This window comes from Pristiophorus japonicus, chromosome 23, assembly GCF_044704955.1.
Source record: "Pristiophorus japonicus isolate sPriJap1 chromosome 23, sPriJap1.hap1, whole genome shotgun sequence".
NCBI classification, from domain to species: Eukaryota; Metazoa; Chordata; class Chondrichthyes; family Pristiophoridae; genus Pristiophorus; species Pristiophorus japonicus.
In genome coordinates, this window is record NC_091999.1 from 47,671,477 (window position 1) to 47,736,933 (window position 65,457).

A 65,457-nucleotide genomic window follows, 5' to 3' on the forward strand; every position below is an offset into this window, starting at 1 on the left:
CTCCCCACAACTCAGGCTCCTCCCCTTCCCCCTCTCCCCAAATAACTTGGGCTCCCCCCTCCCCCACTCCCCCAACTCGGGCTCTCCCCCTCCCTCACCCTCTCCCCCAACACGGGCTCTCCCCCTCCCTCTCTCCCCCAACTCGGGCTCTCCCCCTCCACCTCTCCCTCAACTCGGGCTCCCCCTCCCCCTCTCCCCAAACTCGGGCTCCCCCTCCCTCTCTCCCCCAACACGAGCTTTCCTCATCCCCCTCCCCCGCAACCCGGGATCACCCCTCCCCCTCAATCGGGCTCTAACCCTCTACCCCAACTCGTGCTCTTCCCCTCCCCCTCTCCCCCAACTTGTGCTCTCCCCATCCCCCCTCCCCCAACTCAGGCTCTCCCTCTCCACCCCTCTCCCCCAACTCGTTCTTTCTCCCTTCCCCTCTCCACCAACTACGGCTCCCCCAGGCCCGTCTCTCCCCCTACCCCAACTCGGGCTCGCCCCCTCCCACCTGAAGGTACTGACTCTGGCTGGGTTCAGTTCTACTCTCACTCGTTCCCTTCCCCTGAAGGTGCTGACTCTGGCTGGGTTCAGTTTTACAGTCACTGGCTCCCCTCCCCTGAATGTACTGACTCTGGCTGGGTTCAGTTCTACACTCACTGGTTCCCTTCCCCTGAAGGTACTGACTCTGGCTGGGTTCAGTTCTACTCTCACTAGTTCCCTTCCCCTGAAGGTACTGACTCTGGCTGGGTTCAGTTCTACACTCACTGGTACCCCTCTACTGAAGTGCTGACTCTAGCTGGGTTGAGTTCTACACTCACTGGTTCCCCTCCGCTGAAGGTACTGACTCTGGCTGGGTTCAGTTCTACACTCACTGGTTCCTCACTGTTTGTGAAATGCTCCTGACACTTTATTAAATACACACAGCAGAAGCCCATGAATGTGATGCTAGATCACTGACTCATGAACAGCCAGCAGTGTTGAGCCTCCTGAGGATTCGATCCCTTTACGGCCAGTATTTACAGGAGCTGGGACACGGGAAATTATACATTTGTTCACTAAAAATAGTAATTTCTACTTAATTTACAGACGCTCCCTGAACAATTCCCATTTTCCCTCCATTTGCAAACGCTCCCTGATCGGTACCCATTTCTCCATTTACGGACACTCCCTGTCCAGTCCCCATTTCTCCCAAATTTACAGATGCTTCCTGACCAGTCCCCATTTCTCCTCCATTTACAGACGCTCCCTAACAGGTCCCCATTTCTCCATTAACAGACACTCCATGACCGGTCCTCATTTCTCCTCCATTTAAAGACACTCCCTGACCGGTCCTCATTTCTCCTCCATTTACAGACACTCCCTGACCGGTCCTCATTTCTCCTCCATTTACAGACACTCCCTGATCAGTCCCCATACCTCCTCCATTTACAGATGCTCCCTGACCAGTCCCCATTTCTCCATTTACGGACGCTCCCTGACCAGTTGCTATTTCTCCTCCATTTACAGACACTCCCTGACCACTCCCCATTTCTCCTCCATTATAGACACTCTCTAACTCGCTGGGGATTTCCCAGCACTTCCTGCTGGTCCCAGAGTCTGTGTCTGAAACTGGCGGGTGGTTGTGGTGCAGCAGATAATGCGGCGTGTTGTCTCTTAAACTCCAGGAGGAATCGGGATTTTGTGTTGTGGCTTAAACAGATTGAACCCTGTGGGGTGGAGTAAACATTGCATCATCTGTTAGTGAAATGGATTCATTCAGGACAGGCAGCAGGGTTTCAGAAAATCACACAGTGCAGTGAGAAAGGAAATAAATGTTGTGTAGATGGATTGTCAAAAGGTGTTTGATAAGATGCCGGACAGGAGGCTTGTTGACCAAATTAATGCTCACAGTATTAAAGGGAGTGTGGCAGCGTGGAGAGGAAGTTGGGTCAAGGGCAGAAAACAGAGAGTGGCGGTTAATGGAGGTTCTTCAGACTGGGGGGATGTAAACAGTGGTGAGCCCAGAGTCAGTGTTGGAACCATTGCTCTGCTCAATATAGAGAAATGATCTGGGCTTGGGTATATGGGGCACACAATCAAAATCTCCAGGGAACACCAAAAAGGGTCCATGGCTAACTGTGAAGAGGACTTTAAGTGCCTTCATTGTCAATACACAGGTTAATAATTGGGCAGGTAGATGTGAAATGAAAGTTAATGCAGAGAAATGTGCTGCGATAGATTTCGGGAGGAAGAAAAAAGGGAGGAAATGTATATTAAATGGTAAAACTTTCAATGGAGTAGAGGATCAGAGAGATTTAGGATTGTAGGATTCCAGCTAATTCCATGTCTTATTGAGGATCGAGAGACGAGTGTTAGAACACAAGAACATAAGAAATAGGAGCAGGAGTAGGCCATCTGGCTCCTCGAGTCTGCTCCGTCATTCAATAAGATCATGGCTGATCTGATCCTGGCCTCTAATCAACTTCCTTGCCCGCTGCCCATAACCCTTCACTCCCTGATCGCTCAAAAATATGTCTATCTCCACCTTAAATATATTCAATGATTATTATTAGAAACATTAAGATTTTAAGAACTGTAATTTGAGCAGATTCTCTGTGCTCTACCACATCAGAGTAAAGATGCAAGTCCCGCGTGTCCACAGTAACTGACACCAGGTCAGCCCGCTGGATGGTACCTCGGGTGCCCTGAGCTTGATCTCCGGTGTCTCTAGTCCCCACTGCCCTCGTACATCAGTCACCCCTCACTTTTATGCCCTGCACTGGTCCATCTCTGGCACTGGACTCTTCTTTGACTTGTCTGCTGGGTTTGGGCAGGATACGAGGAAAAGACAGCTAGAACGTCTCTAATCCGTGATTTACAAGGACACTTTCCCTGGTTCCCAGCAGTTACTTTTCTTCAATAATTTTCTCATTATCCCTAAACTCCCCTGCCTGCTGTTAGTTGTTAGTTCTTATAGTTTCACAATTATAGGTATAAGCATCACGCGTTATATTCTAATCTATTGTGTTACTCACTCTGGTTTAAGCTTACATTCTGGTTACTCACAGACAAACCCTGTTCTTTTCCCTGATCTGATTACAGATTGCAACTGTGGATTCAGTGAATGGAATGTCTTATCAGTGTTGCCATGGTGACCTGTCTGCAGTGAATCGATAGTTTGAGTTTCTAACTCAGACTAAACTTATCTTTCCCATGATGCACATTTAAGTCAAAGTCAATGTATTTTAGCCATTTTATGTTGATAACGTGGTTAAAGAAGCACAAAGGGTCCTATGGTTTATAAATAGGGCTGTGTAGTACAAAAGGGCAGAGGTCATGTAAACGTGCACAAATCATTGGTTAGGCTGCAGTTCGAGTATTGTGTCAGGTTTTGGGGATCTTACACCAGGAAGGATATCGAGGCCATGGAGAGGGTGCAGAGAGATTCACTGAGATGATACCAGGGAAGAGAGGCTTTAGTTATCAGGGCAGATTGGAGAAACTGGAACTCTTTTCATTATAACAAAGGGTCATTGGAGATCTGAGGGAGGTGTTCAAAGTTTGATCGGTAAGTGAGGAAAAACTATTTATACCAGTCGGTGAGTCAGCAACTCGAGGGCATCAAATTCAAATCATCACTAAAAGGCTCAGACCCAGGGGTGAGCTATCGAACACACTGTACAACAATGTTCGGGAGACTCACTGTCCCTCCGGATCTGTGTCCAGGGGAGGAACCGATGGGTTTTCCTTATCTTTGGGTTAAATGATGTTCTCATCGATGTGATGGATGTCAGTGTTTGGGAATGGGTCATTCTGAGCACCTTGTGTCTGCCTAAAGCACTTCCAGGGCAGGTAAAGCACGGTGTTAGATACAGAGTAAAGGTCTCTCTACACTTTCCCAACAAACACTCCCAGGGCAGGTACAGCACGGGTTAGATACAGAGTAAAGCTCTCTCTACACGGTATCATCAAAACGCCCAGGGCAGGTACAGTACTGGTTAGATACAGTGTAAAGCTACCTCTACACTGTCCCATCAAACACTCCCAGGGCAGGTACAGAACGGGTTAGATACAGAGTAAAGCTCCCTCTACACTGTCCCATCAAACACTCCCAGGACAGGTACTGCACAGGATTGCTGCACTGTCAGTGTTGCCATCTTTCAGATGAGTCGTTCAACCGAGGCCCCATCAGCTCTCAACAAATATCACTCAAACAGATTCTCTGGCCATTGCTGTTCATGGCAGCTTGCTGTGTGCAAATCATCTGCTGCATTTCCTATACTACAACAGTGAATGCACTTCAAATGTACTTTGGTGTTGTTGCACTTCATTGGCTGTAAAGCACTTTGAGGTCATGTGAGGTGCTGCATAAGGACAGGTCTTTGTTAAATGAAGGAGAAAAGTTCCAAAAAAGGAACAGTTAGTAACAGTACAACAATTAGTCTCTTCTTATATTGGAGAATTCAAGGAATCGACACACTGTGTGTTGGAACCAAAGCTGATTTATTTGTCAGATATCCAGAACATTAAATCCAGCCCAGTTACAGGGGAAACACAGCCCGACTGTCAGAATGAACACGATTCAGTCCTGATGTGATTCACAGCAGAATCCAACCCTGCAGTCACTTGTGAACTCGCAGGTGTCTCAGCAGGTTGTATGGGGCAGTGAATCCCTTCCAACAGATGGATCATGTGAATGGCCTCTCCTCAGTGCGAACCCGCTGGTGTGTCAGCAGGTTGGATTTCTGAGTGAATCGCTTCCCACACTCTGAGCAAGTGAACGGCCTCTCCCCAATGTGAACTCGCTGGTGTGTCAGCAGGTTGTATGGAGCAGTAAATCGCTTCCCACAGACGGAGCAGGTGAACGGCCTCTCCCCAGTGTGAGTGCATTGGTGTTTCCTCAGATCATTTCTGGTTTTAAAGCTCTTCTCACAGTCAGAACATTTAAACGGTTTCTTATTGGTGTGAACAAGTTGGTGTGCCAGTAGGTTGGATGAACAAGTGAATCCCTTCCCACACACGGACACAGGTGAATGGCCACTCCCCAGTGTGAACTGGCTGGTGTGCCAGTAGGCTGGATGAATCAGTGAATCCCTTCCCACACATGGAGCAGATGAACGGCCTCTCCCCGGTATGTATTCGCTGGTGTCTCAGCAGGTGGGATGGCCGAGTGAATCCTTTCCCATACTCTGAACAGGTGAACAGCCTCTCCCCAGTGTGAATGCGCTTGTGAATTTCCAGCTCAGAACGGGTAACTGAATCCCTTCCCACAGTCTCCACATTCCCACGGTTTCTCCATGCTGCTGGTATCTCTCCAGATTGGATGATCAGTTGAAGCCTCGCCCACACACAATACGTTTACAAATTCTCTGCGCTGTGAATGGTGCGATGTTTTTTCAGGCTGTGTAACTGGTTAAAGCTCTTTCCAAAGGCAGTGCCATGGAACACTCTCACTCGGCTGTGTGTGTCTCAGTGCTTTTGCAGTCACACTGATGTTTGGAATATTTGCCTGCAGGCAGAAGAGACAAACATTTCTCCTTCCACATTCAAAGGCCAATGATATTCATGTTGCGGTGGATCAAGTGACTCTGTGAGATCTTGGTGATGTTTGGTTCCAGTTTCCCATCTGCAAATCTTCCCCTTCTAATCCCCTGAAAAAGGAGTTTACAAAAGTCATCCCTACTCCCCATGTTGAAATCCAAACCCATTACATCATTGCCAATATTTTTTCCTTCTTGCTGAAGGTATTGACTCTGGCTGGGTTCAGTTCTACATTCACTGGGTCCTCTCCCTCTCCTCCCCTGAAGGTGCTGACACTGGTTGGATTCAGTTCTACACTCAATGGTTCCTCTCCCTCTCCTCTCCTGAAGGTGCTGACACTGGTTGGATTCAGTTCTACACTCAATGGTTCCCCTCACTCTCCTTCCCTGAAGGTGCTGACTCTGGCTGGTTTCATTTCTACACTCACTGGTTCCCCTCCCCTGAAGGTGCTGACTCTGGCTAGGTTCTAGTTAGGCCACAGCTAGAGTACTGTTTGCAGTTCTGGTCACCACATTACAAGAAAGATGTGATTGCACCACTCAGGGTACAAAGATTTACGAGGATGTTGCCTGGACTTGAGAATTTTAGCTATGAGGACAGATTGGATAGACTGGGGTTGTTTGTTTAGGAAAAGAGGACGCTGAGGGGAGACCTCATTGAGGTGTATAAAATTATGAGGGGCCTAGATAGAGTAGATAGGAAGGGTCTATTTCCCTTAGCAGAGGGTCAATCGCTGGGGGTGCATAGATTTAAAGTAATTGGTGAAATGTTTAGATGGGATTTGAGAAATCTTTTCACCGAGAGGATGGTGGGAGTCTGGAACTGACTGCCTGAAAGGATGGTAGCGGCAGAAAACCTCATAACATTTAAAAGTACTTGGATATGCACTTGACGGGCCTAGATAGAGTGGCTCAGTGAGTCAGAAGGTTGTGGGTTCAAGTCCCACTCCAGAGACTTGAGCACAAAAAATCTACGCTGACACTCCAGTGTCACTGCACTGTCGGAGGAGCCATCTTTCGGATGAGGCTTTAAACCGAAGCCTGGTCAACTCTCTCTCTGGTGGACGTAAAAGATCTCATGGCACTATTTCGAAAAAGAGCAGGGAAGCTATCCCGGCGTCGTGGCCAATATTTGTCCTTTAATCAAAATAACAAAAACAGTTTATCTGGTCTTTATCACATTGCTGTCTGTGGGAGTTTGCTGGTCACAAATTAGCTGCCGCCTTTCCCACATTACAACAGTGACTACACTCCAAAAGTACTTCATTCTCTGTGAATAGCTTTGAGACGTCCGGTGTTCGTGAAAGGCGCTATATAAATGTACGGCTTTCTTTATTGTGCCGTAACCTACAGAGCTACAGACCAAGAGCTGTACAGTGGGATTAGGCTGCAGAGCTATGTGCCAGCCGGCAGGGACACGGTGGGCTGAATGGCCTCCTTCTGTGCTGTCAATGTCAGGGATTCGATGATGTCACAGGTCTCACCAGCAGCTGAGCTGCCTGATTGGTGATTGACAGCCGAGAGTCTGCGCATGCACACCGGGAAAAGCGTCCGGCACAGCGCCCCCCTCGCGATCGCCATCGGTAATAGTCGCGCATGCCCAGGGGACACCAACCGCCTCCTCCCCCCCACACTCGGAGCTGCGCCTGTGCACTCGGATCCTGTGGTGTGGAGTCGGCGCGGCGCCTTCTGGGGAAAGGCGTTTGTGTCCGTTAAAGTGCCTCGAGCGGTGATGCAAAGCGACTTTCCTCCACTCCGATTGGGTAGAGAATTGCGCGGGGGAGCGGGGGGCATAGGGAGAGAATAAAGGGAAATCCAAACCCGAGAGCCGCCCATCCGGGTCCCCGAGACCAGTTTTCACCAGTTTGGCGGAGCAGCTCGAGGGACATGTGACCGGGCCTGATTGACGGGAGCTTCCAACCAATGCGGAGCGAGCGGGTCGGGGTTGGAGGAACGAGCCAGCGACAGGTCCTCCAACCAATTGGGGAGCCCGAGGGGCGGGATTTGTGCCACTGATTGTCTGAGCCACAGGGCGCGACCTTGTGCAATCCCTTGTTCAGGGCCTGGGGCCAGTGGAGGCTATGGGCCTTTATTGTGCGCCCTTTTGGACACATCATCATCATCATCATAGGCAGTCCTTCGGAATCGAGGAAGACTTGCTTCCACTCCTGAAGTGAGTTATTTGGTGGCTAAACAGTCCAATACGAGAACCACAGACTGTGTCACTGGTGGGCGGGACAGGTTTGCTGCACACTCCTTCCGTGCCTGAACTTGACCTCTTCATGCTCTCGGCATTGAGACTCAAAGTACTCAATGCCCTCCTGGATGCACTTTCTCCATCCAGGGCAGTCTTTGGCCAGGGACTGCCAGGTGTCAGTGGTGATGTCGCACTTTATCAGGGAAGCTGTGAGGGTGTCCTTGTAACATTTCTGCTGCCCACATTTGGCTCGTTTGCCGTGGACACAAGGCTCTGGGGCTCACAACCCACTGGCTCACATTTTAATGCAGATTTTTAAAATTCATCCTTTTAATATAGACTTGTTAAATTCATGAATAAAAGCAGACAAACCCCGTGCTTCTGTGGAATAGTCGGGAGGAGACCAGCATTGCGAGACCTGAGCGAACGTGGGAGTACAAAGGGTAGTGGCAGCTTGGAGCAGCGGCAGTCAGGAGGAGGCCAGCATCGCGAGACTTGATTGGATGCGGGAGTACAAAGGGCAGCAGTCAGGAGGCCAGCATCGCGAGACCTGAGCGGACGCGGGAGTACAAAGGGCAGCAGTCAGGAGGAGGCCAGCATCGCGAGACCTGAGCGGACGCGGGAGTACCAAGGGCAGCAGTCAGGAGGCCAGCATCGCGAGACCTGAGCGGACGCGGGAGTACAAAGGGCAGCAGTCAGGAGGAGGCCAGCATCGCGAGACCTGAGCGGACGCGGGAGTACAAAGGGCGGCAGTCAGGAGGAGGCCAGCATCGCGAGACCTGTGCGGACGCAGGAGTACAAAGGGCGGCAGTGAGGAGGAGGCCAGCATCCCGAGACCTGTGCGGACGCGGGAGTACAAAGGGCAGCAGTCAGGAGGAGGCCAGCATCCCGAGACCTGAGCGGACGCGGGAGTACAAAGAGCGGCAGTCAGGAGGCCAGCTGCAGCAGGAACATAAAGTGAAAAAAAATCGAAATCGAAGTGTGACGTCACAGCCAAGCAGGTAAGTGATTGGCTGGTGGATATGTGACTTTATTTTCTTTAAGAAATCTTTGGTATTGTTGTAGGTTTGGAACTGCAATTAAATATATGTGATCTTTATTATCTAAGGAGAACCAGTTGATTAAATCGGCTGTGTGCTGAAACAGTTTGGGTGGAGATAAGGAATAATAAAGGCAAAAAGTCACTTGGTGGGTGTATTCTATAGGCCCCCGAACAGCAGCAACTCTGTTGGTCAGAATATAAACCACGAAATAGTGGGGGCTAGTAAAAAGGGAACAGCAATAATCATGGGTAATTTTAATCTCCATATTGATTGGACAAATCAAATTGGTCAGGTAGCCTTGAGGAAGAGTTCATCGAGTGCATAAGGGACGGGTTCCTTGAACAGTATATAACGGAACCAACCAGGGGGCAAGCTATCTTAGATCTGGTCCTGTGTAATGAGACAGGATTAATAAACAATCTCCAAGTAAAAGATCCCCTTGGAATCAGTAGCATGATTCAATTTCAAATTCAGATGGCAGGGGGATGGGAACCTATGTAGGGAGGCAGAGGGAAATAAAAGGGAGACAGAGGCAAAAGAGAGAAAGGAGAATAGTAAAAGTGGAGGGCAGAGAATCCCAAGGGCCACATTACAGCAAAATTATAAAGGGACAATGTGTGTTAAAAAGACAAAGCTGAAGGCTCTGTGTCTTAATGCAAGGAGTATCCGTAAAAAGATGGATGAATTAACTGTGCAAATAGATGTTAACGGATATGGTGTGATTGGGATTACAGAGACGTGGCTCCAGGATGATCAGGGCTGGGAACTCAACATCCACGGGTATTCAACATTCAGGAAGGATAGAATAAAAGGAAAAGGAGGTGGGGTAGCATTGCTGGTTAAAGAGGAGATTAATGCAATAGTTAGGAAGGACATTAGCTTGGATGATGTGGAATCTATATGGGTAGAGCTGCAGAACACCAAATGGCAAAAAACGTTAGTGGGAGTTGTGTACAGACCTCCAAACAATAGTAGTGATGTTGGGGAGGGCATCAAACAGGAAATTAGGGGTGCATGCAATTAAGGTGCAGCAGTTATCATGGGTGACTTTAATATGCATATCGATTGGGCTAACCAAACTGGAAACAATACGGTGGAGGAGGATTTCCTGGAGTGCATAAGGGATGGTTTTCTGGACCAATATGTCGAGGAACCAACTAGGGGGGAGGCCATCTTAGACTGGGTGTTGTGTAATGAGCAAGGAATGTGTAATGTGAGGCCCCTTGGGGAAGAGTGACCATAATATGGTGGAATTCGACATTTGGATGGAGAATGAAACAGTTAATTCAGAGACCATGGTCCAGAACTTAAAGAAGGGTAACTTTGAAGGTATGAGGTGTGAATTGGCTAGGATAGATTGGCGAATGATACTTAAGGGGTTGACAGTGGATGGGCAATGGCAGACATTTAGAGACTGCATGGATGAACTACAACAATTGTACATCCCTGACTGGCATAAAAATAAAAAGGGAAGGTGGCTCAACCGTGGCTATCAAGGGAAATCAGGGACAGTATTAAAGCCAAGGAAGTGGCATGCAAATTGGCCAGAATTAGCAGCGAACACAGGGACTGGGCTAAATTTAGCACTCAGCAGAGGAGGACAAAAGGTTTGATTAGGGCAGGGAAAATAGAGTACGAGAAGAAGCTTGCAGGGAACATTAAAACGCACTGCAAAAGCTTCTATCGATATGTAATGAGAAAAAGATTAGTAAAGGCAAACGTTGGTCCCCTGCACTCAGAATCAGGGGTAGTCATAACGGGAAACAAAGAAATCGCAGAACAATTGAACGAGTACTTTGGTTCGGTATTCACTAAGGAGGACACAAACAACCTTCCGGATATCAAAGGGGTCAGAGGGTCTAGTAAGAAGGACGAACTGAGGGAAATTCTTATTAGTTGGGAAATTGGGTTGGGCACATTGATTGGATTGAAGGCCGATAAATCCCCAGTGCCTGATGGATTGCATCCCAGAGTATGTAAGGAGGTTGCCTTGGAAATAGCGGATGCATTGACAGTCATTTTCCAACATTCCATAGACTCTGGATCAGTTCCTAAGGAGTGGATGGTAGCCAACGTAACCCCACTTTTTAAAAAATGAGGGAGGGAGAACAGGGAATTATCGAACCGTCAGTCTGACATCGATAGTGGGTAAAATGATGGAATCAATTATTAAGGATTTCATAGCAGCGCATTTGGAAAGAGGTGACATGATAGGTCCAAGTCAGCATGGATTTGTGAAAGGGAAATCATGCTTGACAAATCTTCTGGAATTCTTTGGGGATGTTTCCAGTAGAGTGGACAAGGGAGAACTAGTTGATGTGGTGTATTTGAACTTTCAGAAGCCTTTCGACAAGGTCCCACACAAGAGATTAATGTACAAAGTTAAAGCACATGGGATTGGCGATAGTGTGCTGACGTGGATTGAGAACTGGTTGGCAGACAGTAAGCAAAGAGTAGGAGTAAATGGATATTTTTCAGAATGGCAGGCAGTGACTAGTGGGGCACCGCAAGGTTCTGTGCTGGGGCCCCATCTGTTTACATTGTACATTAATGATTTAGACGAGGGGATTAAATGTAGTATCTCCACATTTGCGGATGACACTAAGTTGGGTGGCAGTGTGAGCTGCGAGGAGGATGCTATGAGGCTGCAGAGTGACTTGGATAGGTTAGGTGAGTGGGCAAATGCATGGCAGATGAAATATAATGTGGATAAATGTGAGGTTATCCACTTTGGTGGTAAAAACAGAGAGACAGACAATTATCTGAATGGTGACAGATTCGGAAAAGGGGAGGTGCAACGAGTCCTGAGTGTCATGGTACATCAGTCATTGAAGGTTGGCATGCAGATACAGCAGGCGGTTAAGAAAGCTACTGGCATGTTAGCCTTCATAGCTGGGGGATTTGAGTACTGGGCAGGGATGTGTTACTACAGTGTACAGGGCCTTGGTGAGGCCACACTGGAGTATTGTGTACAGTTTGGTCTCCTAACTTGAGGAAGGACATTCTTGCTATTGATGGAGTGCAGCGAAGGTTCACCAGACTGATTCCCGGGATGGCGAGACTGACATATCAAGAAAGATTGGATCAACTGGGCTTCTATTCACTGGAGTTCAGAAGAATGAGAGGGGATCTCATAGAAACGTTTAAAATTCTGACGGGTTTAGACAGGTTAGATGCAGGAAGAATGTTCAAAAATGTTGGGGAAGTCCAGAACCAGGGATCACAGTCTAAGGATAAGGGGTAAGCCACTTACGACAGAGATGAGGAGAAACTTCTTCACTCAGAGTGGCGAAACTATGGAATTCTCCACCACAGAAAGTTGTTGAGGCCAATTCACTCAATATATTCAAAAAGGAGTTAGATGTAGTTCTTACTGCTAGGGGGATCAAGGGGTATGGCGAGAAAGTAGGAATGAGGTACTGAAGTTGCATGTTCAGCCATGATGGAATACAATGTCGGAAAGTGTGACGTCATCCACACTTGGGGAAAAAAAACAAAAATTGGGAATATTATTTGAATGGGGAGAAATTACAACATGCTGCGGTGCAGAGGGACCTGGGGGTCCTTGTGCATGAATCCCAAAAAGTTAGTTTGCAGGTGCAGCAGGTAATCAGGAAGGCGAATGGAATGTTGGCCTTCATTGCGAGAGGGATGGAGTACAAAAGCAGGGAGGTCCTTCTGCAACTGTATAGGGTATTGGTGAGGCCGCACCTGGAGTACTGCGTGCAGTTTTGGTCGCCTTACTTAAGGAAGGATATACTGGCTTTGGAGGGGGTACAGAAACGATTCACTAGGTTGATTCTGGAGATGACAGGTTTACCTTATGATGATAGATTGAGTAGACTGGGTCTTTACTCGTTGGAGTTTAAGAAGGATGAGGGGTGATCTTATAGAAACATTTAAAATAATGAAAGAGATAGACAAGATAGAGGCAGAGAGGTTGTTTCCACTGGTTGGGGAGACTAGAACTAGGGGGCACAGCCTCAAAATATGGGGGAGCCAATTTAAAACCGAGTTGAGAAGGAATTTCTTCTCCCAGAGGGTTGTGAATCTGTGGAATTATCTGCCCAAGGAAGCAGTTGAGGCTAGCTCATTGAATGTATTCAAGTCACAGATAGATAGATTTTTAACTAATAAGGGAATTAAGGGTTATGGGGAGCAGGCGGGTAAGTGGAGCTGAGTCCACGGCCAGATCAGCCATGATCTTGTTGAATGGCGGAGCAGGCTCGAGGGGCTAGATGGCCTACTCCTGTTCCTAATTCTTATGTTATGTTCTTATGACCTCATTGAATTGCGGTGCAGGCTCGAAGAGCCAAATGGCCTAATCATGCACCTATTTTCTATGTTTCTATGATCTCTAACCAGCGTACTAAGCTTAAATAAAGGGGACTATGAAGGGATGAGGGCTGAGTTGGCTAAAGTGGACTGGGAAAATAGATTAAAGTGTAGGATGGTTGGTGTACATTTCAGGAGATATTTCACAACTCTCAAGAAAAATATATTTCAGTGAGGAGGAAAGGGTGTAAGAGAAAAGATAGCAATCCGTTGGTAACTAAACGTGTTTCAGCATCCTGATCATTTGAGCCAATATCGTTTCTCACTATGGCGGTGATTCCATCCTTTATCATCAGAGCTACCCCACCTCCTTTTCTTTTCTGTCTTTCCTTCTGGATTGTCAAGTACCCCGAAATGTTAAGTTCCCAGTCTTGGTCACCTTGCAACCATGTCTCTGTAATGGCTATGAGACCATATCCATTTGTAACTGGTGTTGGTGCTAAACCCTGACTAAGAACCTAGAGGTCCCACGTTTGCAGCTCTGGGACTTTTTCACGGGAACAGGCCCAGGTTGGCAGCCTTTGTAAAGGTACGATGCAGATCTGTGCACCGCTATCACTGTTCGTCGAGCCATAGAGCGCATGTGTGGTCTCCTTTTTAAATGAACACAGAGTGCTTGGAACTTCAGGGCCTCAGCCAGATTCAGCACCATCAGGGGAGGAGAGGGAGGGGAACCAGTGAGTGCAGAAGTGAACCCAGTCAGTGTCAGCACCATAAGGGGAGGAGAGGGAGTGGAACCAGTGAGTGTCGAACTGAACCCAGCCAGAGTCTGCACCATTAGGGGAAGAGAGGGAGAAGAACCAGTGAAGGAGAACGGAACCCAGCCAGAGTCAGCACCATCAGAGTAGGAGAGGGAGTGTAGAACTGAAACCAGCCATAGTTGGTGGGGAAAACTGGGAATGGAGGATAAAATGTCTTGAGACGTGCGATGTGTTTGGATTTCAGCAGAAGGAGGAGGCAGCGATTTACAGCCTTGGAGGAACAAGAGAGGAAAAAATGTTCCATAATAACTAGAATTTACTGTTCTGAATTTTTTTGTGTACTTATGGTGATGAGATCTGTAAACTCCTTTTACAAGGTATTCAAAGGATTTGAAGATGGAAAACTCAAACCAAACATCACACCAAGATCTGATGGAGTCACTCGATTCCTCAGGACCTGAATATCATCGGCCTTTCAATATAGAAGGAGAAATGTTTGTCTCTTCTGCCTGTGGGAAAAATTGCAAACATCAGTGTGACTGGAGAAGTACCGAGGCACACACACCCGAGTGAGTGTTCCAGTGCACTGACTGTGAAAAGAGCTTTAACCAGTTACACAGCCTGAAAAAACATTGCACCATTCACAGCGGGGAGAACCTTACATGTGTTGTGTGTGTGGACCAGGCTTCAACTGAGCGTCCAACCTGGAGAGACACAAGGATACCCACACCATGGACAAACCGTGGAAATGTGGAGACTGTGGGAGGGGATTTAGTTCCCCGTCTAACCTCGATATTCATCAGCACAGTCACACCGGGGGAAGGGATTCACTCAGTCATCCAGCCTGCGAACACACCAGGGAGTTCACACCGGGAAGAGGCCATTCACCTGCGCCCAGTGTGGCAGGGGATTCACTTGGTCATACCACTTGCTGACACACCAGCGAGTTCACACTGGGGAGAGGCTTTCCACTGCTGAACTTAGCGTGTGCCCCATAGCATCTCTCTCACCTTCGATGTGTGAATAGAGCATCATGGCTGCAAACCTGGTTTTAATTTAAATTTGAACCCACTCAGGAAATGTATTTAACAAAAGATGAACAAGTAGACCGATCGCATCAATTAATTGGCAAAGCTTTAGATTCACCAAAATAAACAAATAAACACATCAGAGCCCAATAGTCCAGCTCTGTATTCACAGGAAAATGTCTGTTATCTAACTGATCGCGTGGACAGAATATAGAAAGACCATAAGTCCAAGAACCTGTAGAATCTGTTGTAAATATCTTTCAAATCCTGACTGGTACAATCTCTCTGTTTCCTTTCAATTGAAATGACTAAGATGAGAGGGGTTTAAGAGGAGTGGTCAGTGAGGGTGGAGAATAAGGGTGAAAGGAGTTGGGATGAAGATGGTTGGAGACAGAGGTGCAAGGGGAGTTGGGATGCGGGGTTTGGTGAAGAGTAGTGTCTCAATTTCACTGAATAAAATATAATTACTGTCACCAATACGAGTTAAGTGAAAGCTTTCTGAACTTAGGTGTGAAAGGGCGAATTGGCACAGACCCAAAAACTCAACAAATTGACTTGACAGATAGTAATTAATCAATATTTTGTTCAGTGGAACTGGGGTCCGGAGATCTCTGGCCAACTCGTTTTACTCAGCCAGGCTATCAATCCAGGATGGAGAATTTCTGGGAGATGTAGGACTAATCTACCAGTAATTGAGCGATGGGTTTGCTAAGCATGGCTAACCTGACAGAGTGTGCCAGGAACAATGAACATGTGAAGCTGCTCCATACCACTCACTTGACATCATTGCTTGCGAGTCCACAAGGTGACTCGTACTGAAAATCGGTCGATTGGGTCCAGAGTCAAATTGACGAGGGCAAGTTCCAATTTGACAAAGGGAAGCGTATATTGGTTTATGCAACCCACCTCTGTGCACAGACTTGAGAAATTAACAGGTGAGAGAGGAGAAGCATAAGGAACAGGCGAGACAGAGAGGGAAAAAGATCTAAGGTGCAAGTTAACCCAGCCGAGAACTCAGCAAAGGAAGGACAAAACAGAATTAGAGAATAAGTTACTGAGATGACAATTTAAAAGGTGAAAAAGGGGAACTTAAAGTTGAAACCAACACTGAAGCTGTCAGTGTCTGTGCCGAGAAAAATAAAGCACAAGATTACTGAGTGAAAGGAACCTGAAAGGATGCTGGAATTTAAGTTTGGGTGAATTATATTAGAGTGGAAGTTTTCCTGACCATGACTGTTTAAGAATTTACAGTATTCCTTTTGTCTGAAAGTCTGTTTTTGAAAAAAGCATCTGTTATGTTTGTTTTAGCTTCACCCACTTTTCTCTGCATGGAGCTCAAAGCCATTTAACCCTTTGTTGTCTTGGATGTTGGGAGTTTTACAGAAGTGTGGATGTGTTGAGTATGTTCATTTCAATTCAGATTGTGGAACTAGTAGCAGTGGATCTTTGTGATTTACATTTTGAAGTTAAAGACGCTGCTGTGGATATATTTTGACTGGGGCAAGCTGTGCAACTCTGAAAGTCAGGCGAGTTTGTTTTACAAAAGATAAGCTTCAGCCTTGAAGTTACGGTTGCCATGTGCCTGATGCGTGGTTTGAAATTTCCAAAGCACTTTGTTTTTTCACATTTAAACAAATTAAATCAATATTTGTCTACTCATAGTCAGTATTTTTAGTCATTTGGAAAAGCACCTGAAGGTAACAATGATGTAATTTACTGTGTTCTGTAAGCATGTGCTATTTTGTTTCATTTTATCTGTTCTGTATTGTTTAGTTAATAAAATATTGGTCTGAATTAAATTGGAGCTATTGAAATTAACTACGCTATGTTTTATTCAAGGTTAATAATGATAGCTTTACTAATGATTTTGCTGTTTTAACGGATTTTTAATTCTTAAGGAAGTTATGAAGTTCCAAACTTAAAAAAAAATAACCAAGTGTTGATTTAAAACAAACTTCTGTTTGTTCACTTGAGTAGTAACGAATTCAGTCTTCTATTTATAATCAATTTATTCTTTACCATCAGCATGAAAAGCAATTTACAAGTGGAATATAGTCACAGATGGAGCACGTGTAACCAGGCACGGGTATCTCCATGCTAACGAACAAAGGAAAAAGCTTACATTTATAGACTGTTTTCTTATCAAACTGGAGCCGGCATTGCCTAATATGGTAGTCTCTGGCTACTGCATAGTCCAGAGACTCAAGTTTACAACAGCAACACATTTAGAAGCATTGCGGCCTGGCCAAGGTGATCATAAAACACTAGTTCTGGACTTTACTTATCCTAACAATATTTCTAATCCATTCTGTTATGAATATCGAAGCCTGGTTGGTCACAAAACACCAGCTGTTGCTCAGTGAAATCTGTCTCTCTCTCCCTAATAATATGAACTACATTTATCCCACTATCGAATGAATTAAACATAAACCCCTTTCAGAAGCTGAATTAACCAGGGTCCACGTGTCAACCTGTCCCAGAGGTTTTTTTTTATGAGTTACATTACATGTTGACAAAGTGTTTTATATCCTTCTTTGTCTTTACTAATCCTGGTTTCCTCTCAGTGTCCTTCCCTTTCCTTATATTTTCAATGTCTCTTATTGACTTCCTTACAGCATAATGCAATGACCAGAATCCCTGAAGCTATTATCCGTGCTATCACCAATCCCAGCTGGAACAATGTAATTAGATACTACTTTCCTCCATTCCTGATTCTCATGTCTCGGGATTGCCTGTTCTGTCTCTCTATTCGTCTATATCATTTGCACTGTGTGTTTCTGGGATGTCCTAATTCGCTGAATTATGAGCTTTAAAGCCAGAAACAAGGAGAATATCGTGTCCTTTTTGTGGAATGACTTGAATGGCTTCATCCTCCAGAGGCAGTCTTGTCTGCAGATAAGTTGCGTCATGCTGATGTGCCAGAACCAATGTTTAGCAGCGATACATGTGTTCCTCGGTGGAATCAAGCTAAAGTGATATTCTAGTATGGGGCATCGGTTTAACCCACAGTCATATACGTGACAGTAGTAGTCACACAATACTGTCCTTTTCCTTTATACACGGTATTAGTTTGGCCTTCACCCCATTTACTTATTTCAATCTGGCATTCTGGAGATTCTTTGTCGAGGTTGAACCCACAAGCTGGAGCATCTATAAACCCATGTTGTCCCTTTCAGAGTACAACACTGCATATCTGGTGCTATCCAAGTTCCTCCCTTCTTAATCAGATATCTTGGATATTCCTCATACTACTTATGGATCGGACCGAGCTCAGTCTTCCACCCTTGCAAACAGTTCTACCCTATACACTGGCCAAGATTTTGTTTCATTTCCATTTTTCCTCAGCAAAGGCAAGACCAATCCCAATGGTCTAATATCTTCACTTCTTTCTTCTTCCCTACGAGCCAAAATCCCCATTCCTATTGTCGGCATCACATCAAAGCCTATGACTTGGTTGCCCTAAACCATTTTCTCAGTTGTTCTTCATGAATAAACAAAGGGATTTGATTACTCTCTCTCTTGTCCAGTCCCTTCTGTATCACATTCATCATAAATGTCACAGAGGCTACACATGATACCTCCAGTAAGCCACATCGTGTTCCCATTCACTTTCTATATCTATTCTGTTTACTCCTGCTAACCTTGCTGTGGCTCCTATTCTGAGCTATCCTGTCAGCTCTCACTTTCCTTGTGATTTAAACTGATTCTCCTTGTGTTCTCCATCTTCCTCATCCCTTGGTTCCTGTTTTCTCTTCTTTACTAACACATTATTTACTAATTCTCTTCCCATTTTGTCTATTAATTGTGAATATCTCCCTTCACATAATCTAGTTGATAGATTCAAGCTCATGTTTAAAACTTTTGATTTCAATGAACAATTTAAAAACACACATTGTTATATAATACATTTCCTGATTCAGTTACTTCTAGTCCATTAAATGTGGGTTCTTTTACTGGATGGGACAGGTCGAGTTCTTTTTGTGAGGTGGGATGTCATTTTATTTAAGTCCCACATATGATGATCACGATCAGCGTTTGTACTTGGCAAACCAATAGTTAAGATTACTGATCAACATACAATATTTCTTACTTTAAAATAACCTGCCGTCATTACCTTTTAAGTTTGTATTGAAGTATGTTATAATGGTCTTGAATTACTTATTGTCCTGGAGTGATACTAACTCTTTAAGTGAACACTATTAATTTAGTGTTTTGGGGTCAGGATGTGTTCCAACCCACCTGGTTCAGGGGAGTCTTCCTGGTCTCCTAATCTTCCCAAGGAGCACGCTTTAGGGTTCTTTCTCTATTACCACTAAAATTATGCTTTTGAGGGTCTATACCTCGGTTTATCACGGATTCCAAAACTAACTCTTTTGAGGTCCTCTGTTTCCTACTGGAGATCGCCTCTCACTTGGATCCATGTTTTTTTTATGGAGCTTGTAAGGTCTGGCCTCCTTATCTTCCACCTTCAGCTTGTAGCTGATCTGTACACAGCCATGGCCACCTTGTCCAGACAGAGACAGGCTGACTTTTTTTGTTTTTAGCCTCTCTACAAGCTTTCTTTGTTCAGTACTTAGTGGAGGCCTTGAAACTGATGACCATTCCAGCTGTAAGGAAATCCTAATTTGGTCAGCATTCTCGCTCCTGTTAATTCTAATGCCTCTGACAGGTAGCAGTGTGTTTAACTCTATCCGGATTATTTCAAAGTCGCTTTCTCTATGGAGAATGTGTCACGACCTTGATGGTTTAAAAAGTTCTCTCACTCTCCTGTGCCACATTAGCCATTTCATGTTGTGCTGTTGTCGATAACTGAGCATGCCTGAGACTCGTTCACACACACACGCAGCGGTATCCCAGTATCATGCCACATGTGACATCTGATCCAAGCCATTTGAGGTGATCTTATCAAAAGATCGTGGGGTGTCTGAAGATCTTTGCTCATCTCCCTCTGCACGGTCCCGATGTCTCGGGTAGTGACCAGATGATCAAATTCAGTTTTCTTATTGTTCAGTGTAGGCAATGACACAAACATCTCAGAGAAATCTTAGCAATTTCCTACACATCCCTGACTTTAACAAGAATTTACATTAACACCAGATTGTACCCAGGTGATTTATGACAATTCACCCAGGAACAATGAGTTAAGAAAGATTTCTATTTGGAGGTGTAACTTTCCTGTTTTCTTCTTATATCCTCACTCATTTCCTCTCATTACATTTTATACAGTGTTCACCATTTCATTCATCAGCACGGAGGAACTTTTCTGTCGAATACAATATTATCATACTGTCTTTAAACATCGATCAAACATTCCCACTTGGTCCAAGTTTTGACCCAGTTTCTTTGTTTAATTTTATTTAACCGAACCTCTTCTTGGACCTTTTATTCTCCAAAATATGCCAGAGAGCAATTCAGTCTCCAAAAGGAAGGATGTTAGTTACCTTTAGCATAACAGTCGCCCCCAAAAACTTATTTCTGAATACATAGTTTGGACAGAACCACAGAGACAGGACTTTTTCAAAAATAAAACTTAATTATCTCAATTTTCAGCAAAATTTTCCTTCCCATGGGTTTGACCAGTGATGCTTAGCAATATATATATATATATATATATATAAAAAATCAGTTTTAATTTCACAAACAAATTATGCCCAGACTTTGTCATTTTACAAAGAAGACAAAAGTAACAATCGCGTTTGGATGCAAGTCATTTATCTTCCCCTTCGAGCAGTGTGACTTGGACAACAGGATTACATCGGATATAGGACACAGAAACAGGCCATTCGGCCCAACCAGTCCATGCCGGCGTTTATGCTCCACTCGAGCCTCCTCCCTTCTTTCCTCATCTAACTATATCCACATAACCCTCGATTCCCTTCTCCCTCATATACTTGTCTAGCCTCCCCTTAAATGCATCGATACTATTCGCTTCAACCACTCCCTGTGGCAGTGAGTTCCACATTCTCACCACTCTCTGGGTAGAGGTTTCTTCTGAATGCCCCATTTGATTTCTTGGTGACTATCTTATGTTGATGGCCTCTAATTATGCTGGTCCCCACAAGTGGAAACACTGTGTCTACTCTATCAAAACATTTCATCATTTTAAAAACATTTGGTCACCCCTCAGCTTTCTTTTTTCAAGAGAAAAGAGACCCGGCCTGTCCATCCTTTCCCGATAGGTACACGCTCGCCTTTCTGGCATCATCCTTGTAAATCTTCTCTGCACCCTCTCCAGTGCCACCATACCCTTTTTATAATATGGTGACCAGAATTGCACACACAAAGTCTAACCAAGGTTCGATACAAGTTTAGCATAACTTCGCTACTTTTCCATTCCACAACAATTCAATTCTATAACAATCGATCGCAATAATTTAACTCAATACTTTAAATTCTTAAGTCCAACTGTGTCAGCATGCTGCAGATAACTGGAGATAATTTTGTTTTAACTGCTGGATCTTTTGCTATTCCATCAACCTCTTATCCAACTGGAACTGGCATTGTCTAATATGGTAGTCTTTGGCTACGGCATAGTCCAGAGACACAAGTCTGCATTTTCTTCACCATGCATCAACAATGTTAGAAGCACTAAAACACTGGTCTTCCTGTGGCAAGCACAAACCACTAGTCTCTGAACTCTTCTTTTTCGAACATAATATTTCTAATCTAAACATTCTATGATGAAAATATCCACGGCCAGTTGTTTGCAAACACCAACTGCTGCTCAGTGAAATCTCTCTCTAATGATAACAACCACATTTTCCCCGATATGCAATGAACTAAACATGAACACCTTTCAGAAGCTGAATTAACCGAGTTCCCTATGCCAACACCCCTCTCATCTTCCATTCACTTCAACTGAAAGGAAAACGCCAGATTGTATCAGTCGGGATTTGAAAGATATTTACAACAGATGCTAGATATTCTTCGAGTTAGCATTGTTCTCTATTCTGTCTAATCGAGGAGTTTGATAACAGACTTTCTCCTGTGAATGTAGAGCTGGAATCTTGGGCCGGAATGTATTTACTTGTTCATCTTGTTGACTCTAAACCGTTGCCAATTATTTGATGTGATCTGTATTTTCTTAAATACATTTCCTGAATAAATTCAAATTTAAATTGAACCCAGGTTTGCAGGCGTGATGCTCCATTCACACATCGAAGGTGAGAGAGATGCTGTGGGGCACACACTAAGTCCAGTATCTGAAAGTGATTCACAGACTGGGTTTTGTGTTTAGTGATCCGGGGCATGTTACCGACACCGTCCCACAATACCAAGGGGAGGAGAGGTACTCTGGAAGGTATGGGGAACTGGCATTTGTCCACGAGAGTAACCAAAGGTATGAGAACTGAAATAATCCAGAGTTAGAAAGGAGAAAAGGCCCCAAAATGGTGCAGTCAGTAACAGGACATCAATTAGTCTCCTCTTATCTTGGAATATTAAATGTCGACACACTGTTATTGAAACATCAAATATTATATTCCAGCCCAGTTATAGGGGTTATTATCATCAGAAACAAACTTCAACTGTCGGAATGGACACGATTCAGTCGGGATGTGATTAACAGCAGCAATGATAGCAGAATCCAACCACTGCAGTCACTTGTGAACTCGCTGGTGTGTCAGCAGGCGGGATGACACAGTGAATCCCTTCCCACACACGGAGCAGATGAACGGCCTCTCCCCAGTGTGAACTCGCTGGTGTGCCAGCAGATTGGATGACACAGTGAATCCCTTCCCACACACGGAGCAGATGAACGGCCTCTCCCCAGTGTGAACTCGCTGGTGTGCCAGCAGGTGGGATGACCGAGTGAATCGCTTCCCACACACGGAGCAGGTGAACGGCCTCTCCCCAGTGTGAACTCGCTGGTGTTTGAGCAGATTGGATGACAGAGTGAATCCTTTCCCACACTCCGAGCAGGTGAACGGCCTCTCCCCGGTGTGAACTCGCTGGTGTGCCAGCAGGTTGGATGAAACAGTGAATCCCTTCCCACACACGGAGCAGATGAACGGCCTCTCTCCAGTGTGAACTCGCTGGTGACTCAGCAGGCTGGATGACACAGTGAATCCCTTCCCGCACTCAGAGCAGGTGAACGGCCTCTCCCCAGTGTGAACTCGCTGGTGTGCCAGCAGGTCGGATGACTGAATGAATCCTTTCCCACATTCAGAGCAGGTGAACGGCCTCTCCCCAGTGTGAACAAGCTGGTGTTTCACCAGGCTGGATGACTGAGTGAATGGCTTCCCACACACGGGGCAGGTGAACGGCTTCTCCCCAGTGTGAATGTGTTGATGAATTTGCAGCGCAGACGGGTAGCTGAATCCCTTCCCACAGTCCCCACATTTCCACGGTTTCTCCATGGTGCGGGTGTGCTTTCGTCTCTCCAGGTTGGATGATCAGTTGAAGCCTCCTCCACACACAACACGTTTACAGTTTCTCCCCGCTGTGAATGGTTCGAGGGTTTTTCAGGCTGTGTAACTGGTTAAAGCTCTTTCCACAATCAGTGCACTGAAACACTCTCACTCGGGTGTGTGTGTCTCAGTGCTTTTTCAGTCACATTGATGTTTGTAATCTTTCCCCACAGACAGAATAAACAAACATTTCTCCTTCACATTCAAAGGCCGATGATATTCAAGTCCTGCTGAATCGAGTGACTCTATCTGATCATGACGTGATGTTTAGTTTGAGTTTCCCTTCTTCAAATCCTCCCCTTCTAACACCCTGCAAAAGGAGTTTACAAAAGTCATCACTAAGTACAGGATCGAAATTCAGAAGAGACAATTCTAGTTTCTATGGAACATTCTTTCCTTCTGCTGTGTGGCTTTAAGTATTGACTTAATAAAAATAATAAAGAGGGAGAAGATAGATTGAGGGTAAACTGACAAGGAATATAAATACAGTCAGAGCTTCTACAGATACATAAAAAGGAAGAGATAGCAAAAATAAACGTTGGTCCCTGAGAGAATTAAACGGGGAAATGGCAGAGACTTTAAACAAATATTTTGTGTGGTCTTCACGGTGGAAGACACTAAAAGCATCCCAATAATAATAGATAATCAAGGGGTCACAGGGAGCGAGAAACTTAAAACAATCACTATCACTAGAGAAAAAGTACGAGACAAACTATTGGGACTAAAGGTGGACGTCCCCTGGACCTGATGGCCTGCATCCTGGGGTCTTAAAAGAAGTGGCTGCAGAGAAAGTGGATGGATTGGTTGTAATCTACCAAAATTCCCTGGATTCTGGCAAGGTCCCAGTGAATTGGAAAACCTCAAATGCAACACCTCTATTCAACAAGGGAGGGAGAGAGAGAGAAAGCAGGAAACTATAGAGCAGTTAGCTGAACATCTATCATTGGGAAAATGCTGGAGTTCATTATTAAGGAAATAGTTGCAGGACATTTAGAAAACCATAATAGTCAAGCAGAGACAGCATGGTTTTATGAAAGGGAAATCAGGTTTGACAAATTTGCTGGAGTTCTTTGAGGATGTAACGAGCAGGGTGGATGAAGAGGAACCAGTAGCAGTTGTGTATTTGGATTTCCAGAAGGCATTCGGTAAGGTTCCAGATAAAAGGTTACTGCACAATATAAGAGCTCACAGGGTTGGGGGTAATATATTAGCATAGATGTAGGATTGGCTAACTAACAGAAAACACAGAGTCGGGATAAATGGGTCATTTTCAGGTTGGCAAACTGTAACTAGTGGGGTGCCACAGGGATCAGTGCTGGGGCCTCAACTATTTACAATCTATATTAATGACTTGGATGAAGGGACGGAGTGCACTGCAGCCAAATATGCTGTTGATACAAAGATAGGTGGGAAAGCAAGTTGTGAGAAGGACACAAAGAATCTGCAAAGGGTTATGGACAGGCTCAGTGAGTGGGTAAAAAATTGGCAGATGGAGTATAATGTGGGAAAATGTGAGGTTATGCACTTTGGTAGGAAGAATAAAAAAGCAAATTATTATTTAAATGGAGACTACAAAATGCTGCGGTACAGAGGGATCTGGGGGTCCTTGTGCATGAAACACAAAAAGTTAGCATGTAGGTACAGCAAGTAATCAGGAAGGTAAATGCAATGTTGGCCTTTATTGAAGGGGAATGGAGTATAAAAGTAGAGAAGTCTTGCTACAACTGTACAGGGTGTTCGTGAGACCACACCTGGAGTACTGCATACAGTTTTGGTCTCCTTATTTAAGGAGGGATATACTTGCATTGGAGACAGTTCAGAGAAGGTTCACGAGGTTGATTCCTGAGATGAAGGGGTTGTCTTATGAAGTAAGCTTGAGCAGGTTGGGCCTGTACTCATTGGAGTTTCGAAGAATGAGAGGTGATCTTATTGAAACGTGTAAGATTCTGAGGGGGCTTGACAGGGTAGATGCAGAGAGGATGTTTCCCCTCGTGGAGGAATCTAGAACTCGGGTGCATAGTTTCAGAATAAGGGATCGCCCATTTAAAACGGAGATGCGGAGGAATTTCTTCTCTGAGGGTCGTGAATCTTTGGAATTCTGTACCCCAGAGAGCTGTGGAGGCTGAGTCAGTCAATATATTTAAAGGGGAGATAGACAGATTTTTGAATTACAGGGGAGTCAAGAGTTATGGGGAGCAGGCAGGAAAGTGGAGTTGAGGTCAAGATCAGATTAGCCATGATTTTATTGAATGGCAGAGCAGGCTCGAGGGATCAAATGGCCTCCTCCTGCTCCTATTTCTTATTGTTAATCTGTGAACCTTGACCTGAACCTTCCAAAATGTTACTGATTTTGAGGAATAGAAAAATATCTAAGCATTGATAAATGCATCATCCAACATCTCCAACTGAGCTAACCTGCTCTAACTATGTCAGTATTTGTGTCAGCTGTGACTCAGTGGGTAATACACTTGCCTCTGGGTCACAAGATTGTGGGTTGATGTCGCACTCCAGAGACATGAACACAAAACTCTCGGCTGATGCTCCAGTGCAGTGCTGAGGGACTGCTGTACTGTCGGAGGTGCTGTCTTTTGGATAAGATGTTAAACCGAGGCACCGTCTGCTCCCTCAGGTGGACGTAAAAGGTCCCATTGCACTATTTCAAGCAGAACAGGGGAGTTATCCCCGATGTCCTGGCCAATATTTTCCCTTAACATCAGTAAAGCAGATTATCTGGTCATTATCACATTGTAAATTGGTTGCTGCGTTTCCTACATTACGATAGTGACTACACTTCAAAAAGAACTTAATTGACTGTAAAGTGCTTTGGGGCATCTGGTGGTGGTGAAAGGTGCGAAATAAATGCAAGTCTTTTTATTTTCTATGTGTCTTTTATTCCTCTCCCTTCTCCCATTGTGCCTCCTTTTGTCTGCCGTCATTTCCCCACCTCCTCTTCCCCACCCAACTTTACAGTTCATTTCTTGTGTACATGGTCTCTCTCTCTCTCCTTTCCCTCACTCTGTCGCTCCCTATAAGCTGTCCATCTGCCATATCTCCCAGTTCTGATCAAATGCTCTCCCTGACCCATCACCATTTCTCCTTCCTTTATAGACAACAACAAATTTCATTTATATAACACCTTTAAGAACATAAGAGTTATGAGCAGGAGTAGGCCATACGGCCCCTCGAGCCTGCTCCACCATTCAATAACATCATGGCTGATCATCAACCTCAACTCCACTTTCCCGCCCGATCTCCATATCCCTCGATTCCCCAAACACCAAAAATGTATCTATCTCAGCCGTGAAATAACTCTGTAAAATGGCCCCTGGTGCTTCACAGGAGCATTATCAGATAGAATTTGACTCCGAGGGTCAAAGAGGCACATTTTAAAGAGGGTTAAAAAGGAAAAGAGTGGCTCAAGTAAATGTTGGTCCCCTGGAGGATGAGACTGGGGAATTAATAATGGAGAACAGGGAAATGGCAGAGACGTTGAACAAATATTTTGTATCAATCTTCACGGTGGAAGACACTAAAAACATCCCAATAGTGGATAATCAAGGGGCTATAGGTAGGGAGGAATTTAATACAATCACTATCAGTAATGAAGTGGCACTAGGTAAAATAATGGGACTAAAGGCGGACAAGTCCCCTGGACCTGATGGCTTGCATCCCAGGGTCTTAAGAGAAATGGCTGCAGAGATATTGGATGCATTGGTTGTAATCTCACAAAAATCCCTGGATTCTGGTGCGGTCCCAGCAGATTGGAAAGCCGCAAATGTAACGCCCCTATTCAAAAAAGGAGGCAGACAAAAAGCAGGAAACTATAGACCAGTTACCCTAACATCTGTCGTTGGGAAAATGTTGGAGTCCATTATTAAGGAAGCAGCAATGGGACATTTGGAAAAGCATGATTCAATCAAGCAGAGTCAGCATGGTTTTATGAAAGGGAAATCAGGTTTGACAAATTCACTGGAGTACTTTGAGGATGTAATGAGCAGGATGGATAAGGGGCAACCAGTGGATGTGGTGTATTTGGATTTCCAGAAGGCATTCGATAAGGTGCCACATAAGAGGTGACTGCACAAGATAAAAGCTCACTGGGTTGGGGGCAATATATTAGCATGGATAGAGGATTGGCGAACTAACAGAAAACAGAGAGTCGGGATAAATGGGTCATTTTCCAGTTGACAAACAATGACTAGTGGGGTGCCGCAGGGATCGGTGCTGGGTCCTCAACTATTTACAATTTATATTAATGACTTGGATGAATGGACAGATTGTAATGTAGCCAAGTTTGCTAATGATACAAAGATGGGTGGGAAAGCAAATTGTGAGGAGGACACAAAAAATCTGCAAAGGCTCAGTGAGTGGGCAACAATTTGGCAGATGGAGTATAATGTGGGAAATTGTGAGATTATCCACTTTGGCAGAAATAATAGAAAAGCAAATTATAATTCAAATGGAGAACAATTGCAAAGTGCTGCAGTACAGAGAGACCTGGGGGTCCTTGTGCATGAAACACAAAAAGTTAGTATGTAAGTACAGCAAGTAATCAGGAAGGCAAATGGAATGCTGGCCTTTATTACAAAAGAGGTTTTGAGTATAAAAGCAGAGAAGTCCTGCTACAACTGTACAGGGTATTGGTGAGGTCACACCTGGAGTACTGTGTACAGTTTTAGTCTCCTTATTTAAGGAGGGATATACTTGCATTGGAGGCTGTCAGAGAAGGTTCATTAGGTTGATTCCGGATCTGAGGGGGTTGTCTTCTGAAGATAGGTTGAATAGGTTGGGCCTATACTCATTGGAGTTCAGAAGAATGAGAGGTGATCTTATTGAAACATATAAGATAATGAGGGGGCTCGATAAGATGGATGCAGAGAGGATATTTGCACTCATAGGGGAAACTAAAACTCGAGGACATAGTCTTCGAATAAGGGACCGCCCATTTAGAACAGAGATGAGGAGAAATTTCTTCTCTCAGAGGGTTGTAAATCTGTGGAATTGTCTGCCCCAGAGAGCTGTAGAGGCTGTGTCATTGAATATATTTCAGGTGGAGATGGACAGATTTTTGAACAATAAGGGAGTAAAGGGTTATGGGGAGCGGACAGAGAAGTGGAGCTGAATCCATGATCAGATCAGCCATGATCTTATGGAATGGCGGAGCAGACTCGAGGGGCCAAATGGCCGACTCCTGCTCCTATTTCTTCTGTTGTTTGGGTCTTAAAGGAGGAGGGAGAGAATTCTGGAGCTAAGGGCCGAGGCAGCTGAAGGCATGGCCACCAATGGTGGTGTGATTAAAACCAGGAATGTGAGGCCAGAGATCCTGGAGGGTTGGAGGGCTGGAGGAGGTTACAGAGGTAGGGAGGGGCGAGGGCACAGAGGGATTTGAAAACAAGGATGAGAATTTTAAAATTGAGCTTCGTGCCCAGTCATCATTTCTCCTTCCTTTACAGACGCTCCCTGACCACTCTCCATTTCTCCTTCCTTTACAGACGCTCCCTGACCACTCTCCATTTCTCCTTCCTTTACAGACGCTCCCTGACCACTCTCCATTTCTCCTTCCTTTACAGACACTCCCTGACCACTCTCCATTTCTCCTTCCTTTACAGACGCTCCCTGACCACTCTCCATTTCTGCTCCATTTTTTGAAATATTTAAAGATTTTAATCTTTGAAGGTGGCAGGACAGGTTAACAAAGCTGTTGATAAAGCGTAAAGGATCCTGGCTTTATAAATCGAGGCACAGAGTACTAAAGCCGGGAAGTTATGCTAAAGCTATATAAAACACTAGCTCAACCCCAGCTGGAGGATTGGGTCCAATTCTGGGCACACTTCAGGAAGGACACAAAGGCTTTGGAGAGGGGACAGAAGACATTTACTGGAATGGTGCCAGGGATGAGGAACTTCATTTATGTGGAGACTGGAGAAGCTGGGATTGTTCTCCTTGGGGCGGAGAAGGCTCAGACGAGATTTGATAGAGGTGTTAAAAATCATGAAGATGAGATAGAATAGAGAAACTGTTTCTAACACTGATAACCAGAGGGCACAGATTTGAGGCGATTGGCAAAAACCGAGGTCACATGAGGAAAACCATTTTCCCACAAGGAGTGGTTAGGGTTTGGAATGCACTGCCTGACGGAGCGGTGGAGACAGAGTCAATAGTAGCCTTCAAAAGTGAACTGGACAAAGACTTGAAGCAGAATGATATTGCAGGGATTTGGGGAAAGAGCAGGGGAAGCGGGATAACCGGATTGCTCCCCGAAAGTATCGGCGCAGTCGATGGGCCGAATGGCCCCCTTCTGTGCTGGAATATTCTGTGATTCTAGAATTCTTTACAGACGCTCCCTGCTCAGTCACCATCGCTCCTTCATTTACAGACGCTCCCTGGTCCATTACTATTTCTCGTTGATTTACAGACGCTCCGAGAGTTTGACGCAGACACAGCGCATGCACTGACCGCTCCTTCGGGCTGGAGTGGACCCAGGACCCGGCAGGCAGGGGGAGAATGTTCCCCGGTTTATATCCCCCCCGCCCCGGTGTGGGGAGAATGTTCCCCGGTTTATATACCCCGCCCCCTGGTGTGGGGAGAATGTTCCCGGGTTTATATCCCCCGCCCCCTGGTGTGGGGAGAATGTTCCCCGGTTTATATCCCCCCCCCCGGTGTGGGGAGAATGTTTCCCGGTTTATATCTCCCCCCCCCCCACAGCGGTGTGGGGACAATGTTCCCAGTTTATATCCACCCTCCCCCCGGTGTGGGGAGAATGTTCCCCGGTTTATATCCCCCTCCCCCCGGTGTGGGGAGAATGTTCCCCGGTTTATATCCCCCCCCCCCCCGGTGTGGAGAGAATGTTCCCCGGTTTATATCCCCCCGCCCCGGTGTGGGGAGAATGTTCCCCGGTTTATATCCGCCCCCCCCCCCCCCCTGGTGTGGGGAGAATGTTCCCCGGTTTATATCCTCCCCCTGGTGTGGGGAGAATGTTCCCCGGTTTATATCCCCCCACCCCGGTGTGGGGAGAATGTTCCCCGGTTTATATTCCCCCCCCCCCCGGTGTGGGGAGAATGTTCCCCGGTTTATATCCTCCCCCTGGTGTGGGGAGAATGTTCCCCGGTTTATATCCTCCCCCTGGTGTGGGGAGAATGTTCCCCGGTTTATATCCCCCCACCCCGGTGTGGGGAGAATGTTCCCCGGTTTATATTCCCCCCCCCCCGGTGTGGGGAGAATGTTCCCCGGTTTATATCCCCGCCGGTGTGGGGAGAATGTTCCCCGGTTTATATCCCCCCCGCCCCGGTGTGGGGAGAATGTTCCCCGGTTTATATCCCCCCCGCCCCGGTGTGGGGAGAATGTTCCCCGGTTTATATCTCCCCCGGTGTGGCGAGAATGTTCCCCGGTTTATATCTGGGCCCGGGGCCTGCACATGCTCAGCTCACACTGCCCGGGTGATTGACGGCAGCTCCCCACCAATAGGAAGAGTGGGGCGGGGCTGGAGGACCGAATGGGCGGTTGGTCCTCCAACCAATTGGAGTGTGTGAGGGGTGGGGCTTCCGGCAGGCTGTAACTAGTGGGGTGCAGCAAGGATCAGTGATGGGGCCTCAGCTATTTACAATCTATATTAATGACCTAGATAAAGGGACCGAGTGTAATATTTGCTGACGAAACAAAGCTCGGTGAGACAGTAAGCTGTGAGCAGAACACAAGAGTGCAAAGATATATAGACAGACGATGTGAATGGGCAGTAAGGTGGCAGATTGAGTATAATGTCGGGAAATGTGAGGTTATTCACTTTGGTAGGAAGAATAGAAAAACAGAATATCTTTTAAATGGTGAGAAACTTTAAATGTTGGTGTTGAGAGAGATTTGGGTGTCCTTATGCAAGAAACACAGAAAGCGAGCATGCAGGTACAGCAAGCAGCAAGGGGGTGGAGTATAAGAGTAAGGATCTATTGCTACAATTGTACAGGGCCTTGGTGAGACCACACCTGGAGTACTGGGCAGTTTCGGTCTCCTTATCTAAGGAAAGATATACTTGCCTTGGAGATGGTGCAACGGAGGTTCACAAGATTGATTCCTGGGATGAGAGAGCTGTCTTACGATGAGAGATTGTGTAGAATGGACCGATACTCTCTGGTGTTTAGAAGAATGAGAGGGGTTCTCTTTGAAACAGACAAGATTCTGAAGGGTATTGACAGGGGAGATGCTGAGAGTTCGATTCCCCCGGGCAGGAGTGACTAGAACTCGGGGGCTCAAGATAAGGGGGAGGCCATTTAAGACAGAGATGGGAAATTTCTTCACTCAGAGGGTTGTGAATCTTTGGAATTCTCTGCCCCAGAGGGCTGTGGATGCTCAGTCTATTCAAGGCTGAGATAGATAGATTTTTGGACTCTCGGGGAATCAAGAGATATGGAGATCAGGTGGGAAAGTGGAGTTGAGGGCGATGATCTCATTGAATGGTGGAGCAGGCTCGAGGGGCCGTATGACCTACTCCTGCTCCGATCTCTGATATTCTAATATTGACATCGAAGGGGCTCTAGATTTATTAGTCCCACCCTTTATCTTAAGGGAACATACTTGCTCTGAACCCTCACTATCTCCTCCTTTAATGCCTCCCACTGCTCTGACACTAATTTACCTTCAAGTAGCTGTTTCCAGTCCACTTTGATTAAATCACATCTCTGCTTAGTAAAATTAATTTTACCCCAATTGTGAACTTTTATTCCTGGTCCATCTTTGTCCTTTTCCATAACTACCCTAAATCTAACTGAATTATGATCACCAGCACCAAAATGCTCTCCCACTGATACCCCTTCCACCTGCCCAGGCTTCATTCATTAAACCCAAGTCCAGAACCACCCGCTCTCTTGTTGGGCTTGCTACGTAATGGCTAAAAAAAGTTCTTCTGAATGCATTTTAAGAATTCTGCTCCTTCTATATCTTTCATACTAATTCTATCCCAGTTAATATTTGGGTCGTTGAAATCCCCGACTATTACTGCCCTATTATTTTTGCATGTAGCAGAAATGTGCCGACATATTTGCTCTTCTGTCTCCCTCTGACTGGTTGGGGGTCTATAGTACATCCCCAGCAGTGTGATTGCCCCTTTTTTGTTCTTCACTTCTCCCATGTGGCCTCATTTGATGATCCTTCGAACATATCATCCCTCCCCACAGCTGGAATTGTTTCTTTAATCAATACTGTGACGCGCTCTCCTTTTTTTATCCCCGTCTCTATCTCGTCTTAAAACCCTGTAACCAGGAATGTTGAGCTGCCATTCTTGCAGTTCTTTTAGCCGTGTTTCACTAATAGTGACAATATCATACCCCCACATGTCTGTCTGTGCCCTCAGCTTATCTGCCTGAATCCCTAGACTCCTTGCATTGGCATTGAAGTATTTCTAGATTGATTCCTGTGATGAGAGGACTGTCTTATGATGAGAGTTTGTGTAGAATGGGCCTATACTCTCTGGAGTTTAGACGAATGAGAGGTGATCTCATTGAAACACACTGGCACTGACATTTAGCGCTGCCAAACTCCCTTATTGTCTATTTTCTAGCCTTTGTTTCCTCTGCCTTCCAAACAATAGCCATACTGTCCTCTCTCTCTATCCATACTGTGCCCTCTCTCTCTATCCATACTGTGCCCTCTCTCTCTATCCATACTGTGCCCTCTCTCTCTATCCATACTGTGCCCTCTCTCTCTATCCATACCGTGCCCTCTCTCTCTATCCAGTGAGGATATTGTCCGGTCCTGTTGAGGTGCAACCTGTCCGGCTTGTACTGGTCCCACCTCCCCCAGAAACGCTCCCAATGCCTCAGGAATCTAAAGCCCTCCCTCCTGCACCAAACTCCAGCCATGCATTCATCTGCTCTATCCTCTTATTTCTGTACTCACCAGCACGTGGCACCGGGAGTATTCCGGACATTACTACCTTGAGGTCCTGTTTTTTAATCTCTTTCCTAGCTCCCTAAAATCTGCCTGCAGGATCTCATCCCTCTTTCTACCGATGTCATTGGTCCCGATATGGACCACAACCTCTGGATGTTCATCCTCCCCCCTCAACAATGTCCTGCAGCCGCTCAGTGACATCCTTGACCCTGGCACCAGGGAGGCAACATACCATCCTGGAATCATGTCTGTGCCTGCAGAAGCGCTTGTTTGTTCCCCTAACTATCAAATCCACCACCACTATTGCTCTTCCACTCTTCTTCCTCCCCGCCCTGTGCAGCTGAGCCACCCACGGTGTCGTGGACATGGCTCTGGCTGCACTCCCCAGAGAAACCATCAGTATCCAGAACTGAAAACCGGTTAGCGAGCGAGATGCACTCAGGGGACTCCTGTCCTACTCTTGCCCCATAACGCTGAAAATGTTTTCAACTCATGTTTATCTCTTTCGAAAGTTACAAGTAAATCTGCTTCCACCACCCGAACAGGCAGTGCGTTCCAGGCCAGAACATCTCGCTGCTTCATTAGTCCCCTCATGTAGCATCTGGTTCATTTGCCAATCACATTAAATCTGTGCCTCTGGTCACTGAACTTTCTGACACTGAAAATTGTTTCTCCTTATTAATAGGATTGGCGGGCTGGAGGAGGTTACAGAGATAGGGAGGGGTGAGGCCTTGGAGGGATTTGAACAAGAGGATGAGAATTTTAAAGCCTGAAGCCACCAGCCGTCTCCCCCAGTGCAGAATGTGACTCACTGCTAACAGAAAGGATTTTTGTTTACTTACAAAAGATGCATAATGAAGGGAAATCAATCTCTGTATCTTTAACTAACAGCGACATGAGGGAAATGAATCACCTTTAAACACCTGGTCCACTTGGCACTGAAGTGTCTGAAACTCATTATAGGAACTCCAGGGAAACGAAATACTGACAAATGTTAAACTGTTTTGCTGACAAAAGAAATCTCGATTTAACTTTAAAAGATGAATAGTTTAACATGGGTTCACACAGACTCACCTGATAGGCTGACTCAGGATCCACCCCTCAAGCACCGCGATTGGTTGCAGAACATGCTGCTCCCTGGGCTCTCCGGACTCTGACCTCTCTTCCTGTTGGTTCCCATGACAATCAATCACCACTCGCCAACATTACACTGCCACATTAAGTTGAGGGGCTCAGAGGAAGAAATAAAATGGGGTCGTGAATCTGATATAAGAAATAAAATTAGAGAAGCATAATTAAATTTATAAACAAAACTATTTAAAGTCAAATCAAATGAATTGTTACATTTAATACATCCTTCTGGGCCAAGTGGGAAACAAGTGATGTGTGGGCTGTGCAGAGTGTCTGTGCCCGGTTACACAGCGTTTCCCTGGCTCCCCGCTCCAAGTGCACATGTTTCAGCTCACATCCAACTGACTGGATAAACCTCGCCCGTCTGAACCCCATCACACAAATAGCAGCATTTGATGTTTAGTTCTGCTCAACCTTTATAAACATTGGTTAGGCCTCAGCTGACACATTGTGCTCAATTCTGGGCACCACACTTTCAGAAGGGTATCTGCACCTTAGAGAGGGACCAGAAGAGATTTACTAGAATGGTACGAAGGAGGAGGGACTTCAGTTATGTGGAGATACTGGAGAAGCTGCGGTAATTCTCCTTGGAACAGAAAAGGTTAAGGAGATTTGATAGAGCGTTCAAAATCATGAACGGTTTTAATAGATTAAATAAGGAGATACACTTTCCAGTGGCAGAAGAGTCAGTAACCAGAGGACACAGAGTTCAGGTGATTGGCAAAAGAAGCAGAGGCGACATGAGGAACCATTGTATAAGCAGCGAGTTGTTGCAATCTGGAATGCACTGCCTGATAGGGCGGTGGAAGCAGATTCAATAGTGGCTTTCAAAAGTGAACTGGATAAATACTAAAGGGACAATATTTGCAGAGCTATGGGGAAAGAGCAGGGGAGTGGAACTAACTGGATAGCTCTACCATAGAGCCAGCACAGGCACGATGGGCCGAATGGTCTCCTGCGCTTTCATTCTATGAAAATGGCGGATGATCTTATCCAGAATGCTGCGACCACATATCCCCAGAAAACCAAGACCGCCTATTTCCACCTGTGTAATATCGGCCGTCTCCATCCCTGCCTCAGCTCACCCTCTGCTGAAACCCTCGTCCATTCCTCGGTTACCTCAAGACTTGACTATTCCAACACACTCCTGGCTGGACTCCCACATTCTACCCCACGTAATCTTCACCTAATCCAAAACTCGGCTGCCCGTGTCCTAACTCGCACCAAGTCTCGTTCACCCATCACCCCCTGTGCTCGCTGACCTACATTGGCTCCCGGTTAAGCAACGCTTCGATTTCAAAATTATCATCCTTGTTTACAAACCCCTCCATGGCCTCGCCCCTCCCTATCTCTGTAATCTCCACCAGCCCCACAACCCCCAGAGATGTCTGCTCTCCTCTAATTCTGCCTCCTGAGCATCCCTGATTATAATCGCCCAACCATTGGTGGCCTTGTCTTCTGTTGCCGAGGCCCCAAGCTCTGAACTCCCTCCCTAAACCTCTGTGCCTCCTCCCTGAAAGCACTGACTCTGGCTTTGTTCAGTTCTGCACTCACTGGTTAACATACGATATCGGATCAGCAGTAGGCCATGCGGCCCCTCGAACCTGCTCTGCCATTTAATACGATCGTGGCTGATCCGATCAAGGACTCAGGTCCCTTCCCTGCCCGCTCCCCATAACACCTTATCGTTTGAGAAAGTGTCTATTTTTGTCTTAAATTTATACAATGTCCCAGCTTCCACTGCTCTCTGAGGCAGTGAATTCCACACATCCACAACCCTCAGAAGAAATTTCTCCTCATCTCAGTTTTAAATGGAGGCCCCTTATTCTAAGATTATGCCCTCTAGTTCGAGTCTCCCCCATCAGTGAAACATCCTCTCTGCATCCACCTTGTCACGCCCCCTCATAATCTTATATATTTCGATAAGATCACTTTTCTATCTTCTGAATTCCAATGAGTAGAGGCCCAACATATTCAACCTTTCCTCATAAGTCAACCCCCTCATCTCCAGAATCAACTTTGTGAACCTTTTCTGAACTGCTTCCAAAGCAAGTATATCCTTTCGTAAATACAGAAACAAAAACTGTTCGCAGTATTCCAAGTGTGACCTCACCAATACCCTGTACAACTGCAGCAAGACTTCCCAGCTTTTATACTCCATCCCCTTTGTAATAAAGGCCAAGATTCCATTGACCTTCCTGATCACTTGCTGTACCTGCATACTGATCTTTTGTGTTTCATGCACAAGTCCCCCCAGGTCCCGCTGTACAGTAGCACTTGGCAATCTTTCTCCATTTAAATAATAACTTCTTCTGTGATTTTTTTTCTGCCAAAGTGCATGACCTCATACTTTCCAACATTATACTCCATCTGCCAAATTTTTGCCAACTCATGTCGCCTGTCAATGTCGTTTTGCAGATTTTGTGTGTCCTCCTCACACATTGCATTTCCTCCCATCTTTGTATCATCAGCAACTTGGTCCCTTCTTCCAAGTTGTTAGTATAGATTGTAAATAGTTGGGGTCCCAGCACTGATCCCTGCGGGAACCCACTAGTTACTGATTGCCAAACTGAGAATGAACCATTTATCCCGACTCAATATTTCCTTATAAGTCAACCCTCTCATCTCCGGAATCACCCTCATGAACCTTCTCTCAACTGTCTCTCCTTTCCTCCCCTGAAGATGCTGAATCTGTCTGGTTTCAGTTCTGCACTCACTGGTTCCCCTCGCTCCCCGCCCCTTCAGGTGCTGTCTCGGGCTGGAATCAGTTCGACGGTCACTGGTTCCCCTCTCATCCCTTCAAGATGCCAACACTGGCTGTTTCCAGTTCTACACTCACTGGTTCCCCTCCCCTGAAGGTGCTGACTCTGGCTGGGTTCAGTTCTACACTCACTGGTTCCCCTCCCCTGAAGGTGCTGACTCTGCCTGGGATCAGTTCTACATTCACTGGTTCCCCTCCATCTCCTCATCTGATGGTGCTGACTCTGCCTGGGTTCAGTGGTCTACTCAGTGGTTCCCCTCCCTCCCATCTGCCCTGTCCCTTAAAGCGCTAACTCTGGCTGTGTTCAATTCCACACTCACTGTTTCCCCTCCCTCTCCTCTCCAGCAGGCAAAGTTTAGGGAGCTAGGAGAGAGATTAAAAAGCAGGACCTCAAAGGTAGTAATCTCCGGATTCCTCCCAATGTCACGAGCTAGTGAGTACAGAAACAGGAGGATAGAGCAGATGAATGCCTGGCTGGAGAGATGGTGCAGGCGGGAGGGTGTTAGTTTCCTGAGGCACTGAGACCACTTCTGGGGGAGGTGGGACATGGACAAACCAGATGGGTTGCACCTCAACAGAGTCGGGACCAATAACCTCGCGGGGGGTTTGCTAGTGCTGTTGGGGAGGGGTTAAACTAGCTTGGCAGGGGGATGGGAACCTGAAAATAGAGTCAGTAGGAAGGGGAGTAAAGCTGGAATTAGAAAGCAAAAAGAAAGAAAGTGAGTTTGAAGGAGAGAGGAAACAAGCAGGAAAAAAGTGTAAAAAAACAAGGCACTTTGTCTAAATGCACGAAGCATTTGTAACAAAATAAATGAGTTGACGGCACAAAGATACAAATGGGTATGATCTGATAGGCATTACAGAGACGTGGTTGCAAGGTGAGCAATTGGTGAATTAAATATTCAGCGGTACTGGACAATCCGGAAGGACAGACAGAAAAGAAAAGGAGGTGGAGTAGCTCTATTGATAAAGGATGGAATCACTGCAATAGGAAGAAACGATATTGGCTCAAATGATCAGGATGTTGAAACAGTTTGGGTGGAGATAAGGAACAATAAGCGGAAAAAGTCACTGGTGGGTGTAGTCGATAGGCCCCCTAACAAGAGCTACTCTGTTGGTCAGCGCATAAACCAGGAAATAGTGGGGGCTTGTGAAAAGGGAACAGCAATAATCATGGGTGATTTTAACCTCCATATTGATTGGACAAACCAAATTGGTCAGGGTAGCCTTGAGGAGGAGTTCATAGAGTGCATAAGGGATGGGTTCCTTCAGCAGTATGTAATGGAACCAACCAGGGGGCAGGCCATCTTAGATCTGGTCCTGTGTAATGAGACAGGATTAATTAACAATCTCCAAGTAAAGGATCCCTTGGAATGAGTGATCATAGCATGATCTGAATTTGAAATTCAGATGGTGGGTGAGAAAGTTGGATCTCTAACCAGCGTACTAATCTTAAATAAAGGAGACTATGTAGGTATGAGGGCAGAGTTGGGTAAAGTGGACTGGGAAAATAAATTAAAGTGCAGGACGGTTGATGAACAGTGGTGTACATTTAAGGAGATATTGCATAACTCTCAAGAAAAATATATTCCAGTGAGGAGGAAAGGGTGTAAAAGAAAAGATAGCATCCGTGGCTAACTAAAGAAATAAAGGACGGTATCCAATTAAAAACAAGGGCATACAAAGTGGTCAAAACTAGTGGGAGGACAGAAGACTGGGAAGCTTTTAAAAGCCAGCAGAGAATGACTGAAAAAAATGATTAAGAAAGGGAAGATAGACTATGAAAGTAAACTAGCACAAAATATAAAAACAGATAGCAAGAGTTTCTATAGGTATATAAAATGGAAAAGAGTGGCTAAAGTAAATGTTGGTCCCTTCGAGGACGAGACCGGGGAATTAGTAATGGGGAACATGGAGATGGCAGAAACTCTGAACAAATATTTTCTATCAGTCTTTATGGTCGAGGACACTAACAATATCCCAACAGTGGACAGTCAAGGAGCAACAGAGGGGAGGAACTTAACACAATCACTAAGAAGGTGGTACTCAGTAAGATAATGGGACTAAAGGTGGATAAATCCCCTGGAGCTGATGGCTTGCATCCTCGGGTCTTAAGAGAAGTCGCAGCAGGGATAGTGGATGCATTGGTTGTAATTTACCAAAATTCCCTGGATTCTGGGGAGGTCCCAGCGATTGGAAAACTGCAAATGTAACGTCCTTATTTAAAAAAGGAGGCAGAAAAATAGCAGGAAACTATAGACCAGTTAGCCTCACTTCTGTGGTTGGGAAAATGTTGGAGTCCATTATTAAAGAAGCAGTAGCAGGATATTTGGAAAAGCAAAATTCGGTCAGGCAGAGTCAGCATGGATTTATGAAGGGGAAGGCATGTTTGACAAATTTGCTGGAATTCTTTGAGGATGTAACAAACAGGGTGGATAAAGGGGAACCAGTGAGTGTGGTGTATTTGGACTTCCAGAAGGCATTTGACAAGGTGCCACGTAAAAGGTTACTGCACAAGATAAAAGTTCACAGGGTTGGGGGTAATATATCAGCAAGGATAAAGGATTGGCTAACTAACAGAAAACAGAGAGTCGGATAAATGGTGCATTCTCTGGTTGGCAACCAGTAACTAGTGGGGTGCTGCAGGGCTCAGTGCTGGGACCCCAACTATTTACATTCTATATTAAAGGACTTGGAAGAAGGGACTGAATGTCATGTTGCCAAGTTTGCTGCCGATACAAAGATGGGAGGAAAAGCAATGTGTGAGGACACATAAAATCTGCAAAAGGACATAGATAGGCTAAGTGAATGGGAAAAAATTTGGCAGATGGAGTCTAATATTAGAAAGTGTGAGGTCATGCACTTTGACAGAAAAAAAATCAAAGAGCAAGTTATTATTTAAATTGAGAAAGATTGCAAAGTGCTGCAGTACAGCGGGACCTGGGGGTACTTGTGCATGAAACACAAAAGGATAGTATGCAGGTACAGCAAGTGATCAGGAAGGCGAACGGAATCTTGGCCTTCCTGATCCATCTTTATGAAAGGATATACTTGCTTTGGAAGCAGTTCAGAGAAGGTTTTGGGGATGAGGGGGATGACTTATGAGGAAAGGTTGAGTAGTTTGGGCCTCTATCCATTGGAATTCAGAAGAATGAGAGGTGATCTTATCGAAACGTATAAGATTATGAGGGGGCGGGACAAGGTGGATGCAGAGAGGATGTTTCCACTGATGGGGGAGACTCGAACTAGAGGGCATAATCTTAGAATAAGGGGCCACCCATTTAAAACTGAGATGAGGAGGAATGTCTTCTCTCAAAGGGTTGTAAATCTGTGGAATTTGCTGCCTCAGAGAGCTGTGGAAGTTGGGTCATAGAAACATAGAAAATAGTTGCAGGAGTGGACCATTCGGTGTTTTTGTGACTGGAAGGCTGTTTCCAGTGGGGTCCTGCAGGGCTCAGTGCTGGGTCCCTTGTTTTATATCAATGACTTGGACTTCAATATTGGGGGTATGATTAAGAAGTTTGAAGGTGACACTAAAATAGGCTGTGTGGTTGAGAATTAAGTAGAAAACTGCACACTGCAGGAAACTATAAATGTACTGGTCAGGTGGGCAGTAAAGTGGCAAATGGAATTTAATCCAGATAAGTGTGAGGTAATACATTTGGGGAGGTCTAACAAGGCAAGGGAATATACATTAAATGCTACAACACTGAAAATTGTAGAGGAACAAAGGGACCTTGGAGTGTAGGTCCACAGATCCCTGAAAGTGGCAGGCCAGGTAGATAAGGTGGTTAAGAAGGCATATGGAATACTTGCCTTTATTAGTCAAGGCATGGAATACAAGAGCTCGGAGGTTATGCTTGAACTGGTTAGGCCGCAATTGGAATACTGTGTGCAGTTCTGGTCACCACATTACAGGAAAGATGTGATTGTACTGAAAAGGGTACAGAGGAGATTTACAAGAATGTTGCCTGGACTGGAGAATTTTGGCTGTGAGGAAAGATTGGAGATGCAGAGTCAATTTTCTTTGGATCAGAGGACACTGAGGGGAGACCTGATGAAAGTGTATTAAATTATGAGGGGCCTGGATAGAGTGGATAGGAAGGACCTGTTTCCCTTGGCAGAGGGATCAACAACAAGGGGGCACAGATTTAAAGTAATTGGTTCAGAGGAGATACGAAGGGAATTTTCTTCACCCAGAGGTTTGTGGGGGTCTGGAACTCACTGCCTGAAAGGGTGGTAGAGGCAGAAACACTCAGCACATTTGAAAAATACTCGGATGTGCACTTCAAGTGTCATCACCGACAGGGCTACGGACCGAGAGCTGGACAGTGGGATTAGGCTGGATAGCTGTTTGTCGGCCGGCACGGACACGGTGGGCTGAAATGGTCTCCTGCCATGCTGTAAATTTCTATGATTTCATGATTAATGACCTAGATGAAGGGACCGAGTGTAATGTATCCAAATTTGTTTAGGATACAAAACTAGGTGGGACAGTAAGCTGTGAGAACACAAGAGTCTGCAAGATATACATAGATAGACTATGTGAGTGGGCAGATGGTGTATAATGTAGGGAAATGTGAGGTTATTCACTTTGGTAGGAACAACAGAAGAACAGAGTATCTTTAAAATTATGAGAAACTTTTAAACATCGGTGTTCAGAGAGATTTGGGGTGTCCTTGTGCAAGACACACAGAAAGTGAGCATGCAGGTATGCAAGCAATAAGGAAGGGAAATGGTTTGTCCTTTATTGCAAGGGTTTGGAGTATAAGAGTAAGGAGGTCTTGCTACAATTGCACAGGGCCTTGGTGAGACCACACCTGGAGTATTGGGCACAGTTTTGTTTTCGTATCTAAGGACGGAAACACTTGCCTTGGAGATGGTGCAACAAAGGTTCACAAGATTCCTGGGATGAGAGGGCTGTCTTATGATGAGATAGTGTGTAGAATGGGCCTATACACGCTCGAATTTATAATAATGAGAGGTGATCTCATTGAAGCATACAAGGTTCTGAAGGGGACTGACAGGTTGATTCCCCTGGCTGGACTGTCAAGAACTAGGGGCACAGTCTCAGGATAAGGGGTAGGCCATTTAAGACAGAGATGAAGAGGAATTTCTTCACTCAGAGGGTTGTGAATCTTTGGCATTCTCTCCCCCAGAGGGCTGTGGATGCTCAGTCCATTCAAGGTTGAGATAGATAGATTTTTGTATATTAAGGGAATCAAGGGATATGGAGATCAGGCGGGAAAGTGGCGTTGAGGGCGATGATCAGCCATGATCTTATTGAATGGCCGTGCAGGCTCGAGGGACATTATGGCCTCCTCCTGCCGCTATTTCTTATGTTGATATCCAGGGGACTCTAGATTTATTAGTCCCACCCTTTTTCTTTAAGGTAACATACTTCCTCTGAACCCTCATTATCTCTTCATTGAATGCCTCCCACTGCTCTGAGACTGATTTAACTTCAACAAAAGAACATAAGATTTCAGAGCAGGAGTAAGCCATTCGACCCCTCGAGCCTGCTCTGCCATTCAATGAGGTCATGGCTGATCTTCTACCTCAACTTCACTTTCCTGCACTATTCCATATCCCTTGATTACCTTAATTTACAAAAATCTATCGATCTCTGTCTTAAATATGCTCAAAGACAGAGCCTCCACAGCCCTCTGGGGTAGAGAATTACAAAGATTAATGAGTGAATAAGTTTCTGCTCATCTCAGTCCTAAATGGCCAACCCCTTATTTTGAGACTGTGACCCCTGGTTCTAGACTCCTCAGCCAGAGGAAACATCCTCCCTGCATCTATCCTGTCACGCCTTGTAAGAATTTTGTCTGTTTCAATGAGATCATCTCTCATTCTTCTAAACTCTAGAAAATACATGCCTAGTCTACTCAATCTCTCCTCATAGGACAATCCTCCCATCCCAGGAATTCAGTTTGGTGAACCTTCGTTGCCATCCTTAACAGCAAGTACATCCTTCCTTAGGTAAGCAGCCAAAACTGTACACAATACTCCAGCAGCAGTCTCACCAGGACCCTATATAATTGCAGTAAGACGTCTTTACTCTTGTACTCAAATCCTCTTGTAATAAAGGCCAACATACCATTTGCTTTCTTCGTTGCTTGCTGTACCTACATATTAACTTTCAGTGATACGTGTACAAGGACACCAAGGTCCCTCTGAACACCAACGTTTCCCAATCTCTCACCAACTCATATAGCTGCTTCCAGTCCACTTTGGCTAAATCACATCTCAGCTTAGTAAAATTGGCTTTTCCCCAATTGAGAACTTTTATTCCTGGTCTGTCTTTGTCCTTTTCCATAACTACCCTAAATCAAACTGAATTATGATCACTAGCACCAAAATGCTGTCCCATCGATACCCCTTCCACTTACCCAGCTTCAGTCCCCAATACTAAGTCCAGAACTTCCCCCTCTCTTTTTGGGCTTGCTGCGTACTGGCTAAAAAGTTCTGCTGGTTGCTGACCCCTCTGTGAAGGGAAATAGATCCTTCCTCTCCACTCTATCTAGGCCGCTCATAATTTTATACACCTCATTAAGATCTCCCCTCAGCCTCCTTTGTTCCAAAGAGGGTTGGTGGGCTGGAGGAGGTTACAGAGATAGGGAAGGGTGAGACCCTGGAGAGATTTGAACAAGAGAATGCGTATTTTAAAGGCTGATAACACCAGCCATCTCGCCCAGCACAGAATGTAACTCACCAACAACAGGAAGGATGTTACTTTAAATACTACGAATGCATAATGCGGGGAAATCAATCTCTGTCCCTTTAACTAACAGCGTCATGGAAAGAGGAAAATGAATGACATTTAAACACCTGATTAACTTGGCACTGAAGTGTCTGAAACTCATAATAGGAGCTCCAGGAAAACAAAAAACTGAGCAATGTTACATTGTTTTGTTAACAAAAGAAATCTTGATTTAACTTTTAAAAGATAAATTGTTTAACAGGGATTCACACAGACTCACCCGACAGGCCGACTCAGGATCCACCCCTCAAGCACCGCGATTGGTTGCAGAACTCGCTGCTCCCTGGGCACTCCGGCCTCTGACCTCCCTTCCTGTTGGTTCCCAGGGCAATCAATCACTACTCGCCAACATTACACTGCCAGATTAAGGTGAGGGGCTTGGAGGAAGAAATAAAACAAGACCGTGAACCTGAGTGAAGAAATAAAATTAGAGAAGCATGATGAAATAAATAAGGATAGACAATATAAACTGAAGGGTACAATCCGAAAGGCGGTGCATGAACAGTGAGACCTGCGGGTATATGTGGACAAATCACTGAAGGTGACAGGACAGGTTGGGAAAGCAGTTAAAAAAGCTTACAGGTAGCTGGGCATCACAGAGTACAAAAGCAAGGAGGTTATGATGAACCTTTGTAAAACACTGGTTCGGCCTCAACTGGAGCATTGTGTCCAATTCTGGGCATCGCACATTAGGATGTGAAGGCCTGAGAGAGGGTGCAGAAAAGATTGACAAGAATGATTCACGAGATGAGGGACTTCAGTTCCGTGGATTGACTGGAGAAGCTGGGGTTGTTCTCCTTAGAGCAGAGAGGGTTGAGAGGAGAATTGATAGAAGTGTTCAAAATCATGAGGGGTGTGGACAGAGTAGATAGAGAGATACTGTTCCCACTGGCAGCAGGGTAGAGAATCAGAGGAGATGGATTTAAGGTGAATGGCAAAAGAACCAAAGGTGACATCAGAAAATCTATTTTACGCAGCGAGTGGTTAGGATCCGGAAAGCACGGCCTGAAAGGATGGTGGAGGAAGACTCAATCACAGCTTTCAAAAAAAAAAGTTGGATAAGTATCTGAAAGAAAACATTTGCAGGGCTGGGGGAAGGGCAGGCAGTGGGACTAGCTGGGAGCAGGCAAGGGTTCGATGGGCCGAACGGCCTTCCGTGCTGTAACCATTCTCTGATTGTGTGAGCAGAACCACTCTGTTCCCTGACTCAATCTAAAGCCTTCCTGATTGTGAGCATCTCTGTTAAACCTGCCCTGCACCTTCACTGCTCCAAGGAGAACCACCCCAGATGCTGCAACCATCATCTTATTGAATGGTAGCCGGCTCGAGGGGCCAAAGGGCCGACTCATCTCCTATTTCTGATGTTCTCATGTATTCATGTCACTGGTCCCCATCCTGCACCTGCTCCCTGCAGTAAGATGGCCGCCGCGCATGCTCCCTGCCCTGCAGCGGGACAATTGAAAGTATTGTGACGTTGAGGAAGCCCCGCCCCCCGTGGCAGGTGGCCCCGTGCTGCCCAAAGATGGCGGACGAACTCCCGGCAAACCCCGACAGTAACCAAGGCCCGTCCCCACCCGAAGGTGCTCCACAGCCGCCACCCGCCGACTCGGCGGCCAAATCTCACCGCCCGCACGTGTCCATGAGAAGGTGAGTCCTCAGGGAGGCTGAGCGCGCTGCCCGGGCTGCTCATCCATCCTCCGCGTGGGGCAAAACATCGTCCGTCCGCAGCTAATCCCCCACAATAGGCTGGCCCCGCGCCTGCGCACAACTCCGCCTCGCCTCACCTGGGCCCCGAGCTCAAAGGCTGCGAGCGGAGCCCACCACCAAACTCCCCAACCGCCCGCCCGCAACACTCAGCCCGCAGCCAATGGCGAGGCGGCGCGGGGCACCAGCCCACACAGCGCGCTGCTCCGCACCAATCAGTGGCGGGGGGGCGGGGCCGCGGCACCAATCAATCACTGGTCCCTGAAGGTACTGACTCTGGCTGGGTTCAGTTCTACACTCACTGGTTCCCCTCCCCTGAAGGTACTGACTCTGGCTGGGTTCAGTTCTATACTCAGTAGTTCCCCTCCCCTGAAGGTACTGACTCTGGCTGGGTTCAGTTCTATACTCAGTAGTTCTCCTCCCCTGAAGGTACTGACTCTGGCTGGGTTCAGTTCTACACTCACTGGTTCCCCTCCCCTGAAGGTACTGACTCTGGCTGGGTTCAGTTCTGCACTCACTGGTTCCCCTCCCCTGAAGGTACTGACTCTGGCTGGGTTCAGTTCTGCACTCACTGGTTCCCCTCCCCTGAAGGTACTGACTCTGGCAGGGTTCAGTTCTACACTCACTGGTTCCCCTCCCCTGAAGGTACTGACTCTGGCTGGGTTCAGTTCTACACTCACTGGTTCCCCTCCCCTGAAGGTACTGACTCTGGCTGGGTTCAGTTCTACACTCACTGGTTCCCCTCCCCTGAAGGTACTGACTCTGGCTGGGTTCAGTTCTACACTCACTGGTTCCCCTCCCCTGAAGGTACTGACTCTGGCTGGGTTCAGTTCTACACTCACTGGTTCCCCTCCCCTGAAGGTACTGACTCTGGCTGGGTTCAGTTCTACACTCACTGGTTCCCCTCCCCTGAAGGTACTGACTCTGGCTGGGTTCAGTTCTACACTCACTGGTTCCCCTCCCCTGAAGGTACTGACTCTGGCTGGGTTCAGTTCTACACTCACTGGTTCCCCTCCCCTGAAGGTACTGACTCTGGCTGGGTTCAGTTCTACACTCACTGGTTCCCCTCCCCTGAAGGTACTGACTCTGGCTGGGTTCAGTTCCAGACACTGACATCACTTTGTTCCTGCACCAAGATGGCCGCGCATGCGCGATGCTACTCACTGAATCAAAATGGAGGAGCGCTGAACCTGCCTTCCTGTACGAAGATGGCCGCCATTATCCTGGGCCTGTGACGGGAGAAAGCCCCGAAGCTGCAACCGCCGATATTCCGGTTATTATTCCGGGCTTGCGGCGGGCACCGGTTGTTTGTGAAGCCTCCCCACCTCCCCGCTGGTCCCTTACTCCGCTCTGTCCCGCTGAAAAGTACACTTCTGAGGAGCCTTCTCAAAACATATCTTCTCCGCCATTACAATCCTCGCGCATGCTCCAAACACAGCCAGTGCCCGCGCCTGCGCACTGAGCTCCTGTAGTCTGGGTGCGGCACTTTCTTCTCCGCGGGGCACGCTGGGTACATAAGACCATGTTAAATCGGTGCAGGAGTGGGTCAGATACTGCACGGTTATATACAGAGTAAAGCTCCCTCTGTACTGTCCTAAACAATCCCAGGGCAGGTACAGCACGGGTTAGTTACAATTTAAAGCTTGCTGTACGCTGACTCATCAAACACTCCCAGGGCAGGTACAGTACATATTAAATACACAGTAAGGATCCAGCTACACTGTCCCACCAGGTATTCCCAGGGCATTTACAGCACGGGTTAGATACAGAATAAAGCTCACTCTGCACTGTCCCAAGAAACAATCCCAGGGCAGGTACAGCACAAGTATTTTGTTGTTAATCTGTAAATAAAAAGCCCCCTGATTAAAGGTGGGAGGAGACACAAAATAAACCAATTAAACTTTGGACTGTAAACTTAAATCAAATTAACAGTTGGTTGCTGGAGGCGATGATGCACTCCAGTCCGTCTGGTGCTGATCTCTTACAGAAGGCCGCAAGCGTACTGGTGGCAGGTACAGCACATGTTAGATAGAGAGTAAAGCTCCCTCTACAGTGACCTATCAAACACTCCCAGGGCAGGTACAGCACGTGTTAGATCCGGATTAAAGCTCCCTCTACATTCACCAATCCAACACTCCCAGGGCAGGTACAGCAGGGGTTAGATACAGAGTGAAGCTCCCTCTGCACTGTCCCATCAAACACTCCCAGTGCAAGCACAGCATGGGTTCGATACAGAGTGAATCTCCCTCTACACTGTCCCATCAAACACTCACAGGGCAAGTACAGCATAATTTAGATGCAGGGTAAATGTCTTTCTAAACAGGCAATCCAAAATTGCACAGGACAGGCACAACCCAGGTTAGGTACACATCATCATCATTATAGGCAGTCCCTCGAAATCGAGGAAGAGTTGCTTACACTCGAAAGGTGAGTTCTTAGGTGACAAACAGTCGAATACGGGAATTACAGTCTTGGTCACAGGTAGGACAGCCAGTCGTTGAAAGAAAGGGTGGGTGGGACTGGTTTGCCGCATGCTCCTCTGCTTGGTTTCTGCATGCGCTCAGCGATGAGACTTGAGGTGCTCAGCGCCCTCCCCGGATGCATTTCCTCTACTTAGAGTGGACTTTGGCCAGGGACTCCCAGGTATCAGTGGGGATGTTGCATTTTATCAAGGAAGCTTTGACGGTGTACTTGAAATGGTTCGTCTGCCCACCTTGAGCTCGCTTGCCATGTAGAAGTTCTGAGCAGAGCGCTTGCTTTGGGAGTCTTGTGTGAACCATGTGAACAATGTGGCAAGCCAGATTAGGAAAAGGGGAGGTGTAACGAGACCTGGGTGTCATGGTACAGGCGGTTCAGAAAGCAAATGGCATGTTGGCCTTCATCGTGAGGGGATTTGAGTACAGGGACAGCGAGGTGTTGCTACAGTTGTACAGGGCCTTGGTGAGGCCAAACCTGGAGTATTGTGTACAGTTTTGGCCTCCTAAATTGAGGAAGGACATTCTTGCTATTGAGGGAGTGCAGCGAAGGTTCACCAGACTGATTCCCGGGATGGTGGGACTGACATATCAAGAAAGACTGGATCAACTGGGCTTGTATTCACTGGAGTTCAGAAGAATGAGAGGGGATCTCATAGAAACGTTTAAAATTCTGATGGGTTTAGACAGGTTAGATGCAGGAAGAATGTTCCAATGTTGCGGAAGTCCAGAACCAGGGGTCACAGTCGAAGGATAAAGGGTAAGCCATTTAGGACCGAGATGAGGAGAAACGTCTTCACCCAGAGAGTGCTGAACCTGGGGAATTCTCTACCACAGAAAGTTGTTGAGGCCAATTCACTAAATATATTCAAAAAGGAATTCGATGAAGTCCTTACTACTAGGAGGATCAAAGGGTATGGCGCGAAAGCAGGAATGGGGTACTGAAGTTGCATGTTCAGCCATGAACTCATTGAATGGCGGTGCAGGCTAGAAGGCTCGAATGGGCTACTTCTGCACCTATGTTCTATGTTTCTATGTTTCTATGTGTGTCCCTGGAGATGGAGCATGCGGTATCCACGAGAGATGGGCACCGCAGAGACTGGAATGCATCATTTCAAGAGGGAACTGAATTTTAATTTTAATAAATTTGATTTGATTTGACAAAGCTTCCCTTAATGTTGAATTGTTAAGTTTTGTTTTTGGTGCCCTTATAAATAATAAAGGGGCACTTTAATGAAAGTTTCTGGAGTGTGACGCCCCTCCCCACTTTAATCAGGGGACACTTGATTATTGTTTTACTTAAAATAGTTGTGAACAATGTGGCCCACCCAATGGAACTGGTCGAGTGTGGTCAGTGCTTTGATGCTGGTGATGTTGGTCTGATCGAGGAAACACCAGGACTGGTTTAATGAGAATGACGAGGAGATCCAAGAGCTAATTGTTAGCAAGCACAGGGCATTTCTGAACCTAAAACAACAACCCAACTCGGGAACAGCAAAGCAGCATTACAGATGGCTTAAGGCCGAGGTCCAAGAAAAAACCTGTGACCTAAAGCATAGATGGTGGGTCGAGAAATCACAGGAGGTTCAGCAGCTGGCCGACAGCCATGATGTGTGACGAATCTTCATCGCAGTCGAGGCCACCTATGGCCCAAGCACCCAAGGCCCCACCCCACTGCTGGCCAAGAATGGGGAAACACTCATCAAGGACACTGAGGCAGTCAGAAGGAGCAATTCGAAGATCTCTTTAACTGAGACTCTGCCTTTGACTCGAGTGTCCTCGACTCCAACCCACAGCATGCTACCCGCCAACATCTCCGCAAAACCCCAGCCCTGCACGAGATAGAAAAGGCCATCCACCAGCTCAAGAACAACAAGGCAATGGGAGCGGATGAAATCCCCACTGAGGCACTAAAGTATAGCAGAGAGGCAATATTGTCAAAAATGCATGACCTCATCTCTCTCATCTGGAAGGAGGAGAGCATGCCTGGAGATCTCAGAGATGCAGTAATCTTTAACAAAGGGGACAAGTCCGATTGCGGCAATTACAGATGGATCGCCCTGTTATCAGCCACTGGGAAAGCCATCACTAGAATCCTCCCAAACCATCTTCTCCCTGTGGCTGAGGAGCTCCTCCCGGATTCACAGTGTGGTTTTCGTCCTCTACGGTGTATGACGCACATGAGTAGGTACACAGTAAGGATCTCAATACGCTGTCCCATCAGACACTTGCAGGGAAAGTACAGCATGGGTTAGATACAGAGTAATGCTCTCTCCACACTGTCCCATCAAACATTTCCAGAGCAAGTACAACATGGGTTAAACAAAGATGATACAGCTCCCTCTATACTGTTCCATCAGTCATTCCCAGGGCAAGTACAGCACAAGTTGGATACAGACTACATCTCCATCTAACTTGTCCAGTCATTCCAGGGCAGATATAGCATCGGATAGATATAGAGAAAATCTCCCTCTACACTGTTCTGCCAGACATTGCAAGGGCAGGTACAGCATGGGTTAAATACAGAGTAAAGCTCCCTCTACACTGTCCCATCAACAATCGCAGGGCAGGTACCACCAAGCTCATGGTCTACAGAATTTTAGTAATACCCGCCCTCCTGTATGGCTTAAAGGCATGGACCATGTACAGTAGACGCTCAAGTCACTGGAGATATATCACCAACAATGTCTCTGCAAGAACCTACAAATCCCCTGGGAGGACTGGCACACCAACATCAGCGTCCTTGTCCAGGCAAACGTCCCCAGCATTGAAGCACTGACCACACTCGATTAACTCCACTGGGCAGGCCACATAGTTCGCATGCCAGACACAAGACTCCCAAACCAAGTGCTCTATGTGGAGCTCCTTCATGGCAAATGAGCCAAAGGTGGGCAGCGGAAACGTTACAAGGACAACCTCAAAGCCTCCCTGATAAAGTGCGACATCCCCACTGACAACTGGGATTCCCTGGCCAAAGACCACCTTAATTCGAGAAAGTGCATCCGGGAAGTTGCTGAGCACTTCGAGTCTCAATGCCGAGAGCATGCAGAAATCAAGCGCAGGCAGCGGAAAGAGCATGTGGCGAACCAATCACACCCACCCCTTCCCTCAATGCTTATCTGTCCCACCTGTGACAGAGTCTGTGGCTCTCATATTGGACTGTTCAGACATCAAATAACTCACTTCAGGAGTGGAAGCAAGTCTTCCTCGATTCCGAGGGACTGCCTATGATGATGATGATGATGAGGAGGAGGACAAGTCAGGTTAGATGCAGAGTAAAGCTCCCTCTACACAGTCTCACCAGACATTCCCAGGTAGGCACAGCATGGGTTATTAAAGGTTAAGTCTCCTTCTAGCCTGTCCCAAACACTCACAGGGTAGGTACAGCATTGGTTAGATACAGAGTTAATCTCCCTCTACGCTGTCCCATCAAACACTCACACAACAGGCACAGCACGGGTCAGTCAGAGAGTAAAGCTCCACATAGATTGCTCCATCAAACACTCTCATTGCTGGTACAGCACTGGTTAGATACAGATTAAAACTCCCGCTAGTCTCATTAAACATTCCCAGGGCAGGAACAACACGGGTTAGATACTGAGTAAAGCTCACTCTACACTGTCCCATCAAACACTCGGAGGGAAGATACAGCACAGGTTATATAAGAGAGAAAAGCTTGCTCTACACTATCCCATCAAGAACTGCCAGGGCAGGTACTGCACAGGTTAGACAGAAAGGTTTAGGCTGGGTTTTCCAGAACTTGGGGCCTGGAGAACAGAAGGCACAGCCACCAATTATAATCAGGGATGCTCAGGAAGAAAGATATCTCATGGGTGGGCGGGTGTCAGCGGTGTTTGTGGGGCTGGAGGAATTTACAGAGCTAGGGATGGGCAAGGTCACGGAAGGATTTGAAAATAAGCATAAGAATTTTGAAATCAAGGCGTTGCTCAACTAGAAACCAATATAGGTCAGTGAGCACTGGGGTGATGGGTGAGCTGGACTTGGTGCGAGTTAGGGCATGGGCAGCCGAATTTTGGATTAACACTAGTTTATGTAGAGTAGAATGTGGGAGGAATGCGTTGGAATAGTCAAGTCCAGAAGTAACAAAGGCATGGATGAGGGCTTCAGAAGTGGATGAGCTGAGGCAAGAGCGGGGACGGATGATGTTACAGAGGTGGAAATAGGCAGTCTTAATTATGCTGTTGATATCTGATCAAATAACGTATTTCAGGGTTAAATATGAAACCAAGGTTGCGAACAGTCTGGTTCAGGCTCAGACAGAAGTTGGGGAGAGGGATGGAGTTTGTCACTCGGGAACGGAGTGTGTGGCAATGACAATTACAAATATCAGAATATTTCACAGGCTATCACGTGCAAAATGCATGGATGAGTTTTTAAAATTCAATCGGTTCCAAAAATGGGTTACAGAAAGTAACAGATTTCAAACCTTATGCAAGATGGTTCAATAAAGGGGTGGTTCAAAGGATTTCAGCTGAGTTTAAGGTGAGACACTGCAGTTAAGTCTACAACAACCACAACCCATGTACTCAAATGGAACAAGTTTGGGGTTTGATAGAAGGCGAACTAGGTGAGAAGTGATATAAGTTAGATTAATAAAAAGCACTAAAATGGAAGAGTCAGTAACAGAACATCAATTAGTCTCCTCTGATCATGGAGGAATCAAATATTCGACAAATTTGTTTGAAACAAAGATAATGTATTCAAAATTATACACAATATTAATCTCCAGCTCAGGTATAGGGGTTATTAAGATCATCAGAAACAAACATGAGGTGCCAGAATGAACATGGTTCAGTGCCCAAAGCAATCACAGTAAATCCTGTTCGAGTCACAAATGCAGCCTTTTTGCTCAGCTCATTTAAAACTGAGATGAGGAGGAATTTCTTCCCTCAGAGGGTTGTAAATCTGTGGAATTCTCTGCCTCAGAGAGCAGTGGAGGCTGGGTCATTGAATATATTTAAGGTAGAGATAGCCAGATTTTTGAGCGATAAGAGAGTAAAGGGTTCCGGGGAGTGGGCAGGGAAACATAGAAAATAGGTGCAGGAGTAGGCCATTCGGCCCTTCGAGCCTGCACCACCATTCAATGAGATCACGGCTGATCATTCCCTCAGTACCCCTTTCCTGCTTTCTCTCCATACCCCTTGATCCCCTTAGCTGTAAGGGACACATCTAACTCCCTCTTGAATATATCCAATGAACTGGCATCAACAACTCTCTGCAGCAGGGAATTCCACAGGTTAACAACTCTCTGAGTGAAGAAGTTTCTCCTAATCTCAGTCCTAAAGCATCTACCCCTTATCCTAAGACTGTGTCCCCTGGTTCTGGACTCCCCCAACATCGGGTACATTCTTCCCGCATCTAACTTGTCCAGTCCCGTCAGAATCTTATATGTTTCTATGAGATCCCCTCTCATCTTTCTAAACTCCAATGTATAAATTCCCAGTTGATCTAGTCTCTCCTCACATGTCAGTCCAGCCATCCCGGGAATCAGTCTGTTGCAGATTCAATAGTAACTTTCAAAAGGGAATTGGATATATACTTGAAATGGAAAAAATTGCAAGGCTATGGCGGGAAAGGGCAGGGTCGTGGGACTAACTTGGACAGCTCTTTCAAAGAGCCGGCACGTGATTGGCTGAATGGCCTCCTTCTGTGCTGTAAAATTTAATGAAATTAAAGTTGATGACCTAATGGTAGCATGTTAAAGTCCTTGGCTTTCCCTACAGATCAGTAACACTATCCTTGCAATAAAATGCAATGAGACACTGAAATGATCTTTTAAACACAAGCAGCTTGGCACCTGTACCAACACTTCGGTACCTGTAATTCGACACAAACACAGATCGCAAACATTCTGCTGGGATGGTATGAGCTTGCTTATTTTGCATGTTACTCCTTCAGACTTGCATCCCTACACATTGCAGGGCAATTAGGTCCTCTTGCTGAGGGCTGAAACCTATCTGAAAAAATTAATAAATTATTTCGATGAGGTCTGCAGCATCAAATGGTCAAAGAGTGTTGATGAACCTTTGCCCACTGGAGACAAGAATAAGACTTTTTTTTCAACACAGGGTTAAGTTGTACAATTCCTTTCCGAGACACTGCTCAGCTGTCTACCTGCATCGAGGTGCCATTGAGTGGTTGGTTGTACATCAGTAGACTAGTATCGTCATAATCAGAGCTCGATTTTTTTTTTGTTAGATTTCCTTTTCGTTATTGACTCTTTGAACTAGTCGATATATCCACGTGGGAACATTTGGCTAACAACTCTTTTGGGGAAAACATAATAAATTAATCCAAGTGCCCCCAATCTGGGGGACACTCCAAACACTTTTCACGTGCCATTTTTTTTTTGTGATTTTTGTGGGGTTTTTTTTGGGGTAGTAAAACGATAATTTACAAGTGCCCCCTATAAAAGGGGAGGGGGACACTAAAACCCAGCAATTAAAACAAATTAAACTTTAAAACATATAAAATCAAATTAAAATTTGGTTGCTGGGGGTGACAATGCACTCCAGTCCCTCCGGTGCCCACCTCTCGCGGAAGGCCGCGAGTGTAACGGTGGACACCGTGTGCTCCATCTCCAGGGACAGCCTGGCCCGGATGTAAGCACGGAAGAGAGGTAAGCAGTCAGGCTGAACGACCCCCTCGACCGCCCTCTGCCTGGACCGGCTGATGGCACCCTTGGCCGTGCCTAGGAGCAGTCCTACAAGTAGGCCTTCGGACCTACCCGCTCCCCTCCGCACAGGGTGCCCAAAGATCAGGAGTGTGGGACTGAAGTGCAGCCAGAAATAGAGGACCAACTCATTTAAATAATGGAACAGGGGCTGCAACCTCGTATATTCACTTAAAACGTGGAACACAGACTCTTGCAGACCGCAGAAATTGCAGGCGGTCTGGGAGCCCATGAGCCGACTTAAAAATTTATTGCACGGGCCTGCTCCATGCACCACCCTCCAGGCCAAGTTCCCGATAAATAGCGGGAGGACTCCTGCGTAGAGTGCACTCCATCGGGGACCCCCGCCTCCTCCGGATGGCAAGATGGTACGCCATGGCGTGTCCAGATGGCAGACGAGGATGACAAGGTTGAGAGTGTGCAGGAGCAGCCCGTACAGGAAACCCCACCGCGCGGAACTGAAAGGCACGGAGGGGATTACCTTGAGGCGGCTCAAGTTGTGAGGCACCGGCTCCCGAGGGAGGTTCCGGGATTTGGCGTCGATGAGGAATTCCGTCCAGATGGGGGTCAGTTCGGACGGGATCTCCCCACGTGCTTGAGCCTCCTCGACACACCTAACAGAGTCAGGGCCCAGAGCTGCTTTTAGCGACTTGATGGCATCGGCCACGCAGTGGACGTCGGCCGAATTTAGGCGCCATGCCAGCATGTCTGGCGCCATCCAGCCTGCTCCTCCACCATCCAGCAGGTCCCTGACCATGGTCACCTCGCCAGCCACAGCCCTCTCGTCCGACTGCCACCTAAAACCTTGATCGTGGAAGTACGGATTCCTGAGCAGCGGCTCCTGCAGGACAGCCGCCACTCCAGCTGGTGGAGAGCTGCGCTTGGTGGAGACTTTGTTCCAACATTTGGCTAACAAGTCTGAAAAGAAAATGCCATCTGACTCAATCCTGACATTGGATCCTATTTTCCTTAAATGTACAAGGCAATTTCTTCACTGTCCTACCCTGTCCCCTCAAGGTGCTAACTCGTGCTGGGGACAGTTTGGCAGCACATGGATGCCGTATGCTACTTTCCCAAGTGGCAATCCTTCAGTAAATGTCCGAAAGGAACTTGACCATGGGTATCACAACCGAGTCCAAATTTGACAAGTTTTCTTGCAAGTAGGGATCAGTGGATCTGTCCGAAATTCTAGTTTCCTGAGTCCAGGGGCACCGAAACCAACTGTATCTCCAAACTGCTGTCTGAGACCAGCTAGCTCTGCAAAAAGCAATGATTGAACCTGGGACTATCTCGCCTCTTGGGCTCAGCTGCACACTAGCTATACCAACTACACCATCAGTGGAAACAAATAAGACAATTGTAAGAAGTAGTGAGGTACTGATGTCTGATTCTGTAATCTGTACAGCGAGACACCAGGTCTATTCTTGAGCACCCTTCTGCGCTCAAAGAAATGTCAACATTTTGCTTGAGTAACTCATTGATTGTTCTGTCTCACGCTTCAGAATAGCAGCTTAGAAGTCTGGTGTGGCTTTATGGTTTACATGGGTCCAGGCTTTGGCCTGGAGAAGGTTCTGTCTGTCAAATGTCGACCCATACAATTGGACTGAAATTGCTGTCCAATCATGGTTGAACAACTCTCAAATTGCTTTGCTCTTAGACCTAAATCGGCAATCAGCATGTGACTGATTGATACCTGCCAGCAGCAATTCCACACCCATAGATTGGAGCGTTGCATTATTCTGCCCAGTGGTCAGAACATCTGTGCGAGTTCAGAAGCCCATAATAGTCAGAATACTGCAGGATATATTTCCACAAGGAACAGAACGGAGAGAAACGACAGTCCCTTCCCAACTAACAGATGATACTTCTAGTCTTCAAACCTGAGCTTCCTAAAAAGTAGAGCTGAGTCTATGATCAGATCAGCCATGACCTTATTGAATGGGGAGCAGGCTCGGGGGTCTGGGTGGCCCACTCCTGCTCCTATTTCTCATGGTCATATGTACCCAGCATGCGCAGCAGGGGAGAATGTGCTGCACCCAGACTACAGGAGCTCAGTGCGCAGGCGCGGGCCTGGCTGTGTTTGGAGCATGCGCGGTGTGTGTCATGGCGGAGGAGACATGTTTTGGACAGGCTCCTCAGAAGTGTCCTTTTCAGCGGGACGGAGCGGAGTAATGGACCAGCAGGGAGCCGGGGAGGCTTCATAAACAACCGGTGTCCGCTGCAAGCCCGGAAGTGGGTGAGTTCGGGCAAGCAGGGGTGGCAGATGTTGCTTTGTCTTGTTTTTCCTATCTGTGCTGACACTAGAGCAGCTGATAAGGAGTGCGAGAGTAGGAGACAGAGGCCCAGAGACCAGCCCAACCAGTTGCAGACAAAGATAGAGGGTTTGAAATCGAGAGGTGACGTCGCAGCCAAGCTGGTAAGTGGTTGGCTGTTCGACTGGTAAGTATAACTCTCTTTTAGACTGACTTTTAGATTGGTTTAATTGGCAGCCAACCAATAAGTAGCTGTTTGGTGTTTAAGTAAATTTTAGTAAGTAAATTAATTTAAGTGTTAAGTCATGGCAGCAGAGCTCGGACATGTGTCATGCTCCTCCTGTGTTACGTGGGAAGTCAGGGACGCTTCCAGTGACCCTGACTACTATGTGTGTGGGAAGTGTGTCCAACTGCAGCTCCTGACCGACCGCATGACGGCACTGGGAAAAAGAGTGGGAGAGCTATAGTGATAGGGGACTCTACTTTAAAGGGAATAGATAGAAGTTTCTGCAGACGCAACCGAGACTCCAGGATGGTATGTTGCCTCCCTGGTGCAAGGATCAAGGATGTCTCGGAGCGGCTGCAGAGCATTCTGGAGAGGGAGGGTGAACAGCCAGTTGTCGTGGTACATGTAGGTACCAACGATATAGGTAAGAAGCGGGAAGAGGTCCTACAAGCTGAATTTAGGGAGCTAGGAGTTAAATTAAAAAGTAGAACCTCAAAGGTAGTAATCTCTGGATTGCTACCAGTGCCACGTGCTAATCAGAGTAGAGGGAGCAGGGTAGTTAGAATAAATACGTGGCTTGAGCAGTGGTGCAAGAGGGAGGGATTCAAATTCCTGGGACATTGGAACTAGTTCTGGGGGAAGTGGGACCTGAGCTGCAAGGAGGATGCTATCAGGCTGCAGATTGACTTGGATAGGTTAGGTGAGTGGGCAAATGCATGGCAGATGAAGTATAATGTGGATTAATGTGAGGTTATCCACTTTGGTGGTAAAAACAGAGAGACAGACTATTATCTGAATGGTGACAGATTAGGAAATGGGGAGGTGCAACGAGACCTGGGTGCCATGGTACATCAGTCATTGACGGTTGGCATGCAGATACAGGAGGCGGTTAAGAAATCAAACGGCATGTTGGCCTTCATAGCATGGGGATTTGAGTACAGGGGCAGGGAGGTGTTAGTACAGTTGTACAGAGCTTTGTTGAGGCCACACCTGGAGTATTGTGTACAGTTTTGGTCTCCTAACTTGAGGAACGACATTCTTGCTACAGAGGGAGTGCAGCGAAGGTTCACCAGACTGATTCCCGGGATGGTGGGACTGACATATCAAGAAAGACAGGATCAACTGGGCTTGCATTCACTGGAGTTCAGAAGAATGAGAGGGGTTCTGATGGTTTTCGACAGGTTAGATGCAGGAAGAATGTTCCCAAAACAAGGGGTCAGAGTTTAAGGATAAGGTGTAAGCCATTTAGGATCGAGATGAGGAGAAACCTCTTCACCCAGAGAGTGGTGAACCTGTGGAATTCGCTACCACAGAAAGTTGTTGAGGTCAATTCACTAAATATATTCAAAAAGGAGTTCGATGTAGTCCTTACTACTAGGGGGATCAAGGGGTATGGCGAGAAAGCAGGAATGGGTTACTGAAGTTGCATGTTCAGCCATGAACTCATTGAATGGCGGTGCAGGCTCGAAGGGCCGAATGACCTACTCCTGCCCTATTTTCTATGTTTCTATGTTTCTATAAAACCGGAATATCGGCGGTTGCAGCTTCGAGGCTTTCTCCCGGTCACAGGCCCAAGGTAACAGCGGCCATCTTGGTACAGGAAGCATGTTCAGCGTTCCGCCATCTTGATGCAGTTAGTAGCAGAGCGCATGCGCGGCCATCTTGGTGTTGGAATGTTCGTGTCTGGAACTGAACCCAGCCAGAGTCAGCATCTTCAGGGCAGGGGCACCAGTGGGTGCAGAACTGAACCCAACCAGAGTCAGGACCTTCAGGGCAGGGGCACCAGTGAGTGCAGAACTGAACCCAACCAGAGTCAGGACCTTCAGGGGAGGGGAAGCAGTGAGTGTAGAACTGAACCCAGCCACAGTCAGCACCTTCAGGGGAGAGGAACCAGTGAGTGTAGAACTGAGCCCAGCCAGAGTCAGTGCCTTCAGGGGAGGGGAACCAGTGAGTGTAGAACTAGACCCAGCCACAGTTAGCACCATTATTGGAGGAGAGAGAGATGAAACCAGTGATTGTAGAACTGGACTCAGCCAGAGTCAGCACAATCAAGGGGGGAGGGGAGCCAGTGAGTGTCGAACTGTACGCAGCTAGAATTGGTGGGGAAAATTGGGAGTGGAGGTGAAGCAGTCTATAACATAAGAAGATAAGAAAAAGGAGCAGGAGTAGGCCATTTGGCCCCTCGAGCCTGCTCCCCATTCAATAAGATCATGGCTGATCTGATCATGGACTCGACTCCACATCCGTGCCCGCTCCCCATAACCCTTTACTCCCTTATCGCTGAAAATGTGTCTCTCTCCACCTTAAATATATTCAAAGACCCAGCTTGCACAGCTCTTTGGGGCAGCTAATTCCATGGATTTACAACCCTCAGAGAAGAAATCTCAGTTTTAAATGGGCGGCTCTTTATTCTGAGACTATTTCCGCTAATTTTTAGTTTCCCCTATGAATGGAAATATCCCCTCTGCATCCAGCTTGGCGAGTCACCTCATTGTCATTAAGTTTCAATAAGATCACCTCTCATTCTTCTGAACTCCAATGTGTAGAGGCTAAACCTACTCAACCTATGCTCAGAAATCAACCCCCTCATCTCTGGAATCAACCTAGTGAACCTTCTCTGAACAGCCTCCAATGTAAGTATATCCTTCCTTACATACGGAGACCAAAACTGTACGCAGTACTCCAGGTGTGGCCTCACCATTACTCTGTACAGTTGTAGCAGGACTTCTCTGCTTTTATACTCTATCCCCCTTGCAATAAAGGCCAACATTCCATTTGCCTTCCTGATTACTTGCTGTACCTGCATACTAACTTTTTGTGTTTCATGCACAAGACCCCCAAGTCTCTCTGTAATGCAGATCTTTGCAATTATTCTCCATTTAAATTATAATTTGCGTTTCTACTATTTCTGCTAAAGTGGATAACCTCACATTTTCCCACATTATAATTCATCTGCCAAATGTTTGCCCTCTGACTAAACCTGTCTGTATCCCTTTGCAGATTTTTTGTGTCTTCCACACAATTTTTGTAACAACTGCAAACTCGGTCCCTTCATCCAAATCATTAATATGGATTGTAAATAGTTGAGGACCCAGCGCCAATCCCTGCGGCACCCCACTAGTCATGTTTGACAACTGGAAAATGACCCATTTATCCCGACCCTCTGTTTTCTGTTAGTTAGCCAATCCCCTATCCACGTTAATATATTACCCCCAACCCAGTGAGCTTTTATATTGTGCAGTAACCTCTTAGGTGGCACCTTATCGAATGCCTTCTGGAAATCCAAATACATCACATCCACTGCTTACCCCTTATCCACCCTGCTCGTTACATCCTCAAAGAACTCCAGCGAATTTGTAAACTTGATTTCCCTTTCATAAAACCATGTTGAATCTGCTTGAATGAATGATGCTTTTCCAAATGTCCTGCTACTGCTTCCTTAATAATGAACTCCAGCATTTTCCCAACGACAGAAGTTAGGCTACCTGGTATATGGTTTCCTGCTTTTTGTCTGCCTCCTTTTTCAAATCGGCAAGTTACATTTGCGCTTTCCAATCTGTTGGGACCGCACTAGAATCCAGGGAATTTTGGTAGATTACAACCAATGCTTCCACTATCTCTGCAGCCACTTCTCTTAAGACCCTAGGATGCAAGCCATCATGTTCAGGGGACTGTTCTGCCTTTAGTCCCATTATTTTACCTAATACTACATCATTAGTGATTGTATTACGTAACTCCCTACCGATAGCCACTCGCTTATCCACTGCTGGGATGTTTTTAGTGTCTTCTACCATGAAGGACTCTTACTGTATTCTGTATTCTGTGCTAGCTTACTTTCTTCATCTATCTTCCCTCTCAATCATTTTTTTAGTCGTTCTCTGCTGGCTTTTAAAAATGTCATAAACATCTGGCCTCCCACTGGTCTTGGCCACACCGTATGCCTTTGTTTTCAATTTGATTCCTCCCTTATTTCCTTAGTTAGCCATTGATGGTTATCACTTCTCTTAGTCTCTCCTTCTCATTGGGATATATTTTTGTTGCAGGTAATGAAATATCTCCTTAAATGTCTGCCACTGCTCATCAACCATCCCATTCTTTAATCTATTTTCCCAGTCCATTTTAGCCAACTCTGCCCTCATACCTCTGCAGTCTCCTTTATTTAAGCTTAGGACCCTAGTTTGAGAACCAACTTTCTCACCCTCCAGCTGAATTTGAAATTCCACCATATTATGGTCACTTATTCCAAGAGGATCTTTTAGTACGAGATCATTTATTAATCCTGCCTCATTACACAGTACTAGATCTAAGATAGCCTGCTCCCTGGTTGGTTCCACAACGTACTGTTCAAGGAAACTATCCCGGATATACTCTATGGACTCCTCAAGGCTACCCTGGCCAATTTGCTTTGTCCAATCAATATGAAGTTTAAAATCACCCATAAATATTGCCGTTCCTTTATTACAAGCCTCCATTATTTCTTGATTTATACTCCGTCCAACAGTGTAGCTACTGTTCAGGGGCCTATAGACTCTGCCCACCAGTGACTTTCCCTTTATTATTCCTCATCTCCACCCAAACTGATTCAATATCTTGATCCTCTGAGCAAATATCATTTCTCACTAATGCACTGATCTCATCCTTTATTAACAGAGCTATCCCACCTCCTTTTTTTTCTGTCTGTCCTTCCGAATTGTCAAATACCCTTGAATATTTAGTTCCCAGTCCTGGTCACCTTGCAACCACGTTTCTGTAATGGCTATCAGATCATACCCATGTGTATCTAATTGTGCCGTCAACTCATCTATTTTAGAAACATAGAAACATAGAAAATAGGTGCAGGAGTAGGCCATTCGGCCCTTCTAGCCTGCACCGCCATTCAATGAGTTCATGGCTGAACATTCAACTTCAGTACCCCATTCCTGCTTTCTCGCCGTACCCCTTGATCCCCCTAGTAGTAAGGACCTCATCTAACTCCTTTTTGAATATATTTAGTGAATTGGCCTCAACAACTTTCTGTGGTAGAGAATTCCACAGGTTCACCACTCTCTGGGTGAAGAGGTTCCTCCGCATCTCGGTCCTAAATGGCTTACCCCTTATCCTTAGACTGTGACCTCTGGTTCTAGACTTCCCCAACATTGGGAACATTCTTCCTGCATCTAACCTGTCTAACCCCGTCAGAATTTTAAATGTTTCTATGAGGTCCCCTCTCATTCTTCTGAACTCCAGTGAATAGAAGCCCAGTTGATCCAGTCTTTCTTGATAGGTCAGTCCCGCCATCCCGGGAATCAGTCTGGTGAACCTTCGCTGCACTCCCTCAATAGCAAGAATGTCCTTCCTCAGGTTAGGAGACCAAAACTGTACACAATACTCCAGGTGTGGCCTCACCAATGCCCTGTACAACTGTAGCAACACCTCCCTGCCCCTGTACTCAAATCCCCTTGCTATGAAGGCCAACATGCCATTTGCTTTCTTAACCGCCTGCTGCACCTGCATGCCAACCTTCAATGACTGATGTACCATGACACCCAGGTCTCTTTGTCCCTCCCCTTTTCCTAATCTGTCATCATTCAGATAATAGTCTGTCTCTCTATTTTTACCAACAAAGTGGATAACCTCACATTTATCCACATTATACTTCATCTGCCATGCATTTGCCCACTCACCTAACCTATCCAAGTCGCTCTGCAGCCTCACAGCATCCTCCTCGCAGTTCACACTGCCACCCAACTTAGTGTCATCCGCAAATTTGGAGATACTACATTTAATCCCCTCATCTAAATCATTAATGTACAGTGTAAACAGCTGGGGCCCCAGCATAGAACCTTGCGGTACCCCACTAGTCACTGCCTGCCATTCTGAAAAGTACCCACTTACTCCTACTCTTTGCTTCCTGTCTGACAACCAGTTCTCAATCCATGTCAGTACACTACCCCCACTCCCATGTGCTCTAACTTTGAACATCAATCTCTTGTGTGGGACCTTGTCGAACGCCTTCTGAAAGTCCAAATATACCACATCAACTGGTTCTCCCTTATCCACTCTACTGGAAACATCCTCAAAAAAATCCAGAAGATTTGTCAAGCATGATTTCCCTTTCACAAATCCATGCTGACTTGGACCTATCATGTCAACTCTTTCCAAATGCACTGCTATGACATCCTTAATAATTGATTCCATCATTTTACCCACTACCGATGTCAGGCTGACCGGTCTATAATTCCCTGTTTTCTCTCTCCCTCCTTTTTTAAAAAGTGGGGTTACATTGGTTACCCTCCACTCCATAGGAACTGATCCAGAGTCAATGGAATGTTGGAAAATGACTGTCAACGCATCCACGATTTCCAAGGCCACCTCCTTAAGTACTCTGGGATTCAGTCCATCAGGCCCTGGGGATTTATCGGCCTTCAATCCCATCAATTTCCCCAACACAATTTCCCGGCTAATAAGGATTTCCCTCAGTTCCTCCTCCTTACTAGACCCCCCGACCCCTTTTATAACCGGAAGGTTGTTCGTGTCCTCCTTCGTGAATACCGAACCAAAGTACTTGTTCAATTGGTCTGCCATTTCTTTGTTCCCCGTTATGACTTCCCCTGATTCTGACTGCAGCGGACCTACGTTTGTCTTTACTAACCTTTTTCTCTTTACATATCTATAGAAACTTTTGCAATCCGTCTTAATGTTCCCTGCAAGCTTCTTCTCATACTCCATTTTCCCTGCCCTAATCAAACCGTTTGTCCTCCTCTGCTGAGTTCTAAGTTTCTCCCAGTCCCCAGGTTCGCTGCTATTTCTGGCCAATTTGTATGCCACTTCCTTGGCTTTAATACTATCCCTGATTTCCCTTGATAGCCATGGTTGAGCCACCTTACCTTTTTTTATTTTTATGCCAGACAGGAATGTACAATTGTTGTAGTTCATCCATGCGGTCTCTAAATGTCTGCCATTGCCCATCCACAGTCAACCCCTTAAGTATCATTCGCCAATCCATCCCAGCCAATTCACGCCTCATACCTTCAAAGTTAGCCTTCTTTAAGTTCTGGACCATGGTCTCTGAATTAACTGTTTCATTCTCCATCCCAATGCAGAATTCCACCATATAATGGTCACTCTTCCCCAAGGGGCCTCGCACAACGAGATTGCTAATTAATCCTCTCTCATTACATAACACCCAGTCTAAGATGGCCTCCCCCCTAGTTGGTTCCTCGACATATTGGTCTAAAAAAACATCCCTTATGCACTCCAGAAAATCCTCCTCCATCGTATTGTTCCAGTTTGGTTAGCCCAATCTATGTGCATATTAAAGTCACCCATTATAACTGCTGCACCTTTATTGCACGCACCCCTAATATCCTGTTTGATGCCCTCCCCAACATCACTACTACTGTTTGGAGGTCTGTACACAACTTCCACTAACGTTTTTTGCCCTTTGGTGTTCTGCAGCTCTACCCATATAGATTGCACATCATCCAAGCTAATATCCTTGCTAACGATTGCCTTAATCTCCTCCTTAACCAGCAATGCTACCCCACCTCCTTTTCCTTTTATTCTATCCTTCCTGAATATTGAATACCCCTGGATGTTGAGTTCCCAGCCCTGATCATCCTGGAGCTACGTCTCCATAATCCCAATCACATCATATTTGTTAACATCTATTTGCACAGTTAATTCATCCACTTTATTGCGGATACTCCTTGCATTAAGACACAAAGCCTTCAGGCTTGTTTTTTTAACACCCTCTGTCCTTTTAGAATTTTGCTGTACAATGGCCCTTTTTGTTCTTTGCCTTGGGTTTCTCTGCCCTCCACTTTTCCTCATCTCCTTTCTGTCTTTTGTTTTTGCCTCCTTTTTGTTTCCCTCTATCTCCCTGCATTGGTTCCCATCCCCCTGACATATTAGTTTAACTCCTCCCCAACAGCACTAGCAAACACTCCCCCGAGGACATTGGTTCCGATTCTGCCCAGATGCAGACCGTCCGGATTGTACTGGTCCCACCTCCCCCAGAACCGGTTCCAATGCCCCAGGAATTTGAATCCCTCCATGCTGCACCACTGCTCAAGCCACGTATTCATCTGAGCTATCCTGCGATTCCTACTCTGACTAGCACGTGGCACTGGTAGCAATCCCGAGATTACTACTTTTGAGGTCCTACTTTTTAATTTAGCTCCTCGCTCCTTAAATTAATTTCGTAGGAACTCATCCATTTTTTTACCTATGTCATTGGTACCAACGTGCACCACGACAACTGGCTGTTCTCCCTCCCTTTTTAGAATGTCCTGCACCCGCTCCGAGACATCCTTGACCCTTGCACCAGGGAGGCAACATACCATCCTGGAGTCTCGGTTGCGGCCGCAGAAACG

At 46.2% G+C, this 65,457-nt stretch overlaps 1 pseudogene; it reads right to left on the bottom strand.

Annotated features, from left to right (window-relative positions):
- Window positions 1-4,652: 4,652 nt before the first annotated feature.
- LOC139235520 (zinc finger protein 615-like) lies at window positions 4,653-44,056 on the bottom strand (annotated as a pseudogene).
- Between the last annotated feature and the right edge of the window lie 21,401 nt (window positions 44,057-65,457).